This window comes from Capricornis sumatraensis, chromosome 1, assembly GCF_032405125.1.
Source record: "Capricornis sumatraensis isolate serow.1 chromosome 1, serow.2, whole genome shotgun sequence".
Taxonomy (NCBI): Eukaryota; Metazoa; Chordata; class Mammalia; order Artiodactyla; family Bovidae; genus Capricornis; species Capricornis sumatraensis.
In genome coordinates this window covers 88,184,962-88,257,050 of record NC_091069.1, presented here as the reverse complement: position 1 = coordinate 88,257,050, position 72,089 = coordinate 88,184,962, and positions in this window count along the sequence as shown.

Here is a 72,089-nt window from a genome sequence, read left to right as displayed (position 1 = left end):
ATTCTTATTTCTCCCGGCAATCTTGATTCCACCTTGTGCTTCATCCAGCCTGGCATTTCTCATGATGTACTCTGCATATAAGTTGAATAAGTTGAGTGGCAACATACAGCCTTTATGTACTTCTTTCCTGATTTGGAACCAGTCTGTTTTTCCATGTCCAGTTCTAACTGTTGTTTCTTGATCTGCATACAGATTTCTCAGGAAGCAGGTCAGGTGGTCTGTTATTCCCATCTCTAAGAATTTTCCACAGTTTGTTGTGATGCAGAGTCCTACAACTCTTGAATCAACCATGTTGGCAGATGGAAGTGTGTGTGTGCATGCATGAGTGTGAGACACTATTTGATCAGTTTGCTTCTACTACTGTTGTTCTGGCTTCTCAAAAAATCTTTCCATCCAGTCCAGCTCACTGAGAATACTCATATTCAGCAATTGTCTTTAATAAGAAAGGAAGTACAAGGAAACCTGGAATGTGCTCAGGTACAGGTATAGGAGCCATTGGAACCTGTGCCACAACATGCCCACAAATGAAAGGTATGCACAGTTGACATCACAAAGCCAGGGGAGAGACAACTGGGGCTGATGTATGTGTAAATATCATCTAGTGCTTGCTGGCTTTAAATTGAGCAGCCTTGCAGAGGAGCTTGTATTGTTTTTGAAAGACTATAAATATATTTGGCTATTGCTTTTAATAAAATACACTTACTTTTTTTTTTCCTATTGGTAATAGAAATTTAAGCATTGACAATAACTATTCTCCCAAGTACAAAAGGAAGAAGGTGCAAAGAGCTGCAACTGAAAACAAAATTATTTAATTTACATATGTGTAGAGAGGCAGGTCTCCAAAATTTTCTACAGAATTAGAGAAAAATCTGATTATATAAATTCTCACCCCAGATCAGGTCAATAAGCCACAAAAAGAGATGCAGACTCTAGGTTCTGAAGAATGTTACAGTTACTTTTCTCACTGATTTGATCTTTTTTAAGCCAGTTAAGAGAAGAAGGTGTTATGACAAGGCAAAGACCAATAAACCTGCACACAGAAACAATTTGTAGTGTGGGATGAAGTAGTTATCAGCATGTTTATATATATAACAAGAAATAGGCCCATAGAAAGCCATGGATTTAGCAAAAGCTGAAATGGGAACCCACTCCAATATTCTTGCCTGGAAAATTCCATGGACAGAGGAGCCTGGCAAGTTACATGGGGTTGCAAACAGTTAGACATGATTGAACGACCTCACTTTGACTTTTCACATTGTAAAACACACAGACACAAAATATCAGGAATCATACCATGAATCAATTGGAAAGCCATGTATTATCAATATGCAGCATCCATACTCAGAATACAAGCGAAATATATGTATTATTGAAACAAAATCTCCTTTTCGAGAAACATCTTACATTAGTTCTGCTAGGTCAGCATCTACTCCCAAGTGTGCAAAACCATAGACCTAAAAGGTGGATGAACATGTCCAGGACAAATATAAAAAGAATCATCAGCCAAATGCAGATGCTGATACAACACTGAAGTAGCCTAACAATGGGAACATTTTGAAGAGAAGCCCCACTGATTTGTCTAGGCCAGTGATTCTGGATTCTGGATGATTTTTTCCCCCTCGATGGACATCTGACAATGTCTGGAAACATTTTTGGTTGTCACAGCTTTGGGACATTACTGGAGTTCCGTGAGTAGAAGCTAGAGATACTGATAAACCTTCTACAGAGCACAAAGCAGTTCACAACAAAAAATTATCTTCTCAAAATAGGATTAGTGCTGAAGTTGAGAAAGCCTGGTCTTGCCCAAAAACAATGTTATCACAATGAGAAAAGAATGCTCCTAAACACTGCTATTGTGTTTGTCTAATCTACCAGAATGAAAACTTCTTACAGGCAGGGAATTTGTCTCATTGTCCATTGCTTAGAACATTGTCTGGCACACAGTAGGCACCTAATAAATATGTGATGAATGAATGAGAAAGTAAGAAAACACAGCAAGAGACAACTTGGCAGTTATCTGGTTAGACTGAAATGTTATCTTAAAAATCCTAGCATTGTCTGATCCCAGGAAACTTGTAAAAGGATCTAGTGCTCAAAGAATAGAATAAATAGTTATTATCCTTAATTTATAATCTTATTCAGTAGCAGAAAGGAAGAAGATATTCATCCAAAATGTTTGTCAAAACACTCCACTGCAAACTTCTCTCTCAGAAAAAAAAAAAAAAGTGTTACAAAGGAATATTTTAACATCACCTTGACCTTCACAACTAAAAGCTAGCTAGTGACTAGGATAGCATTCAACAAGCAAATAATTCTTAAAGTTTGCATATTCTTAGCTGAAAAAAAGAGACTGCATCTTTTGGAACTGCATCCAAAAACTTCATCTTTAGGAACAGTTTCTTTGCTTTTCTCTATTCAGCTTTTGGATTGTGTAACCAAATGATTTTTTAATCAGTCTACCTGTGTTTAAGAAAAATCACTCCACAGAAAAATAAAAATAAAGTAACAACTTATTAAAAAAATCACCAATTTATAAATCTATTTACATGTTTAAATGTGGTAAATTTGTTGCTTCCTATTTCTATTTGATTAATTTCCTAGCATCTATCCCTTTCATCTGATTTGTTATTGTTATTCATTCGCTAAATTGTGTTTGACTCTTTGCACCTCCATGGATTGCAGCACATCAGGCTTCCCTGCCCTTCACTATCTGCTGGAGTTTGTTCAAATTCGTGTCCATTGAGTCAGTGATGCTATCCAACCATCACATCCTCTGCTGCCCCTTTTTCCTTTGGCCTTCAATCTTTCCCAACTTCAGAGACTTTTCTAATGAGTCAGTTGGCTCTTCATTTAATAATTATTGGCCTTTCTTTAGATATTTTTCTGCTTTTGAGTTATCTAAAATATAGAGGAAGTATTTTTCCTCTCCTCAGTGAACACAATGACTGAACTGAATATATTTTTGACTATGATTTTTCAGAGAACATTAAATTATTATCCTTTTTATGATGGAAGTCAGAGAGTGACTCCTAAAGAAATCATCTGGTCATATCACTTCCAATAGACTAAGTCTGGTTTAATTTCAGATAGCTAAAAATTGGCATTACTTACCTTGTTTATAGTTTCTTTTGCTGTGCAAAGGCTTTTAAGTCTAATTAGGTCCCATTTGCTTTTGTTTTTATTTCCACAACTTTTAGGAGATGAATCATAGAAAATATTTCTGTGATTTATGTCATAGAGTGTTCTGCTTCTGTTTTCATCTAAGAGTTTTATGGTTTCTGGTCTTTCATTTAGGTCTTTAATCCATTTTGAGTTTGTCTTTGTGTATGGTGTTAGCAAGTATTTTAATTTCACTCTTTTATACAGGACTATCCAGTTTCCCCAGCACTGCTTGTTGAAAAGACTATCTTTTCTTTGTATCAAAATGTCTACAAATAAAAAATTCTGGAGAGGGTGTGGAGAAAAAAAGAACCCACTTACACTGTTGGTGGGAATGAAAATTGACACAGCCATTATGAAGAACAGTATGGAGATTCCTTAAAAGAAGAAGAAGAAAAAAAAAAAAAAAACTAGGAATAAAACTACCATATGATCCAGCAATCCCATTACTGGGTGTATACTCAGAGGAAACCATAACTGAAAAAAGACACATGTATTCAAATGTTCATTGCAGCACTATTTGGAATAGCTTGGGCATTGAAGCAACCTAAATGCCCATCAACAGATGAATGGATAAAGAAGCTGTGGTGCATATAAACAATGGAATATTACTTAGCTATTAAAAGTAATGCACTTGAGTTCATTCTAAAGAGGTGGATGAATCTAGAGCCTATGATACAAAGTGAAGTTAAGTCAGAGAGAAAAACAAATATCATATATTAATCCTTATTATTAAATCTAGAAAGATGGTACTGATGAACCTGTTTGCAGGGCAGCAGCGGAGACACAGACACAGAGAACAGGCTTATGGACACAGCAAGGGAGGGAGAGGGTGGGATGAATTCAGAGATTAGCAGGGAAACATATACATTACCATATGTAAAATAGATAGCTATTGTGAATTTGCTGTATGACTCAGGGAGCTCAAATCAGTGCTCTGACAACCTAGATGAGTCACATGGGATGGAAGGTGAGAGAGAGTTTCAAGAGAGAGGGGACATATGTATCCGTATGGCTGATTCATGTTGATGTATTGCAGAAAACAACACAATATGGTAAAACAATTACCCTTCAATTAAAAATTAATACATTTTTTAAATAGGCATCATTTAAATTTAATGGCTTAATTTAAATACTAATTATACCCTACTATTAAATATATTTTAAAAATTGTTCCTCAGTCCATCTTTATATTACCCATCCATTTTATAAAATTTTTTGGAAAATCACTAGGTTTTGAACAGAAGCACAGTTATCTCTCTGAAGCCCAGAACCCAGACCTGCATGAGTGACATTCATGGTAGGAAAATGTTAACCGAGCCCTGCAGTGCCTGAACCTGTGTCAGTATAAGGGCTAACTTGGAGCTATCCACTCTTCTTTTCCTAATTATGATTTATAATCATGGATGCTTAGTCTTTTTTGAATATTTAAATGATTTCATGTATTGTTGTTCATGGTGTTTTAATACACTTTTCTCTTTCTTAAGTATTCCATATTGATTGTAGCCCTTAATTGCTTGGGATAGTTGTTGAGAGATTGTTTAAGTGTGTGTGTCTTTGTTCTTCAGTAAGGACTCAAGACTGTTTTATTCCCTAAATGATACTGTATTTCAGAATGTCTGTCTGTAGCCTTTCCACATGTGTGTCATGCTGTATGAGTCTATTCTCTACTATCAAACCTCCTTTTGTTTCAGGATTGTGTAGGTATTGTGCTTCACTATCTTTTGGCATTAAATGTGTGGAGAAATCTGAGACCAGCTTGATTTTCTTTCTTCTTCATAGAAAAAATGTTTTCTTCTAAAAATTCACTTTCTTTTCTGAAATTTTGGTAGCAAGTAGCCTATATCTCTGCATTAATAGTTCTGTATTTACTATATAACAAGAACACAACTGCTACTTCTGATGAGCGTATTCCATTCAGTAATATTTCTTATATTATAGCTCAGTATTTTTCACTGTTACATTTGTTTGGTTTTCTACTTCTGGGATGTTTGTAGCAGATTATTACTGTTCCGTACGTATATTATCTATGTATGTTTTTTTCTGTCCTTTTCCTCTGTGCTTACCTCAGTTAGAACAAGCTACTTTTCTTCTGTATCATTAATTAATTTTTAAATTAGCTATATCTGGTTTGTTCTTTACCTTTTATATGTATCAGTTAACTTTCTAATGTTGCTGGGTTTTTTGTTTGTTTGTTTTTTCTTCTATTAAAAAATTATTTATTTTAATTGAAGGATAATTGCTTTACAGAATTTCATTGTTTTTTGTCAAACCTCAACATGAATAGGCCATAGGTATACATATATCCTCTCCCCCCTTTTTTTTTTTTTGAGGTTTTTTTTTTTTTAATTTTTATTTTTACTGTATTTTACTTCACAATACTGTATTGGTTTTGCCATACATTGACATGAATCCACCACGGGTGTACATGTGTTCCCAAACATGAATCCCCCTCCCACCTCCCTCTCTATAACATCTCTCTGGGTCATCACCGTGCACCAGCCCCAAGCATGCTGTATCCTGCGTTGGACATAGACTGGCGATTCGATTCTTACATGATAGTATACATGTTTCAATGCCATTCTCCCAAATCATCCCACCCTCTCCCTCTCCCTCTGAGTCCAAAAGTCCACTATACACATCTGTGTCTTCTTTGCTGTCTTGCATACAGGGTCGTCATTGCCATCTTTCTAAATTCCATATATATGTATTAGTATACTGTATTGGTGTTTTTCTTTCTGGCTTACTTCAATCTGTATAATCGGCTTCAGTTTCATCCATCTCATCAGAACTGATTCAAATGAATTATTTTTAATGGCTGAGTAATACTCCATTGGGTATATGTACCACAGCTTTCTTATCCATTCATCTGCTGATGGACATCTAGGTTGTTTCCATGTCCTGGCTATTATAAACAGTGCTGTGATGAACATTGGGGTACATGTGTCTCTTTCAATTCTGGTTTCCTCGGTGTGTATGCCCAGAAGTGGGATTGCTGGGTCATAAGGTAGGTCTATTTGCAATTTTTTAAGGAATCTCCACACTGTTCTCCATAGTGGCTGTACTAGTTTGCATTCCCACCAACAGTGTAGGAGGGTTCCCTTTTCTCCACACCCTCTCCAGCATTTATTGCTTGCAGATTTTTGGATCGCAGCCATTCTGACTGGTGTGAAGTGGTACCTCATTGTGGTTTTGAATTGCATTTCTCTAATAATGAGTGATGTTGAGCATCTTTTCATGTGTTTGTTAGCCATCTGTATGTCTTCTTTGGAGAAATGTCTATTTAGTTCTTTGGCCCATTTTTGATTGGGTCGTTTATTTTTCTGGAATTGAGCTGCATAAGTTGCTTGCATATTTTTGAGATTAGTTGTTTGTCAGTTGCTTCATTTGCTATTATTTTCTCCCATTTAGAAGGCTGTCTTTTCACCTTGCTTATATTTTCCTTTGTTGTGCAGAAGCTTTTAATTTTAATTAGATCCCATTTGTTTATTTTTGCTTTTATTTCCAGAATTCAGGGAGGTGGATCATAGAGGATCCTGCTGTGATTTATGTCGTAGAGTGTTTTGCCTATTTTCTCCTCTAGGAGTTTTATAGTTTCTGGTCTTACATTTAGATCTTTAATCCATTTTGAGTTTATTTTTGTGTGTGGTGTTAGAAAGTGATCTAGTTTCATTCTTTTACAAGTGGTTGACCAGTTTTCCCAGCACCACTTGTTAAAGAGATTGTCTCTACTCCATTATATATTCTTGCCTCCTTTGTCAAAGATAAGGTGTCCATATGTGTGTGGATTTATCTCTGGGCTTTCTATTTTGTTCCATTGATCTCTATGTCTGTCTTTGTGCCAGTACCATACTGTCTTGATGACTGTGGCTTTGTAGTAGAGCCTGAAGTCAGGCAAGTTGATTCCTCCAGTTCCATTCTTCTTTCTCAAGATTGCTTTGGCTATTTGAGGTTTTTTTTATTTCCATACAAATCTTGAAATTATTTGTTCTAGTTCTGTGAAAAATATGGCCGGTAGCTTGATAGGGATTGCATTGAATTTGTAAATTGCTTTGGGTAGTATGCTCATTTTCATTATATTGATTCTTCTGATCCATGAACATGGTATATTTCTCCATCTATTAGTGTCCTCTTTGATTTCTTTCATCAGTGTTTTATAGTTATCTATATATAGTTCTTTAGTTTCTTTAGGTAGATATATTCCTATGTATTTTATTCTTTTCATTGCAATGGTGAATGGAATTGTTTCCTTAATTTCTTTTTCTACTTTCTCATTATTAGTCTATAGGAATGCAAGAGATTTCTGTATGTTGATTTTATATCCTGCAACTTTACTATATTCATTGATGAGCTCTAGTAATTTTCTGGTGGAGTCTTTACGGTTTTCTATATAGAGGATCATGTCATCTGCAAACAGTGAGAGTTTTACTTCTTCTTTTCCAATTTAGATTCCTTTTATTTCTTTTTCTGCTCTGATTGCTGTGGCCAAAACTTCCAGAACTATGTTGAATAGTAGTGGTGAAAGTAGGCACCCTTGTCTTGTTCCTGACTTTAGGGGAAATGTTTTCAATTTTTCACCATTGAGGATAATGTTTGCTGTAGGTTTGTCATATATAGCTTATATTATGTTGAGGTATGTTCCTTCTATTCCTGCTTTCTGGAGAGTTTTTATCACAAATCGATGTTGAATTTTGTCAAAGGCCTTCTTTGCATCTATTGAGATCATCATATGGTTTTTATTTTTCAATTTGTTAATGTGGTGAATTACACTGATTGATTTGTGGATATTGAAGAATCCTTGCATCCCTGGGATAAAGCCCACTTGGTCATGGTGTATGATCTTTTTAATGTGTTGTTGGATTCTGATTGCTAGAATTTTGTTGAGGATTTTTGCATCTATGTTCATCAGTGATATTGGCCTGTAGTTTTCTTTTATGGTGGTGTCTTTGTCAGGTTTTGGTATTAGGGTGAGGGTGGCCTCATAGAATGAGTTTGGAAGTTTACCTTCCTCTGCAATTTTCTGGAAGAGTTTGAGTAGGATAGGTGTTAGCTCTTCTCAAAATTTTTGGTAGAATTCAGCTGTGAAGCCGTCTGGACCTGGGCTTTTGTTTGCTGGAAGATTTCTGATTACAGTTTCAATATCCATGCTTGTGATGGGTCTGTTAAGATTTTCTATTTCTTCCTGTTTCAGCTTTCGAAAGTTGTACTTTTCTAAGAATTTGTCCATTTGTTCCTCATTGTCCATTTTATTGGCATATAACTGCTGATAGTAGTCTCTTATGATCCTTTGTATTTCTGTGTTGTCTGTTGTGATCTCTCCATTTTCATTTCTAATTTTATTGATTTGATTTTTCTCTCTTTGCTTCTTGATGAGTCTGGCTAATGGTTTGTAAATTTTATTTCTCCTTTCAAAGAACCAGCTTTTGGCTTTGTTGATTTTTGCTATGGTCTCTTTTGTTTCTTTTGCATTTATTTCTGCCCTAATTTTTAAGATTTCTTTCCTTCTACTAACTCTGGGGTTCTCCAATTCTTCCTTTTCTAGTTGCTTTAGTTGTAGAGTTAGGTTATTTGTTTGACTTTGTTCTTGTTCCTTGAGGCATGCCTGTATTGCTATGAACTTTCCTCTTAGCACTACTTTTATAGTGTCCCACAGGTTTTGGGTTGTTGTGTTTTTATTTTCATTAGTTTCTATGCACATTTTGATTTCTTTTTTGATTTCTTCTGTGATTTGTTGGTTATTCAGAAGTGTGTTGTTCAACCTCCATATGTTGGAATTTTTAATAGTTTTTTCTCCTGTAATTGAGATGTAATCTTAATGCATTATGGTCAAAAAAGATGCTTGGAATGATTTCAATTTTTTTGAATTTATCAAGTTTAGATTTATGGCCCAGGATGTGATCTATCCTGAGAAGGTTCCATGAGCACTTGAAAAAAAGGTGAAATTCATTGTTTTGGGGTGAAATGTCCTATAGATATCAATTAGGTCTAACTGATCTAATGTATCATTTAAAGTTTGTGTTTCTTTGTTAATTTTCTGTTTAATTGATCTGTCCATAGGTGTGAGTGGGGTATTAAAGTCTCCCACTATTATTGTGTTATTGTTGACTTCCCCTTTCATACTTGTTAGCATTTTTCTTACATATTGTGGTGCTCCTATATTGGGTGCATATATATTTATAATTGTTATATCTTCTTCTTGGATTGATGCTTTGATCATTATGTAGTGGCCTTTGTCTCTTTTCACAGCCTTTGTTTTAAAGTCTATTTTACTGGATATGAGTATTGCCACTCCTGCTTTCTTTTGGTCTCTATTTGCGTGGTATATCTTTTTCCAGCCCTTCACTTTCAGTCTGTATGTGTCTCTTGTTTTGAGGTGGGTCTCTTCCCTAAAATGGGGAAGGAAATAATCACCCAAGTCCAAGAAACACAGAGAGTTCCAAATAGGATAAACCCAAGTCGAAACACTGCAAGACACATATTAATCAAATTAACAAAGATCAAACACAAAGAACAAATATTAAAAGCAGCAAAGGAAAAACAACAAGGGGTCTTGTTTCTGTATCCATTCGGCCAGTCTTTGCATTTTGGTTGAGGCATTCAACCCATTTACGTTTAAGGTAATTATTGATAAGTATGATCCCATTACCATTTACTTTATTTTTTCGGGTTCGGGTTTGTACACCGTTTTTGTGTTTCCTGTCTAGAGAATATCCTTTAGAATTTGTTGGAGAGCTGGTTTGGTGGTTCTGAATTCTCTCAGCGTTTGCTTGTCTGTAAAGCTTTTGATTTCTCCTTCATATTTGAATGAGATCCTTGCTGGGTACAGTAATATGGGCTGTAGGTTATTGTCTTTCATCACTTTAAGTATGTTTTGCCATTCCCTCCTGGCCTGAAAAGTTTCTATTGAAAGATCAGCTGTTATCCTTATGGGATTCCTCTTGTGTGTTATTTGTTGTTTTTCCCTTGCTGCTTTTAATATTTGTTCTTTGTGTTTGATCTTTGTTAATTTGATTAATATGTGTCTTGCGGTGTTTCGCCTTGGGTTTATCCTATTTGGAACTCTCTGTGTTTCTTGGACTTGGGTGATTATTTCCTTCCCCATTTTAGGGAAGTTTTCAACTATTATCTCCTCAAGGATTTTCTCATGGTCTTTCTTTTTGTCTTCTTCTTCTGGGACTCCTATAATTCGAATGTTGGAGTGTTTTGTATTGTCCTGGAGGTCTCTGAGATTGTCCTTATTTCTTTTAATTTGTTTTTCTTGTTTCCTCTCTGATTCATTTATTTCTACCATTCTATCTTCTCTTTCACTAATCCTATCTTCTGCCTCCATTATTCTACTATGTGTTGCCTCCAGAGTGTTTCTGATCTCATTTATTGTGTTATTCATAATATATTAACTCTTTTTTATTTCTTCTAGGTCCTTGTTAAACCTTTCTTGCATCTTCTCAATCCTTGTCTCTAGGCTATTTATCTGTGATTCCATTTGATTTCAAGATTTTGGATCATTTTCACTATCAATATTTGGAATTCTTTCTCAGGTAGATTCCCTACCTCTTCCTCTTTTGTTTGGTTTGGTGGGCAACTCTCCTGTACCTTTACCTGCTGAGTATTCCTCTGTCTCTTCATCTTGGTTGTATTGCTGCGTTTGGGGTGGCCTTTTTATATTCTGGTAATTTGTAGAGTTTTCTTTATTATGGAGCTTCCTCACTGTGGGTGGGGTTGTATCAGTGGCTTGTCAAGGTTTCCTGGTTAGGGAGGCTTGTGTTGGAGTTCTGGTGGGCGGAGCTGGGTTTCTTCTGTCTGGAGTGCAGTGGAGTGACCAGTAATGGGTTATGTGATGTCAAAGGTTTTGGAATAACTTTGAGCTGCCTGTATATTGAATCCCAGGGGAGTTTTCCTGTGTTGCTGGAGAATTTGCATGATATGTCTTGTTCTGGAACTTGTTGGCCCTTGGGTGGAGCTTGGTTTCAGTGTAGGTATGGAGGCATTTGATGAGCTCCTATTGCTTAATGTTCCCTGAATTCAAGAGTTCTCTTATGTTTTCAGGCTTTGGACTTAAGCCTCCTACTTCTGATTTTCAGTTTTATTTTTACAGTAGCCTCTAGACTTCTCCATCTATACAGCACCAATGATAAAACATCTAGGTTAAAGATGAAAAGTTTCTCCACATTGAGGGACACTCAGAGAGGTTCACTGAGTTACAAGGAGAAGAGAAGATGGAGGGGGTAGTTAGAGGTGACTGGAATGAGATGTGGTGAGATCAAAACAGGAGAGAGCAAGCTAGCCAGTAGTCACTTCCTTATGTGCGCTCTATAGTCTGGACCACTCAGAGGTATTTACGGCGTTATACAGGGAAGAGGAGAGGGAGGAAGTAGACAGAGGTGGCCAGGAGGATAAGAGAGAGGAATGAGAAGGAGAGAGACAAATCCTGCCAGTAACCAGTTCCTTAGGTTTTCTCCACCGTCTGGAACACACAGAGATTCACAGAGTTGGATAGAGAAGAGATGGGGGAGAAAGGAGACAGAGGCCACCTGGTGGAGAGAAAGGAGAATCCAAAGGAGGAGAGAGTGGTCAAGCCAGTAACTTGCTCTCAGGTAAAATTGGGTAGTGCAGTTTGGGTTTTTAAATGTACAAAATTGACAACAAAAACCAAAGAGCAAAGATTAAAAATCTAGAGTAGAGGTTGGATTTTCAAAAATACAATATTAAAGAAAAGAAGCAGAAGGAAAAAGGAAGAAAGAAAAAAAAAGGAAAAAAAAAGAGAAGAAAAAAAAAAAAAAAAAAAACAACAACAACCACCCAAAGACTATATATGGTGTTTGCCTTAAAAAAAAAAAAAAAAAAAAAAAAGAGTTTTTTTTTTTAATTTTTAATAGTAATAGTAGGTTATAGAAATAAAAATTAGAGGAGAAATAGAAGACTTAACAATTAAAGAAAAGTTAGAAAAAAAAAGAAAAAAAAGGAATGATTTTTAAAATAGTAAAAATATATCTGGTCCTTCTCTGATGTTGTGGGCAGTGTGGGTCATTTCCAAGGTGGTTCCCTCTGTTTAATTTCTTCTGTTTGCTGGTTTTTTAGGCTCACTAGTTCAGTCGCGCTGTGGGGAGGGGGGATGCTGCAAACAAATAGCACTGTCGTGTGCACACAGTGTCTCAGCCCCACTGGACCTGTCCCTTCTTGCGGCGCACCAACTGCTCCGGCTCTATGATGCTCAGCCAGGAACCGTCTGAGGCCGGCCCTAGGCTGCGTGCACTTCCCCGGTCTAAGCCGCTTGGGTTCAGTGCTCAGGTAGCCCTCAGAGGCACAGATTCAGTTGGGACTGTGTTTTGTGCCCTTTCCAGGTCCGAGTAGCTCAGGAGTTTGGCGAGTGCGATCGCTGCGACTTGTCGCCTTTTCTGCCTCTGCTGCTCAGTTTTCTGGGTGGACCGCTGGTGCCCCTTGTGAGGCAGATTGTGACTGTTCAGCACCCCCAGAAGTCTTAGCAAAGAAGCCTGCTTGCAGTTAGGTAAGTAAAGTCTCTCCGGGTCTGCAATTGCCCCTTTCCAGTCCTTACGGCTCTGGCTGCCTGTCCCCAGCGGGGGATGGTCTGCAGCCGGCTTATTCCATTCCGTCCTTTGTTCTGTTCTCGGTCCTGGCGGTGTCTTATGTTCGAGCTTTTCATGCGGTAGCTATCCCACAGTCTGGTTTGCTAGCCCAAGTTAGATCATTCTCGTTGCGCGTGGGGTGTTCCTGCCCAATTCTTACAAAGCGCTGCAGCCCGCACCTCCCGCGCGTCCCTGCCCTGCCCCCACTTGCTAGTGGTGGATGCAGGCGTCTGTGCTGCTTTTCCACTGGGGGAGTTACTGTTGGGCTTGTAATCTCTTGGTTTAAATATTTATTTATTTTTCCTTCCTGTTATGTTGCCCTCTGTGTTTCCAAGGCTCACCACAGTCTCGGCAGGGAGAGTGTTTCCTGGTGTTTGGAAACCTCTCTTCTTGAAATTTCCTTCCTGGGACGGGCTTCCCTTCCCGGGATGGAGTTCCCTCCCCACCTCCTTTGTCTCCTTTTTCATCTTTTATATTTTTTCCTACCTGTTTTTGAAGACAATGGTCTGCTTTTCTGGTTGCCTGATGTCCTCTGCCAGCCTACAGAAGTTGTTTTGTGGAGTTTGCTAAGTGTTGAAATGTTCTTTTGAGGAATTTGTGGGAGAGAAAGTGGTCTTCCCTTCCTATTCCTCTGCCATCTTTACAGTTCCCCCCTATCCTCTCCCTTTTGAACCTCCCTCCCATCTTCCTCCCCATCCCACCACTGTAGGTTGATATAGAGCCCCTGTTTGAGTTTCCTGAGACATATAGCAAAATCCCATTGGCTATCTATTTTACATATGGTAATGTACGTTTCCATGTTACGCTCTCCATACATCTCACCTCTCCTCCCCTTTCCCCATGTCCATAAGTGTTCTCTATGTCTGTTTCGCCACTGCTGTCCTAAAAAATAAATTTGTCAGTATTATTTTGTTTAGATTCTATATATATGCATTAGTATATGATATTTATCTTTCAATTTATGACTTACTTACTTCTCTCTGTTTAATAGGTTCTAGGTTTATCCACCTCAATATAACTGACTTAAAAGTGTTCCTTTTTATGATTGAATAATATTCCATTGTGTATATTTACCACAACTTATTTATCCATTCATCTGTTGTTGGACATCTAGGTTACTTCCATATTTTAGCTAATATAAAAAGTGCTGCAATGAAAAATGCGATATATGTATCTTTTTCAATTTTGGTTTCCTTAGGGTATATGCCTAGAAGTGGGATTGCTGGGCCATATGGTGGTTTTGCTACTAGTTTTTTAAGGAATCTTCATTCTGTCTTCCATAGTTGCTGTATCAATTTACATTCCCACCAACCGTGTAAGAGCGTTCCCTTTTCTCCACACCCTCTCCAGCATTTATTGTTTTTAGACTTTTGTTGATGGCCATTGTGACTGATGTGAGGTGATATCTCATTGTAGTTTTGATTTGCATTTCTCTAATAATGAGCGATGTTGTGCATCTTTTCATGCATTTGTGAGCCATCTGTATGTCTTCTTTGGAGAAATGTCTGTTTAGGTATTTTCCCCACTTTTGATTGGGTTGTTTGTTTTTCTGGCACTGAGTTGTATGAGCTGCTTATACATTTGGGAAATTAATCCTTTGTCAGTTGTTTCATTTGCTGTTATTTTCTCCCATTCTGAAGGTTGCCTTTTCACCTTGCTTATAGTTTCCTTCATTGTGCAAAAGCTTTTCAGTTTAATCAGGTCCCACTTGTTTACTTTTTAAATTTCCATTACTCTGGAAGGTGGGTCATAGAGGATTTTGCTTTGATTTATGTCATTGAGTGTTCTGCTTATTTTCCTCTAAGAATTTTATAGTTTCTGGTCTTACACTTAAGCCTTTAATCTATTTTGAGTTTATCTTTATGTATGGTGTTAATAAGTGTTCTAATTTCATTCTTTTACATGTAGCTGTCCAGTTTTCCCAGCACCATTTATTGAAGAGGCTGTCTTTGCTCCATTGTATATTCTTGTCTCCTTTGTCAAAATAAGGTACCCATAAGTGCATGGTTCCAAGTAGGAAAAGGACTAGGTCAAGGCTGTATATTATCATCCTGCTTATTTAACTTTTATGCAGAGTATATCATAAGAAATGCTGGGATGGATGAAGCACAAGCTAGAATCAAGATTGCCAGGAAAAATACCATTAACCTCAGATATGCAGATGACACCACCCTTATGGCAGAAAGTGAAGAATAACTATAAAGCCTCTTGATGAAAGTGAAAGAGAAGAGTGAAAAACATGGCTTAAAACTCAATATTAAGAATACTAAGATCATAGAATCTGGTCCCATGGCAAATAGATCCAGAAACAGTAACAAAGTTTATATTGGGGGGCTCCAAAATCACTGCAGATGGTGACTGCTGCCATGAAAATAAAAGGTGCTTGCTCCTTGGAAAAGAAATTATGACCAACCTGTCATAGTTATGACAGCTGTTATGACAGTTATGCTGTCATAGTTATGACAGCATATTTAAAAAAAAGACATTATTTTGTGGACAAAGGTCCATGTAGTCAAAGCTATGGTTTTCCAGTAGTCATGTATGAATGTGATAGTTGAACTATAAAGAAAACTGAGCACCAAAGAATTGATGTTTTTGAACTGTGGCATTGGAGAAGACTCTTGGGAGTCTCTTGGACTGCAAGAAGATCCAACCAGTATATCCTAAAGGAAATCAGTCCTGAATATTCATTGGAAGGACTGATGCTGAAGCTGGAACTCCAATACTTTGGCCACCTGATGTGAAGAACTGACTCATTTGAAAACACCCGGATGCTGGAAAAGATTGAAGATGGGAGAACGGGACGATAGAGGATGAGGTGGTTGGATGGCAACACTGACTCAATGGGCATGAGTTTAAGTAAACTCCAGGAGCTGGTGATGGACAGGGAGCCCTGGTGTGCTGTAGTCCATGGGGTCGCAAAGAGTTGCACACGACTGAGTGACTGAACTGAACAGAACTGATAGGTGCATGAGTTTAATTCTGGGCTTTCTATCTTGCTCCATTAGTCTATATTTCTGTTTTTGTGCCAGTATCATACTGTTTTGATGACTGTAGCTTTGTAGTATGATGTGAAGTCAGGAAGGTTGATTATTCCAGCTCTGTTCTTCTTTCTCAAGACTACTGTGTCTATTCAGAGTCTTTTGTGTTTCCGTATGAATTGTGAAACTTTTTGTTCTAGTTCTGTGGAAAATGCCATTGGTAATTTGATAGGGATCACATTGAATCTGTAGATTGTGTTAGGTAGTATAGTCATTTTCGCAATATTGATTCTTCTTACCCAGGAACATGGAATAGCTTTCCACCTGTTTATGTCATCTTTGATTTCTTTCATTAGTGTCTTGTAATTTTCTGTGTACAGTTCTTTTGTCTCCTTAGGTAAGTTTATTCTGAGATATTTTATTCTTTTGTTGCAATGGTGAATGGAACTGGTTCCTTAGTTTCTCTCTCTGATTTTTTATTGCTAGTATATAGAAATGCAAGTGATTTCTGTGTATTGATTTAGTATCCTGCAGCTTTGCTAAATTCACTGATTATCTCTAGTAATTTTCTGATAGTATCTAGTTTTCTATGTACAATATCATGCCATCTGCAAACAGTGAGAGCTTTACTTCTTCTTTTCTGATCTGGATTCCTTTTATTTCTTTCTTCTCTGATTGCTGCAGCTAAGACTTACAAAACTATGTTGAATGATAGTGGTGAAAGTGGACACTCTTGTCTTGTTCCTGATCTTATGGGGAATGCCTTCATTTTTTCACCATTGAGAATAATGTTTGCTGTAGGCTTATCATATATGGCCTTAATGTCACTGTTTTGATGCTCAGTGTTTTTCTGTTGTACTTGAAATTTTCATTAATTTCAGTCTGTATCTACTATTTTATGCATGAGCTCATTTATCTTGAGTTAATATACTTATTCAATTCTTCTCTAATAAAGTGCTCTCTTTGGAAATTTTCTTTTTTCTTAAACTTTTTTCCAGATAGATACTTTATCTATTTTGTTTGTATTTTAGGTTTCTTCCCCTCCTCCAGTTTCCATGGTGGTGTGTTCACATATTTGCCATGCTTTTCATTTTCCTCGTGTTCCAAGTAGAATGATCTGTCAAGATCATCTATGTGCTCTGTAGATAGTGAATGGACTTTTATTTACCTCATTCACAGCTTGTAATCTGGTCTACTCTCCCTTCCATCTATAGGCTGTGGTTTAAGAACTTTGTTTTTTATCCCCCTCCCTTGCTTTCTGTAGGCTCAGAATATGTGAGCAACACACAGAGAACTCAATATTGGTCATGTGCAAATTTCCCTTTTAAATGGGATTATATTGTAAATACTTATTGGTTGATTTTTAAATCTTTTCTCAGTTAACACTGTGTCTTAAAAATCATTTCATATTGGGGCATCAAATATATGTCATTCTTTCTTTTTGATAATTAGTTGCATAAAAAATTAATAAATGTGTATGGATGTTTACACATGTGTGTTCAGTCGTGTCCAACTCTTTGTGACCCCACAGGCTGTAGCCCACCAGTTTCTGCTATCCGTGGAATTCTCCAGGCAAGAATACTGGAGTGGGTTGCCATTTCCTACTCAAGGGGATCTTCCCAACCCAGGAATTGAACCCACATCTCCTGCATTGGCAGGTGGATTCTTCACCACTGAACCATGTGGGAAGCTGTTTTTAAAAGGATTTGGTAACGTTCATAAACATACATAATTAAAATTGGAAAATACAAATTCAAAGTTATGTCCGGGGGAAAAAACAGAATATTAATAGAAGACTAGGAATTATATAAAAGAATTAAAAGTTAGTGACATAGTCATTGTTGGTGTTGTTCAGTTGCTAAGTCATGTCTGACTCTTCTTGACTCCATGGACTTCAGCACACCAGGCATCCCTGTCCTCCATCCACTGTCTCCTGGAATTGTTCAAATTCATGTCCATTGAATCAGTGATAGTATGAAACTATCTCATCTGCTGTTTCCCCCACCTCTTCCTGCCCTCAATCTTTCCCAGCATCAGGATATTTTCCAGTGAGTCGGCTCTTCCCATCAGGTGGCCAAAGTACTGTAGCTTCAGCTTCAGCATCAGTCCTTCCTATGAATATTCAGTGTTAATTTCCTTTAGGATTGACTGGTTTGATCTCCTTGAAGTTCAAAGGACTCTCAAAAATCTTCTCCAGGACCACAATTCAAAGGATCCATTCTTTGGCCCTCAGTCTTCTTTATGGTCCAACTCTCATATCCATACATGACTTCTGGAAAAACCATAGCTTTGATTTTATGGACCTTTGATTATATGGACCTATATTACTTTGGTGGCAAAGTAATGTCTCTGCTTTTTAATATACTGTCTAGCTTTGTCATAATTTTCCTTTGAAGGAGCAAGCATTTTTAACTTCATGGCTGCAGTCACCATCAGCAGTAATTTTGGAGCCTAAGAAAATAAAATCTGTCACTACCATTTCCCTATTTGCAATGAATGATGGGACCAGAGGCCAAGATTTTAGTCATGAATAGTGAAAGTCACATAGCCGTGTCCAACTTTTTGTGACCCCATGGACTATAGCTCACCAGGCTCCTCTCCATGGAATTCTCCAGGCAAGAATACAGGAGTCAGTAGCCTATCCATTCTCCAGGAAATCTTCCCCACCCATTGATTGAACCAGGGTCTCCTACATTGTAGGTGGATTCTTTACACTCTGGGCTACCAGGGAAGCCTCATCTTAGTCATACCATCATCTCAATTATCTTGTTTTTTATAACATATCTCTAGATATCCTGTACTATTTGAAATGCAGAATTAATTTCCTTACAAAAGATATTTCAGTATGTATTTTTCATTTATAAAAGCATTACTATTTTCTTAGCAGCAACTTTTTATTGCTATTAATATTGATGGAAGTACTTTAATAAGTTTGAGATTATTGTTTACATTTAATTTTAAATAAATAATACCTCATTAACACTTTAAAATTCATTTTCATCTCCCTTTACGTAAACTTTTTGGTTTGCATAATTCAGTTTTTTTCCACTGAGCTCATCTGTGTACATACATATGAAAACATATAGGTATCCTGTCAGCCTTTCCTCTCCAGATTTTACTTACTGAAAATCTGCTCATTTGCCTTCAAATGCCTTAATAGTACTTCCCAGTTGGCATTGGTGGTAAAGAACTCATCTGCCAAAGCAGGAGACATAAGAGACGTGGGATGGATCCCTGGGAAGATCCCCTGAAGGAGGAAATGACAACCCACTCCAGTATTCTTGCCTGAAGAAGCCCATGGACAGAGGAGCCTGGTGGGCTACCGTCCTTGGACGCACAGAGTCAGACACGACTGAAGGGACTTACCACACATGCACGCATGCCTTTATAGTGAGGACAGTCACAGATTCCCTAATCATGAGGGTAAAACCAAGGCAAATAACTTATCAGTAATATCTTACCGATAATAAAACAACAAACTACCATATCTTTAATCACATACTGAAACACTGCAATTGTAAAGAGGATTTGACTGTAAGTTGGAGTCATGTACGCCACATAGATGGATCCCCTCTTGTTAATGGTTCTCACAGAATTTTCTTATAGATTCTTCCTTGACATGAATTTCCAACTTATAAGCCCTAATTATCTCTAACCCTTCCTATTCATTAGAAACAAATCTGTCTCTTATTTCTCACAAACTTGGTAAAATCTTTGGCCAATAGTTATAGCAACTGATGGTGTAAAGAGGTAAACTGAGGCATTTTAAAACATTTAAGAGTTTATTTGAGCAAAGCTCTATTCTAATTGGGTAGCTTCAAACTGAAAGTGGTTCAAAGTGCTGCCCACCCTGCCCACCTCCCCAAGAGGTATAGGGGAAGTGAGGAAGCAAAGAAAGGAAATTACTGGTTGATTACAGATTAAAGTTTAGTTGATTGATTGTGATTTGTTTTCTCAGCATTTTGGCTTCCTAACCATGAAGACTTTACAGGCTTAGGTATTGGTTTGTTTACATATGCCACCACGGCATTAGAGTCACCTCAAACTAATGAGATCCTTTCTTAATTAACTTAACAGCGGGTAATTCAAAGATGTCTCTGACCTGATTTCCTTTTTTCCAATTGTATTTTGGGTAATGTGGGTTCCACCTTTTCTTTCACCTGTGCTAACCTGCATGTAGTTTATTCTACTTCAAACAATAGATTTCAAACTTGCTTAAAAATTTACTTGAAAGTGTTCTAATTATTATTTAATTTTCTCAGGAACATTTTTTATCCTTGATACTGTTTTCCTCCTCCCTCATTCTATTTATAATACTGCTGCTACTGCTAAGTCGCTTCAGTCGTGTCTGACTCTGTGTGACCCCATAGACGGCAGCCCAATAGGCTCCTCCTTCCCTGGGATTCTCCAGGCAAGAACACTGGAGTGGGTTGCCATTTCCTTCTCTTATTATACTAGATGTCTCAAAATTCAACAAATATTCTTAAGGTAGTGATCAGGTCTCACAAACGCAGAAAAACACACCATAAATTTCAAATAAAATTCTAGGAAAATAAAAAAAGAGCCTATCTGTGCCTCCTGTCTATGCAGTCCTTGAAAATATTCAAATTCCCCCAAATCTCTCTGTCAAACTTATGTACATATCTTATTTAATATCTTTTCTTTCAAACATCACTATGATAAATTTGAAGCAATAGTATTTGATATTACAATGGTTATTTTACAAATTTAATTTTCTGTATTGGTTTCTAAAATTTCAATTCAAGTGTATAATCACTTATGTTAGAAATATCATTTATATATATCCATATCCAAATGTGTGTATGTGCGTGTATATATATATATGTGTGTGTGTGTGTGTGTGTGTGTGTGTGTGTGTGTGTGATCCAGTTTGGAAGACTACATATATTTATCAATTCGTTTTAAAACAAGAAATATACAGGTGACCTACAAATGAGTTGTAATTTTAAAATATACTCATGCATTACAAATGCCACATAAGTATCTTTGTGGTAAGATTTTTGATAATAAAGTAAAATGAATTCACTCTAATTGTGAATAGTAACATCACAAATATGTTAAATGGGCCCAGGACAGGAGAAAGGAAGTCAAGATCAGGGTCCACACTGAATTGAGCAACTCTTAAGGGGGAAAAACCCATTTGCAGTGTATCATGGATAGGTGAGTGGCGCAACTTTTAATGGGCAATAATCATGGCCAAAATTCTGTGACACTATGGTCAAGAATGTACAGAGTTTCACTGGTTCTGTGGTAAGGGAATCAGAGATGGTCAGAGCTCGATTAAGTGTCCAAGGAAAGAAGCAGCAGGATTCAGGGAGTATGAAGCTAGTACCATATGACCCAGCAATCCCACTACTGGTCATATACCCTGAGAAAACCAAAATGCAAAAGGGCATGTGTACCCCAATGTTCATTGCAGCACTCTCTACAATAGCCAGGATAGGAATCAACTTAAATGTACATCAACAGGTGAATGGATAAACATGTGGTTCCATATATCTGAGCAACATTACCCAGTCATAAAAGGAATGAAATTAAGTAATTTGTAGAGATGTGGATGGACCTAGAATTTGTCACACAAAGTGAAGTAAGTGAGAAATAGGAAACCAAATATTGCATATTAACACATATATGTGAAATCTAGGAAAATGGTACAAATGAATCTATTTTAAGGGCAGGAATAGAGATGCAGACATAGAGAACAGACACGTGGACATGGAGGGCAGAAGAGGAGGGTGAGATGAATTGGGAGATTAGTATTGACACATATAGACCACCATGAGTAAAATAGCTAGCTAATGGAAACCTGTTGTATAGCACAGGGTGCTCAACTCGGTGCTCTCTGATGACCTAGAGGGGCGAGAGAGGGGTGGTGGTGGGGGGGGAGGCTCAAGAGGAAGGGAATATGTGTATACACAAAGCTGATTCACTTTGTTGTACAGTAGACACAAACACATCAGATGGTCAGAGCTAGATGAAATGCTCAAGGAAAGAAGCAATCATACTCCAATAACAAATGAAGTTACTACAAAATAATGGCTATTTTAAAAAGTCAGGAACAGGTACCAGCAATTGTGGTAAGGTTGAAGCCTAAGTATATATTTTGTCAGCAAAACCTAAACATATTTTTAGCTTTGATATCAAAATTTAAAAAAAAGCATGTAGGTTCTAACTCCTGGATAGGAGTTGTCTGTATTTGGCTCCCCCAGTTCCTTCAGAAACAAATGTGTTAACTCTTTGAGCATTGGTCTGTTCCCCTGTAAATAGTCTACTCTATCCACAAATGCATATTCAACTTATCTTGCATTCTAAAGTATTAGCTATCATGTGTTAACTAACGTGATAATTCATCATTAATTATATATATTTCAGTGTATTTACCCATAAAGTAGAAAATTTTGATCAACTTTTCTATCAGAAATAATGTCTCTCATTTAAACACTCGGTTTTCTGGATCTATGCTTCTCCCAAGCTAACAAGAGCTTTCAGTTAGTTAACTGACTTTTGTTGCAGTTCAGATTTTCATGTTCATTAGTTCTCAAGAAACTCTTTTCTCTACACAATCAAAGGAATTTCATTTTCATCAGCGTGTCTAATTTTTTAAACCATGTAGTAACAAGAAAATACACTTTGGAGTTAAATCATCTTTGATCAAATCTCACTTGTGCCATTCAGTTGAGGTGTGACTTTGTCCAGTCACTTCATCTGTGTAAGACCCTCCTTTACCCTCATTTTCAAAGCAGAAAACCACATTCTGTGAATTTTGCAAAGATTAAACAGGAAAATTACTACATATTAATCACCTAGGAAAAACCTTAGCACATAAGAACTAAAGATCTCTTAAATTTTGATCTACTTCTTTCACTTCAACAATATTTAAGCCAAAGGATTTGGAATATTCCTTAAAGTTTTTGGCAATGGAATCTAACTTGCACATTTCAAACAAAATATATTTTTGACAGTTTTTTGTGTGCTTTGGTTCTTTACAGAAGGAGAATCTGATTTATACCTGCTTGAATTCTCAAAACCTGGCACAAAGAGAAGACTCAATAAACATTTAATAATGATGACATTAGTTGTGGTGCCACACTTTCAGGAAAATCAGGTTGAAAAATTAGCACTGTGCAAAATGGGAACATTTTTACCATGCCAAATAAATAAGCAAAGTTGTGGAGACCAACAGCTTAGCACATAGCACTATATCCACCATTAGTTGTATCTTCACAAAGAGTGAGATTAATTCTCAGAATACTTGCTCCAAGGGAATATCAAATTTACCTCTATGAAAAGGCAAACTCTTATCAAATGTTTTTAAAATATGGGTAGAAATTCTTCTTGGTTAAAATAAATCTCAGAATTTTAATAACTATCTCTGTTTTCCAGAAAAAGGAAATTTAAAGCACCATATAAACATAAATTAAATGAACACTATGTTAGTACATTGACTTACATAGTTAAGGAAATAACAGAAAGTTTGATTTTAAGGTGTATGTGTGTGCATACTTCTGACACTTAGAGCCATAATACCATGTGTTCCTGTAGTTAAAATACACTTACATTCTTTGTCTTCCCCAAGAGATAAGTAGAGGTCACAGACAAAGTATATTTGAATAGAAAATCACAGAATTTTGACACAGTAGAATATAAGCAAATGTGTTTCCTCTTCAATGGTGTCTGTAAGAAATGGGCAACATGACACAGAAAGCAAGAGTGTTTTAGTCATGAGAAAACCTTAGTTTATCACTAAGGAAAGCTTAGTTGATTGAAATTTATTGGTTTTCCAGTCAGAATATCATTTATCTTTCTAAATTGATAACAAGTGACAAAATGGTACAGTTAGTAAAATGTGTATCAGTTAAGAAATAACTTATGCTGTATGCTCTGCATTAGGCAATGTGTCTCCATCTCCTGCACACCTACTAATCTAGCTGCAGGACAGTGGGGCAGTGACTGCAAACCTCCACATTCTTTGTCTCTAAATTTTAGTCCTGGATCCACTGCTTACTAGCTATGTGACCTGGGTCAAGTTTTTTCTTCACTCTTCACCTCAGTGTCCTTGCTAGTGTAATGGAAGCAATAAAATTATACCTTATAAGGATGAAGTGATAACTAAAGTGCTTACAACAGCACATGGCATAACAGGTACATACTAATCAGGCATTGTTATTATATGCTAAACTGTATCTAATTTAATAAGCTATGTTTAATTACTACAATAATTTAAACTGTCTAAATCCACCCTTTCATGTAGTTGCTACCTCTTAACAGAGAGCTTTTTACCTTTTCATACTGTTCATGGGATCCCGGCAGCAAGAATACTGGAGTGATTTGCCATTCCCTTCTCCAGTGGATCGTGTTGGTCAGAACCCTTCTCTATGAACTGTCTGTCTTGGGTTGCCCTGCAAGGCATGGCTCATAGCTTCACTGAGTTACTTAAGCCCCTTTGCCACAGCAAAGCTGTGATCCATGAAGAAATGGCAGAAAGTGAAGAGGAATCTTAGTTCCTCTTGATGAGTATGAAAGAGGAAAGTGAAAAAGCTGACTTAAAACTCAACGTTCAAAAAACTAAGATCGTGGCATCAGTCCCATCACTTCATGGCAAATAGAAGGGGAAAAAAGCAGAAACAGGGATAAATTTTATTTTCTTGGGCTCCAAAATCACTGCTGATGGTGACTGAAGCCTTGAAATTAAAAGATACTTGCTCGTTGGAAGGAAAACAATGACCAACCTGGACAGCATGTTAAAAAGCAAAGACATTAATTTGCCAACTAAGGTGTGTATAGTCAAAGATATAGTCATGTGCAGATGTGAGAGTTGGACCATAAAGAAGGCTGAGCATCAAATAATTCATACTTTTTTTTTCTTAATTTTTTAATTTTTATTTATTTATTTATTTATTTATTTTTTAAAAATTTTAAAATCTTTAATTCTTACATGTGTTCCCAAACATGAACCCCCCTCCCCTCCCTCCCCATAACATCTCAGTGGGTCATCCCCATGCACCAACCCCAAGCAAGCTGTATCCTGCATCAGACATGGACTGGAGATTCAATTCTTACATGATAGTATACATGATAGAATGCCATTCTCCAAAATCATCCCACCCTCTCCCTCTCCCTCTGAGTCCAAAAGTCCGTTATACACAGCTGTGTCTTTTTTCCTGTCTTGCATACAGGGTCGTCATTGCCATCTTTCTAAATTCCATATATATGTGTTAGTATACTGTATTGGTGTTTTTCTTTCTGGCTTACTTCACTCTGTATAATCGGCTCCAGTTTCATCCATCTCATCAGAACTGATTCAAATGAATTCTTTTTAACGGCTGAGTAATACTCCATTGTGTAATTCATACTTTTGAATTGGGATGCTGGCAAAGACTCTTGGGAGTCTCTTGAGCTGCAAGATCAAACCAGTCAATCCTAAAGAAAATCAACCCTGAATATTCATTGGAAGGACTGATGCTGAAGCTGAAGTTCCAATACTTTGGACATCTGATGCAAAGAGCTAACTCATTGGCAAAGATTCTGATGCTGGGAAAGATTGAGGGCAATAGGAAAAGGGAGCGGCAGAGTATGAAATGATTAGATAGCATCACCAACTCAGTGGACACGAACATGAGCAAACTCTGGCAGACAGAGGGCAGGGAAGCCTGCTGTGCTGCAGTCCATGGGGTTGCAAAAGAGTTCAGACATGATTTAGTGACTGAACAGTAACAACAGAGAACTTGATCTGATTTCTCTGACCCAAAAGAGTTTTATTCCTGAACTTCTCATCATGTTATTAGGCTATTTCAAAGAGTGTATATATTTTTTTTTATCCTCTGTTTAACAACTAAATAGTTTTACTGTTAGGAATGGGATTATGATACATGTTGAGCACAGTAATATTTATCCATGTTCCTATATTCCTAATTAAACATTTTTACTATCAAGTTTCTGATTCCACAGATGGTTGGCCAATTCTTATTTCCACTTTTCAATTATTATCAATAGTTTGATCACTTTTTTAATTTTAATCAGAAAGTCAGATTGTCTCAAACCTAACATTTAACCTTCCTGTCCTCTTTCTCGTTAGAAAAAATTAATAATAAGTAATTACTCTTTTCTCAATGTAAGGTAAATTTCCCACAATTATTTTATATTCTTGTGCTGCTATAGACAATACTTTCATATGTGTTCATTCTAAAGTGACATTAGTTTTCAATAGGGAGAAAAGACAAGCATAATTAATGTAAAAATTAGAATAACTCATTTGGGTTCTACAGAAGGAAATGCAGATAAGTTCATTATGCAATACTTAGCATAATGTCTAAGAGGGGATCAGCTATATGCAAGTTGTGAAATGATTTTTGGAACTCTGAATATAATACATATTCATTACAGAAAAATTTGGTAAACTAAGGAAAATGTAAAGAATAAAACACAGTTTATTCATCTCCTTCTATGCGAAGCTAACAATAATTATTAACTTTGAATTGTACATTCCAGATTATGAAGATAGATAACTAGATTTTGCACATACATTTCAGAACTTTTTTTCTTCTCTGTTAATTAGATCTTGTAATTATATTTGCCTTTGTCAATACAGTTTAATATATGACTTTTTGTATTTAAATAATATTTAGCTGTGGGACAATCATACACTTTAACTGTTTTCCTCATGTTAAAAAACACATTTTTATTTCAATTAATTGGCCTAATAAGTAATTCTTATTATATAATTTCCATATTTAAGTGCCTTTTTTGTTTGTTTGTTTAACTGTTGTCTCTCAGCTCTACACATGTTGCCCTGTACTGCTAAGTCCACGGGTCTACAGTTACCAGGATCCTTTAGCTGATGACGCATGCATGCATGCATGTTAAGTTGCTTCAGTCTTGTCCAAATCTTTGTGACCCTATGGACTGTAACCTGCCAAGCTCCTCTGTCTGTGGATCTCCAGGCAAGAATCCTGGAGTGGGTGCCATGACTTCCTCCAGGGAATCTTCCCAACCCAGGGATGGAACCTGTGCCTTTCAGGTCTTTTGCATTGACAGGCGTGTTCTTTACCACTGAGCCAGTAGGGAAGCCTTTAGCTGAAGATTTCCTGTTATATTCTGCCAATAGAAAAGGCTGGTGGGAAATCTTAAGGTAAAGGAAAAAAGAAACTTCAGAATTATATTTCCTACAGAGTGGCAGTTGCTGGCTATTGCTGAAAATTGTCCTAGTGATAAGAAGAGTAATAATTTTTTGGTGGCCATGGCCTTGGACAAAGAAGCATCTCTTTAGTAAATACAGACCCAACTGTGACAGTACCTCCAACAGCACAGCAGCAGGTACAGACTAATATCCAGGGACTTGCTTAACTGCCTATTTCTAGATCTCATCCCTTCTTTCTTTTGCTTTTCACCTCCCTCTGTCTTCTTTTCTGCACTTTATCCTTACTAACACTTTTGTAATTATTAATATTACACTATATTAAATTCTGTCCATTTCAAACATATTAATTTTGCTTTTCTTGATTGGAGTCATAAAAATCTGTTTCTTTAGGAAAGATTCATAGAAGTTAAATTCATAATTCAAAGGGTACAAACTTTAATGTGTTTTGAGGTTAAGACTTTCTAAAATTTTATAAGTTCTAGATCTACATCCATACACAATGTAAAGCATGAACGTGCATAGGAGGAAATAAATATAAAGAAACAAAGACACCTATATGGAAGAAAAAAAAAAAAAACTTTCTTTTTCTTTCAGTCTTCACTACCCAGCATGATGTTTAGAAAAAGTAACTTCTCAGCATATTTTTTGAATGAATGAATTCATAGATGCATGCCATCACTTAGTGTATAAGAAATTACTGATAAGAGATGAAATAATTCCCCACAATCACAAAGAAAAAAAATTTATAAATAAATGGTTTGCTGTAATTGTCATATGTGTTGAGAGAGTATATTAATATTACTGTGGTTTGATTGTATGCATTCAAAAGATAGGCACAGTTAAGAAAATGACTGTTACTTAGCATCATGCAAGATCATCCAACACTGGCCTCTGAAAATAAAGCTTCTAAATTGAAAATTCACAGAATACACAATTATGAACAAAAAGGAAAGTTGACAGGGCAGACTTTAAAAAAATAGTATGTAAGTATAGAGAATTTATTCATCTACATAAAAGCTATATATTATAAATATATAACAATTTATATAAAATGTACTACATGTGGCCTAGAGCATATTGGAGCATTTAAATAATCACTATTTGTTAAACAATGTTCAATGCTACCTATAATGAAAAAATGAAATACACACCATAAAAGATGACAAAGGGAACATAGTACAAAAGTCACTGTCTAGCTACATGATGAAGACAAATTAGGAGATACAAATGTAGAGAAAAGATATGTGCATACAGGGTGGGAGAAAGGATGGTAGGATGAATTGAGAGAGTAGAATTGACATGTATGTACTACCATGTGTAAAATAGATAGCTGGTGGGAATCTTCTGTATACCACACGGAGCTCAGTTCCATGCTCTGTGATGGCCTAGAGGGGTGGGATGGGGCATGTGGGAGGCAGGTTCAAGAGAGAGGGGATATATATATACATATAGCTGATTCACTTTGTTGTAGAGCAGAAACTAACACAATATTGCGAAGCAATTGTATTCGAATTAAAATAATTAAACTTTAAAAAAACAGCTAGGTATATATCTTAGTATAACACATATTACCTGATGATTAACAGCTTACTTTGAAAAGATAGTGAAAGAATATCATTGTCTCTCTGAAGCATAAATAATCACAAGAAACTGACTGGAAATCCCAAGGAACAAGTATTTTGGGGTACAAATACATAAAATGTTTTATTTCATATATAACTAGAAATTTTGATTTTTTCATTGTCAAGATCTTCTTCACTCATAAATTAAAGATGAAAAGGATATAGAATAATTTAATTTTGAACTTGCAACTGTTTAATATTGTTCTTCTATGGAAGTAACCATGCTATTAGACAAAGAAAAATAAACTATTAAGCCTGAGCATTTGTGAACACAGGCAAGGACTGACATGAAATAAAACAACAAAATTATGCTGACAAGCATCAACTCATGAAATCATTTATTGGGCTTTATGATAAATACTACACAAATCTTGTGATTGACAGAAATTAAGATTGCTTTCTAGCAGGCTAACCTAACATACCTGGATCAGCTGATGGAAAAGAAATAGGAATTAAAACCTATCCAGCTGCTCTGATGTTCTATGCAGATGCTTAGATTTCCATAACTTTTCCACAAGACACTGACAACTACTAGAATCTAACAGGAGTCTAAAAGAAGTTCTCCTCAAACTTTAGTGTGCTTATCAAATTATCTAGGATGCCCCATATCAAAGCCTCAGTAACAGGGATTCTGATTTAGCAATTCATGAAGAGGGTACAGAGATCTGTGTTTACAAACACTCCAGCTCAGTTAGATGGGGAATCCAGAAGTCTTAGAGAAATTACATGTGACGTTTATCTGACCTCCAAGACTTCCTGTCTTCTTTTGTCACTATTAGGATGTCAAGGAATGTCTTTGAGGGCTCCATACTACCGGAGCATTTAACTGTATTAGGTGCAGAGGATAATGTGAGATTAACTCTGTTTCTGTTCTTATCAACAAAGACCTCAATTGCAAGTCTAAATGACCTCTAGAAGAAAAAACAGCTTCCTTCATTCCTCCTGATACATGAGGCAATATTCTCTCATGAGAAAAAGTACAAGGAGGACCAGAGGCACTGGTTGAAAATTCAACCTAAAAGAGAATTCCCATGAGCAAGACAATTCCATGACTCAGCTTCTAGGTGTGAGGAAAGAAATTCATGCACACAAAATGTGCTCTGAAAGTATGCACAATATACTAATAGGAAATTGACAGAGTAGTGTCAAAAGTTAATGGAACAGACCTCTCCGGAACTTCCTCCTCCTACTAGGATGTATGCTCCACAGCTAACAGGACTTCTAAGCCTGAGTTCAGGACTGGAAATTTTCTGACACCTTCTAAAAGCTGTGAAACCAGTCACAGGGGATATTGGTAAGAAGAAAAGAAATATACCCTAATCTTATTGGATAAAGAAAGCTCTAGTATTTATAAGCCATTAAGCCTTCATCACAACTCTGCCTGAAGGGGATAATAGAGCTGTTTTCCAGTCAACAGTGCTTTTATATCATCTCTTCAATTTTGGAGTTATAAGCAGTTCAAGTTATTTTTTTCTTAATATCTCTTTATGCTATTATGATGTAGTTATCATGCAAATTGGGAATTAGGTGCCAGGGTATGAAAATGCTATATATGTGCACATTAAAGTGCTGCCTTATAGCAGAAAGGAAAAACAATTTTCACAAGTGTGCTGACAAATGAAAATTTTACAGAAGACATCTCTCAGAAGTCATCTGCTTTTAAGTTTAATATATGAAGAAAACAGACCATGTGTTCCTGAAGAAAAGAATTGCAACAATGAAAACAGTCAAAGAACAAAAATCTAGTCCTTATTCTTAGTCCAATTCACAGGCCAGTGCATATTCTCCAGGTTGTCTATCCTATGTGAAAAAGAAGACAACCTAAAATATTTTGACCTGAAATGTTATATTATTCCCCCGTAAGGCACTCTTCCTTAAGCCAATTAGAGAAAGTCATTTGATAACTAAATATCTAAATAGTATTCAAGGCTTTGCAAAATATGAATGTATGCAGACCCTTGAGTTTGTAGGAGTATGCTAATGACTGACACTTCCAGTCTGAAATAGCTCAGCAATCTTTCCATCTATGTGACTTCAAACAGCTTCTCATTTTTTATCTCATAGCCAACAGCTTTGGTTTGTCTAGATGTAATTATTACTAATACTAGAAAATTTTCTAGAAAATTTCTACAACTAAAACCAGACTTAGATAATTTATAATGTATATTTAATAGCTGTTTGGAGGAAATAAAACAGCTTCAGTGCAATTTTATGTCTCTATCATCATCACTAAGGAAGCACAGTAATAACACTTTGTAGTAAAATATGCATATATCATTTTCAATGCTCCATATTTACTTTGTCACACCTATAATTCATTTTTTCTGATATAACATGTTAAGTGAAAACTTCAGTTTTTCAGACTTTTATTAAAATAAACATTTACTGAGAACCAACTCTCTTTCAGATATTGTGCAGTGGTAAAAAATATGCCTGCCCATTCAGAAGACACAAGAAATGCAAGTTTGATCCCTGGGTCAGGAAGATCCCCTGGAGGGAGAAAAAGCAATCACTCCAATCTCCTTGCCTGGAAAATTCCATAGACAGAGAAGCCTGGAGGCTACAGTCCATGGGGTTGCAAAGAGTTGGACATGACTGAGTGACTGAGCACAGGACACACAACTCCTTTCTGGGCATTATACTTAAAAATATGGTTGTAAAGTGTTGTTTCAAGGTTCTATCTCCTTTTTGGACTTCCTTACCACTCTAAAGAATCACACAGGGTGTAGAGAGAATCAATCTCCACTTGCTCAGCACAACATTTTCTTCAAAGCAGTAATTGCAACAGCTGAATAGAATTAGTGAAGCAGTGTAGATAGATCACTACATGATTTACTAATTTATCTGGCCTTATCAGAGTAAGTATTAGAAGCACTGGCTTTAGAGAACTTCAGAAACTTTCAAATAAATATAATCATGCCAACAAAGAAGGACTGTCTTCCAGTAAACTATCCATTTACAAACTGTAGCTTAATTTTGTTTCTTTTTACTTTTTTGTTCTGCATGGTAGTCTTTTAAAAAAAGATTGACCAACCCTGTAATCAGGCCGTCCCATAACTAATAAAAGTCTGTAATGTTGTTTTAGAACTAACACCTCAAAAACATGTCCTTTTCATTATTGGGGACTGGAATGCAAAAGTAGGAAGTCAAGAAACACCTGCAGTAACACGTAGATTTGGCCTTGGAGTACAGAATGAAGCAGAGCAAAGACTAATAGAGTTTTGCTAAGAGAACGCACTGGTCATAGCAAACACCCTCTTCCAACAACACAAGAGAAGACTCTACACATGGACATCACCAGATGGTCAACACAGAAATCAGATTGATTATATTCTTTGCAGCCAAAGATGGAGAAGCTCTATACAGTCAGCTAAAACAAGACCAGGAGCAGACTGTGGCTCAGATCAAGAAATCCTTACTATCAAATTCAGACTTGAATTGAAGAAAGTAGGGGAAACCACTGGACCATTCAGGTATGACCTAAATCAAATCCCTATGATTATACAGTGGAAGTGAGAAATAGATTTAAGGGACTAGATCTGATATACCGATTGCCTAATGAACTATGGATGCAGGTTCCTGACATTGTACAGGAGACAGGGATCAAGACCATCCCCATGGAAAAGAAATGCAAAAAAGCAAAATGGCTGTCTGAGGAGGCCTTAAAAATGCTGTGAAAAGAAGAGAAGTGAAAAGCAAAGGAGAAAAGGAAAGGTATAAGCATCTGAATGCAGAGTTCTAAAGAATAACCAGGAGAGATAAGAAAGCCTTCTTCACCAATCAGTGCAAAGAAATAGAGGAAAAGAACAGAATGGGAAAGACTAGAGATCTCTTCAAGTAATTAGAGATACCAGGGGAACATTTCATGCAAAGATGGGCTCTATAAAGGACAGAAATGGTATGGACCTAAGAGAAGCAGAAGATATTAAGAAGAAATGACAAGAATACACAGAACCGTACAAAAAAAATCATGACCCATATAATCATGATGGTGTGATCACTCACCTAGAGCCAGACATCCTGGAATATGAAATGAAGTAGGCCTTAGAAAACACCACTACAAACAAAGCTAGGTAGGTGATGGAATTCCAGTTGAGCTATTTCAAATCCTGAAAGATGACACTGTGAAAGTGCTGCACTCAATATGCCAGCAAATTTGGAAATCTCAGCAGTGGCCACAGGACTGGAAAATGTCAGTTTTCATTTCAATTCCAAAGAAAGGCAATGCAAAAGAATTCTTAAACTACTGCACATTTGCACTCATCTCACATGCTAGTAAAGTAACGCTCAAAATTCTCCAAGCCAGGCTTCAGCAATACATGAACCGTGAACTTCCAGATTTTCAATCTGGTTTTAGAAAAGGCAGAGGAACCAGAGATCAAATGTCCAACACCTGCTGGGTCATCGAAAAAGCAAGAGTTTCAGAAAAACATCTATTTCTGCTTTACTGACTAGGCCAAAGCCTTTGACTGTGTGGATCACAATAAACTGTGGAAAATTCTGAAGGAGATGGAAATACGAGACCACCTAACCTGTCTCTTGAGAAATCTTTATGAAGGCCAGGAAGCAACAGTTAGAACAGGACATGGAACAACAGACTGGTTCCAAATAGGAAAAGGAATACATCAAGGCTGTATATTGTCACCCTACTTATTTAACTTCTATGCAGAGTACATCATGAGAAATGCTGGGCTGGAGCAAGCACAAGCTGGGATCAAGATTGCCAGGAGAAATATCAATAACCTCAGATATGCAGATGACACCACCCCTATGGCAGAAAGTGAAGAGGAACTAAAAAGCCTCTTGATGAAAGTGAAAGAGGAGAGTGAAAAAGTTGACTTAAAGGTCAATATTCAGAAAACAAAGATCATGGCATCTGGTCCCATCACTCATGGGAAATAGATGGGAAAACAGTGGAAACAGTGTCCAACTTTATTTTTGGGGCTCCAAAATCACTGCAGATGGTGAATGCAGCCATGAAATTAAAACATGCTTACTCCTTGGAAGAAAAGTTATGACCAATCTAGATAGCATATTCAAAAGCAGAGACATCACTTTGCCTCCAAAGTCCATCTAGTCAAGGCTATGGTTTTTCCAGTGGTCATGTATGGATGTGAGAGTTGGTCTGTGAAGAAAGCTGAGTGCCAAAGAATTGATGCTTTTGAACTGTGGTGTTGAAGAAGACTCCAGAGAGTCCCTTGGACTGCAAGGAGATCCAACCAGTCCATCCTAAAGGAGATCAGTCCTGAGTGTTCATTGGAAGGACTGATGCTTAAGCTGAAACTCCAATACTTCAGCCACCTTATGTGAAGAGTTGACTCACTGGAAAAACCCTGATGCTGGGAGGGATTGGAGGCAGGAGGAGAAGGGGACGACAGAGGATGAGATGGCTGGATGGCATCACTGGCTGAATGGCATCACTGACTTGATGGACATAAGTTTGGGTAAGCTCCAGGGGTTGGTGATGGACAGGGAGGCCTGGCGTGCTGCTATTCGTGGGGTCGCAAAGAGTTGGACACGACTGAGTGACTGAACTGAACTGAACTGAATGTTTCCTATGGTATTATAATATCTTACTGTGTAGAGACTCGGTATCTTCTGTTACCTCTGTACCTTTTGAACCTGTTTTTCCCACATAGTGTGGGCATACCATTTTACTTTTTAAAGTCAAAACTATTCAAATGGCAAGATATTTTATAAAGATCCCAAATTGTGTTACATTGGCAGTATTTATTCACTTTCCTTGGACTTTCCAAATCACTTTTGATTCAGGCAGTGTCAAAACTTGTTTATAAACTATAATATGAACTTTAACTTGACAATATAATTTTTGAATTTTATCATCAGCTTTTCCTCCTCTCAATAAAGTTGAAGACAGACTCTAGGTGTACTAGTTAATTTTCCACATGACTGTGAGTAATCATAATCATTGAGTAGTATACATCAAATATTCTTTTTCCTCTTTAAATTGTGACACTGCCAAGACAAAAAGATACTAAAATAAGCCTGTGGTTCCGTCCAGTTCTATAGGTCTTCTGAACTGATGACAAAAATTTTTTAAATCGGTTAATTAACTGAAGACATTTAAAGAGATTACTCTCTTCCTTAGAGGAATATTCCATTTTGGTGATCCCCACAGTGACAGTGACCAAATGTCACCAGCTCTAGATTTGTGCTCCAGATGTCATACTCTCATCTTTATTTTAATACATTATGAAACAGCAGAGATCACAGAGTGATAGAATCATTTAGCATTTGTTTTTCTGGTGTGTGTACCTTTGTGTCTATGTAGTATGCTTTATGTGAGATTTGTTGATTTTTCCTCAGTAAAGTGGGATAAGAAATATATTCTATTTCATATTCATCTTAAAATTAATACTTTTGACTTGAAAAGTATTCTAGTGTACTAGTATTCTAGTATTCATTGTTCTCCAAACTCTCTGCATTCTTTTTATTCAAGACTATGTTAGTAGCTTTATTTCCTCTGTATCAGAGTGTTTTTTTTTTCCATTTTAATGTACATTTTAATATTTCCTGCTGCTGAATTCATTGATGTGATAGCTATGATAAATCACATCTAAGTAGGACAGGTGTTGCTAACAGACAGATCACAAAAGCTATGTGCCTTTTAATGAATCCAATATTTCTAATTTGCTTTTCCATCAAGAATACATTTGCTTTCTGCATTCTTCAGAGTAAAACCTTCAATCATCCATCATCATGTGTTCCTAGGATGACATTTCTGAAGTGATAAAAGTACAATTTTAAATAGAAAAAGAATCTTAACAACTACTTTTAGCTAAAAATCTGTCGAGTAGATTTTGAATAGTTGCATGGATGTAGCATTATTCGTTCCAGGAGAATGACAGAAAAATAACATAATTCATCTAGGCTGTGTATCCTGTCCCTTTACAGTGGACAGTGAATTAATCATAATGTGTTTAACTTAACTGAGGTAATTAAAGAGGATGTGTGCCTTTTATCCCATCCTATATTGGAGTTTTATAATCGAAAAACACTTCAATATATATTATCATTTTAATTCTCACAGTACCCCTCAGATAAACAGTATTGCACCTCTTTTACATAAATGAAACTGAAATTCAAAGATGTGTTAAGAGGTTTATCAGGTTTGTAAACCTGTGTACAGTTAGTACCAGCAGAGCTAGAAGCTAAGCTAAAGATGTTCAACTTGGAATTCAGTTGCCATTTACACCAGTCTAAGTAATGGCATTCAGTTGTGGATGTGTCACCCTACTTATTTAATTTATATGCAGAGTATATCATGAGAAATGCTGGACTGGATGAAGCACAAGCTGAATTCAAGATTGCCGGGAGAAATATCAATAACTTCAGATATGCAGGTGACAGCACACTTATGGCAGACAGAGAAGAACTAAAGAGTTTCTTGATAAAAGTGAAAGAGAAGAGTGAAAAAGTTGGCTTAAAGCTCAACATTCAGAAAACGAAGATCATGGGATCTGGTCCCATCACTTCATGGCAAATAGACGGGGAAACAATGGAAACAGTGACAGACTTTATTTTGGGGGGCTCCAAAATCACTGCAGGTGGTGACTGCAGCCATGAAATTAAAAGACGCCTGCTCCTTGGAAGAAAAGTTATGATCAACGTAGACAGTGTATTAAAAAATAGAGACATTACTCTGCGGACAAAGTTCTGTCTAGTCAAAGCTATGGTTTTTCCAGTAGTCATGTATGGATGTGAGAGTTGGACTGTAAAGAAAGCTGAGCACCAAAGAAGTGATGCTTTTGAATTGTGGTGTTGGAGAAGACTTGAGAGTCCCTTGGATGCAAGGAAATCCAGCCAATCCATCCTAAAGGAAATCAGTCTTAAATATTCATTGGAAGGACTGATGTTGAAGCTGAAACTCCAATCCTTTCGTCACTTGATGTGAAGAGATGACTCGTTTGAAAACACCCTGATTCTGGGAAAGATTGAAGGTGGGAGAAGAAGGGGATGACAGAGGATGAGACGGCTGGATGGCATCCACGACTCAATGGACATGAGTTTGAGTAGGCTCCGTAAGTTGGTGATGGACAGGGAAGCCTGGCGTGCTGCAGTCCATGGGGTCACGAAGAGGTGGACATGGCTGAACGACTGAACTAACTGTGGATGTATCTTGTGGTGAAAGTATAATCTGATGTTGTTAAGAACAATACTGCATAGGAACATGAAATATTATGTTCATGAATCAAGGTAAATTGGACTTGGTCAGTCAGGAGATGAAATGATTAAATACTGTCTTCTAAGGAATCAGTGAACTAAAATGGACAGGAATTGGGTGAATTTAATTCAGATGACCATTGTATCTATTACTATGGGCAAGAAACCCTCAAAGAAAAGGAGGAGCCCTCATAGTCAACAAAGAGTCTGAAACGCAGTACCTGATGCAGTCTCAAGAATGACAGAATGATCTCGGTTTGCTTCCAAGGTAAAATATTCAAAATCACAGTAATTCGAGTCTGTGCTCCAACGACTGATGCTGAAGAGGCTGAAATTAAGTGGTTCTATATAGACCAATTATGTTTTCTAGAGCTAACACCAAAAAAAAGATGTCTTTTTCATCATAGGGGACTGGAATGCAAAGAATAGGAAGTCAAGAGATACCCAGAATAACAGGCAAAGGCTAACAGAGTTTTGTCAAGAGCTCATACTGGTCACAGCAAACACCCTTTTCCAAGAACACAAGAGAAGACTCTACACATGGATATCACCAGATGGTCAATACCAAAATCAGATTGATTATATCTTTTGCAGCCAAGAAGGAGAAGCTCTATACAGTCAGAAAAGGCAAGATCTGGATCTAACTGTGGCTCAGATCATGAACTCCTTATCACAAAATTCAGGATTATATTGAACAAAGTAGGGAAAAAACCCTAGGTCATTCAGGTGTGACCTGAGGGTGATTAATAGATTCAAGGGATTAGATCTGGGAGACAGAGTGCCTGAAGAACTATTTACAGAGGTTCATAACACTGTACAGAAGCAGTTACCAAAATCATCCCAAAGAAAAAGAAATGTAAGAAGGCAAAGTAGTTGCCTGAGAAGACTTTACAAATAGCTGAGGAAAGAAAAGAAGCAAAAGGCAAGAGAATAAGACAAAGATATACCCAACTTAAAGTAGAATTCCTGATAATAGCAAGGAGAGGTAAGAAGGCCTTAATAAACGAACAATGCAAATAAGTAGAGAAAAATAATAGAAGGGGAAAGACTAGAGATCTCTTCTAGAAAATTAGAAATATCAAGGGATGATGTCATGCAACAATGGGCACAATAATGGACAGAAATAGTAAGAACCTAACAGAATCAGAAGAGATTAAGTGGTGAGAAGATATAGGACAACTATGCAAAAAGGGTCCTAATGACCAGATAACCACAATGGTGTGATCACTCATGTAGAGCCAGATATCCTGGTGTGTGAAGTCAAGTGGGCCTTAAGAAGCATAACTACAAACAGAGCCAGTGGAAGTGACAGAATTTCAGCTGAGCTATTTCAAATCCTAAAAGATGATGCTGTGAAAGTGCTACACCCAATATGTGAACAAATTTGGTAAATCAGCAGTAGCCACAGGACTGGAAAAGATCAGATTTGATTCTAATCCCAAAGAAAGGCAACGCCAAAGAATGTTCGTACTACCACACAATTGCACTCATTTCACATGCTAGCAAGATGATGCTGAAAATCCTTCAAGAAGGCTTCAGCAGCATGTGAATCAAGAACTTCCAGACGTACAAGCTGAGTTTTGAAGAGGCAGACAAACAAGAGATCAATTTCCAAGATTCACTGGATCATGAATAAAGCAAGGGAGTCCCATAAAAACATTGATTTCTGTTTCATTTACTGTGCTAATGCCATAGACTGTGTGGATCACAACAAACTGTGAACAATTCTTGGACAGGAGGACCAGACCACCATACCTGTCTTTTGAGAAACCTATAAGCTGGTCAAGAAGCAACAGCTTGAACTGTACTTGGATCAATGAACTAGTTCAAAATTGGGAAAGGAGTCCTTCAAGGCTGTATATTTTCACCCTGCTTATTTAACTTATATGCAGAGTACATCATGTGAGATGCCAGGCTGGATGAAGCACAACCTAGAATCAAGACTGTAGGGAGAAATATCAACAACCTCAGATATGCACATGATACCATTTAATGGCACAATGAAAAGGAACTAAAGAGCCTCTTAATGAAAATGAAAGAGAAGGGTGAAAAAAACTTGCTTGAAACTCAACATTAAAAAAAAAAAAAGAAAACTAAGATCATGGCATCTGGTCCCATCACTTCACGACAAACAGAAATGGAAAAGCAGAAGCAGTGAGAAATTTTATTTTCTTGGGCTCCAAAATCACTGGAGATGGAGACTGCAGCCATCAAATTAAAAGGTGCTGGTTCCTTGGAAGGAAAGATGTGACCCACCTAGCCAATGTATTAAAAAGCAGAGACATCGTTTGCCACCAAAATCCATGTAGTCAAAGCTATGATATTTCAAGTAGTCCTTTACAGATGTGAGAGTTGAACCATAAAGAAGACTGAGTGACAAGGAATTGATGCTTTTGAATTGTGGTGCTGGAGAAGACTCTTGAGCGTCCCTTGAACTGCAAGGAGATCAAACTAGCCAATCTTAAAGGAAATCAACTCTGAATATTTATTAAAAGGACTGATGTTGAAACTGACACTCCAATACTTTGGTCACCTGATGCGAACAGCCAACTCATTGGAAAAGATCCTGATCCTCGGAAAAACTGAAGGCAAATGGAGAAGAGGACAATAGAGAGGATGAGACGGTTAGACAGTATCACTGACTCAATGGCAAAGAATTAGAACAAACTCCAGGAAATAGTGAAGGACAGAGTCTGGCATGCTATAGTCGATAGCATCGCAGAGTCAGTCACGACTTTGGGACTGAACAACAATCCTGAAAAGCCTTGGGTCTGAGGGGAAGTTAAATCAGTCACTGATCTTCATCCAACCTAAAATATTAATTTCAGTAAAGTACTTGTGCTGCTGCTCCTGCTGCTGCTAAGTCTCTTCAGTCATGTCCAACTCTGTGCAGCCACATAGATGGCAGCCCATCAGGCTCTCCCGCCCCTGGGATTCTCCAGGCAAGAATACTGGAGTGGGTTGCCATTTCCTTCTCCAGTGCATGAAAGTGAAAAGTGAAAGGGAAGTCGCTAATTCAGGGGAATTCATAAATCTCCCAAAATAAAGTATTGTCAAGACCACAAACATATTGAAAAAGCTCAAGAAATTCAAAAGAACCATATGTATACACCTGTAAAGTATCATATTTCCCAGAAGGAATTAGTAAAAAAAAAAATCAATACATGGGTCTATACTTTCCATTCAGATTCTGAAACAGACATAAATTATTTTGTAACATCACTTGGTATCAAATCTGATGCTCCTAATAATCAGTAAAAGAAGTGTAAGTAATCAATCTATTTTGAAATTTATAGCTTTCTCATTTGCACATGGTTAAAAATGGCTTATTAAAACATAATTCTTGCTTCAAGGAATGAGTCTGAAAACAGATGGCATCATTGATAACAGTAAAGTACTGCTCAAAGTCCTTCAGAGGAATAAGTATTTTTCTTTAGGAAAATGAGTATTTTCAGTTTTCTGATTTCATTAATGAGATATTAAAAATTGGAAGCCACATATACATCTTTATAAACAATGTTTTAATGTAAATAGTGTTTCATAAATGTTAAAATTTGACTAAATTCCTAAGGTGCCTACCAATATGAGAAAATTTAGCATCATGTAGAGAAAAGAATATAATTGCTACTATTGTTTAAAAAAAAAGTTAAACCTAAGTTTAAAAGCATCATAAGAGGCTACTATCAGCAACTATATGCCAATAAAATGGACAAATGGACAAATTCTTAGAGAAGTACAGCTTTCCAAAACTGAACCAGGAAGAAATAGAAAATCTTAACAGAAACATCCAAGCATGGAAATTGAAACTGTAATCAGAAATCTTGCAGCAAAAAAAAAAAAAAAAAAAAAAGCCCAGGACCAGACAGCTTCACAGCTGAATTCTACCAAAAATTAAGAGAAGAGCTAACACCTATCCTATTAAAACTCTTCCAGAAAGTTGCAGAGGAAAGTAAACTTCTAAACTCATTCTATGAGACCACCATCACCTTAATATCAAAACCAAAGATGCCACACACACACACACACACACACACACACACACACACACACACACACAAACTACAGGCCAATATCACTGATGAACATAGATGCAAAAATCCTTAACAAAATTCTAGCAAACAGAATCCAACAACATATTAAAAAGATCATACATCATGACCAAATGGGCTTTATCCCAGGGATGCAAGGATTCTTCAATATCTGCAAATCAATCAATGTAATACACCACATCAACAAACTGAAAGATAAAAACCATATGATTATATCAATAGATGCAGAGAAAGCCTTGACAAAATTAAACATCCATTTAGGATAAACAAAAATAAAAATTAAAAAAAAAAAAAAACCCTCCAGAAAGCAGGAATAGAAGGAACATACCTCAACACAATAAAAGCTATATATGACAAACCCACAGCAAACATTATCCTCAATGGTGAAAAATTGAAAGCATTTCCCCTAAAGTCAGGAACAAGACAACGGTGCCCACTCTCATCACTACATTCAACATAGTTTTGAAGTATTGGTCGTAGAAATCAGAGCAGAAAAAGAAATAAAAGGAATCCAGATTGGAAAAGAAATAAAACTCTCACTGTTGGCAGATGACATGATCCTCTGCATAGAAAACCCTAAAGATTGCACCAGAAAATTACTAGAGATAATCAGTGAATATAGCAAAGTTGCAGGATATAAAATTAACACAGAGAAATCTCTTGAATTCCTGTACACTAACAATGAGAAAACAGAAAGAAAAACTAAGGAAACAATTCCATTTACCATTGCAACAAAAAGAATAAAATGCTTAGGAATATATCTACCTGAAGAAACAAAAGACCTATATATAGAAAACTATAAAACACTAGTGAAAGAAATCAAAGAGGACACTAATAGATGGAGAAATAGACCATGTTCGTCGACTGGAAGAATCAAGATAGTGAAAATGAGTATACTACCCAAAGCAATCTATAGATTCAATGCAATCCCTATCAAGATACCAACGATATTTTTCACAGAACTAGAACAAATAATTTCACAATTTGTATGAAATACAAAAAGCCTCGAATAGCCAAAGCAATCTTGAGAAAGAAGAATGGAGCTGGAGGAATCAACCTGCCTGACTTCAGTCTCTACTACAAAGCCACAGTCATCAACACAGTATGGTACTGGCACTAAGACAGAAATATAGATCAGTGGAAAAAATTAGAAAGCCAAGAGATAAATCCACGCACCTATGGACACCTTACCTTTGACAAAGGAGGCAAGAATATACAATAGAGGAAAGACAATCTCTCTAACAAGTGGTGCTGGAAAAACTGGTCAACCACTTGTAAAAGAAAGAAACTAGAACACTTTCTGGAGAAGGCAATGGCACCCCACTCCAGCACTCTTGCCTGGAAAATCCCATGGATGGAGGAGACTGGTGGGCTACACAGTCCATGGGATCGCTAAGAGTTGGACACAACTGAGCGACTTCACTTTCACTTTTCACTTTCATGCATTGGAGAAGGAAATGGCAACTCACTCCAGTGTTCTTGCCTGGAGAATCCCAGAGACGGGGGAGCCTGGTGGGCTGATGTCTATGGGGTTGCACAGAGTCGGACACGACTGAAGTGACTTAGCAGCAGCAGCAGCAGAACATTTTCTAACACCATTCACACAAACAAAAAAAAACTCAAAATGGATTAAAAATCTAAATGTAAGACCAGAAACAACAAAACTCCTAGAGGAGAACATAGGCAAAACACTCTCCAACATAAATTACAGCAGGATCCTCTATGACCCACTTCCCAGAATATTGGAAATAAAAGCAAAAATAAACAAGTGGGACATAATTAAAATTAAAAGCTTCTGCACAACAAAAGAAACTACAAGTAAGGTGAAAAGACAGCCTTCAGAATGGGAGAAAATAATAGCAAATGAAGCAACTGACAAACAACTAATCTCAAAAATATACAAGCAACTTATGCAGCTCAATTCCAGAAAAATAAACGACCCAATCAAAAAGTGGGTCAAAGAACTAAACAGACATGTCTCCAAAAAAGACATACAGATGGCTAACAAACACATTAAAAGATGATCAACATCACTCATTATCAGAGAAATGCAAATCAAAACCACAATGAGGTACCACCTCACGCCAGTCAGAATGATTGCTATCCAAAAGTCTCCAAGCAATAAATGCTGGAGAGGGTGTAGAGAAAAGGGAACCCTTTTACACTGTTGGTGGGAATGCAAACTAGTACAGCCACTATGGAGAACAGTGTGGAGATTCCTTAAAAAACTGGAAATAGAACTACAATATGACCCCGAAATCCCACTGCTGAGCATACACACCGAGGAAACGAGAATTGAAAGAGACACATGTATCCCAGTTTTCATCATAGCACTGTTTATAATAGCCAGGACATGGAAGCAACCTAGATGTCCATCAGCAGACAAATGGATAAGGAACCTGTGGTACATACACATAATGGAATATTACTCAGCCATTAAAAAGAATACATTCGAATCAGTTCTAATAAGGTGGATGAAACTGTAGCCTATTATACAGAGTGAAGTAAGCCAGAAAGAAAAACACCAATACAGTATCAGTCAGTTCAGTTCAGTCGTTCAGTCATGTCTGACTCTTTGTGATCCCATGAATCGCAGCATGCCAGGCCTCCCTGTCCATCATCAACTCCCAGAGTTCACTCAGACTCATGTTCATCAAGTCAGTGAGGCCATCCAGCCATCTCATCCTCTGTTGTCTCCTTCTCCTCCTGCCCCCAATCCCTCCCAGCATCAGAGTCCTTTCCAATGAGTCAACTCTTGGCATGAGGTGGCCAAAGTACCGGAGTTTCAGCTTCAGCATCATTCCCTCTAAAGAAATCCCAGGGCCAATCTCCTTCAGAACGGACCAGTTGTATCTCCTTGCAGTCTAAGGGACTCTCAAGAGTCCTCCAACACCACAGTTCAAAAGCATCAATTCTTCGGTGCTCAGCCTTCTTCACAGTCCAACTCTCATATCCATACATACAGTATACTAACACATATATATGGAATTTAGAAAGATGGTAATGATGACCCTATATGCAAGACAGCAAAAGAGACACAGATGTATAGAACAGTCTTTTGGACTCTGTGGGAGAGAGCGAGGGTGGGATGATTTGGGAGAATGGCACTGAAACATGTATAATATCATATGTGAAACAAATCGCCAATCGAGGTTTGATGCATGAGACAGGGGCTGGTGCATTGGGATGACCCTGAGGGATGGGATGGGGAGTGGGAGGGGGGTTCAGGATGGGGAACACAGGTACACTCATGACGATTCATGTCGTGTATGGCAAAACCACCACAATATTGTAAAGTAATTAGCCTCCAATTAAAATAAATAAATTCATTTCAAAATGTTTAAAAGCAGAAATAAAAATAAATCTCCCATGGATATAGAGAAAGAAAAATCTTACACAATTTTTTCAAAATTCTATTCTACTATTGAAGGTATAGTTTAGGTTAGTCATTGTATGTGTGTAGACTTAAAAGGAACTCATAACTAAAACAGTCATTACAATACAGAGTGATACATTCTATAGTTCTGTGACAGAACTAAGTTCAAAAGTCTTTAGATGTATAGAGAAGGATTATTTAATCTGTATTCACTCTTGAAGTATTAGACAAATTTACTATGTGGACAATAGGACATTTCAGGGAAGAAAAGTACAGGTAAAAACCAAATTAATATATGAAAGAACATATTGATATTATTGGTTAAAATATTTTTCACTCAGTAATCCCACAGAAGCCAATGATACTTATATTGTTATCGCATTAGATAAATAATCATTTCCTGACAAAATTGTAGCTTCCCTATATGTCTTGAAGGAATCTCCTTAGGTATCAACTCAGATGATGAACCCTAAAGTCAACTCTAAAAATTTAGTCTATCTTGGAGTCTTATGGAATTAAGCCCTTTCACATGATAATACTATAAATTTAATAATTTTGTTATTTTCTGAAACAGCTTCGAAAGGAGTTGTTGCTATTGCTGTTTAGTCACTAAGTCATGCCCAACTCTTTGTGACCCCACGGGCTGTAGCCTGCACAGGATAAGAAAAGAGAAACACAAAGAGATGAATAGGTAGTTCCCTAAGCTGTCAAGGACTTCCTTGGTGGCTCAGACGGTAAAGCGTCTGCCTACTATGCGGGAGACCCAGGTTCGATTCCTGGGTCAGGCAGATCCTCTGGAGAAGGAAATGGCAACCCACTCCAGTGCTCTTGGCTGGAAAATCCTATGGATGGAGAAGGGTGGTAGGCTACATTCCATGGGGTCGCAAAGAGTCAGACACGACTGAGCAATTTCACTTCACTTCACTTTAAGCAGTCATGGGCATCATGAGAACTCAAGGAAGAGGAAAATATTGGCAGTGGGTGGTAGACATTTTGAAACAAGCTTGCCATGCTACTGAATTATTCTTCATACTGGGTTAGTTCTGAGCTGTCCCTCTTTTGCAAGCTCTTTTTTGTACTCTTCCAAAGGAAATAGATAGCTCAGATGGTAAAGCATCTGCCTGCAATGTGGAAGACCTGGGTTCAATCCCTGAGTCAGGAAAATCCTCTGGAGAATGAAATGGCAACCCACTTCAGTATTCTTGCCTGGAAAATTCCATGAATGGAGGACCATGGTAGGCTACAGTCCATGGGATCACAAAGAGTTGGACAAAACTGAGCAACTACACTGGTTCACAGGGAAATATTTTACCTTCAAGCACTCTTGGTAGGGAAGAAAGGGGACAAATCTTTGTAGGAGTGGAAATTTTGAAGAGGACTGAAGAAACACAAAGGAATCAGAGAGGTATAAGATGGGAAATATAGAATGAGCATAATAGTGCAAAGGTCAGAGATTCTGGAAATAGGCAGTCAAAGAATCCGATCTACCTACCTGGAGGGATGGGATGGAGAGGGTGGTGTGATGGAGGTTCAAGAGGGAGGAGACTTATGTATGCCTATTGCTTATTCCTGCTGTGTATCGCAGATATTAACACACTATTGTAAAGTAATTATCCTCCGATTAAAAATAAAATTAAAAATAATAAAATAAAATCCAAAAAAAAGAAAGAATCCAATCTTATTGGTCATTTACAAGCTCTGATTAATACTGGACAAGGTATTTGATTTCTCAGTGTCTTGACTCTAAGAAATAAAGATGCTTTCTGATTTGCTGAGAATTTTTGAGACGTCTTTAATTCCTTGCTTTACTTTTATTCATGACTTTAATCATTACTGGCACAGTAAATACTCATCTGAATAATTGCTTTCCATCTCTTAAACTCATGTAAGTTGGGACTTTATTTTTTTCTCACTGTTGCATCTCTAGTGCCTAAAACAATCTCTGAGCAGGAGTTCAGTAATGGTTGCATGAATGAATCAGTTTAATGAATAAATAATGCAAATATACGAGTGCAACACCAGACACAACATAGCCATCTAATAAATGCTAGAGAGATACAGACAGACTGAGGTTCAAACTCTGGCAGTTTTATTTCTGTGTGACCTTGGGCTTCTTTAGCTGTAAAATGGGTATAAATAAGAATAATGTTCACCCTTTGATGACTGCCATTAAGGTAAGACAAATAAATAGGATAATGAATGCTAAATCCATGGTAGCTAGTAGAGTATTCAGACTAAGGGGCTTACCCATTATGATGAATGCTAACTTTCCACAGAGTCAAGTTCTTCCATAAGGAAATAGCCTAGTTTGAAAATGCCCAAATAAGGAGACAAGAAGTCACATTGATATATGGTGTTACCCTGAAGCTAGTATCTATACAGGACAATTAGAAATAAATTCAATTTATAGTTACAATGCAGCTACAGGAAGCTAACACTGAGATTCAAAGGGTTATGCATTAGTTTTTATTCATAACTATATATGAGGATTCTCATTTTTCCAAGTGTACCTTTTTGAGGGTCTCCTGTATATAAAAATAATGTTGAAGGCAAAGTTATTTTCATAAAACAAGGTGACACACTGCAAGATTATTTTTCATTTCCTATTTTCTAAAAAGGTGATATCATAGCATGTTGGATTTTTGAGACATCTAAAGACCAAAGTTCAATTAGCCTTGGTCTTAAGAAGGGAGGGACTTAGCAATTTGCCTAGTTTGGTCCTGCTAATAATCTCCCAAGGCATCTATTTTTTCCTAATTGTCCATACTCAGCTAGGTGTTCAAAGCAATATTTCAAAAAAATAACAACAACAATAAAAAAGAATTTGTTTAACCAGTGTTATGCAGGCAGACAATACATATAAAAGAACCGCAGAACAATTTAGAATTGAATGTTATGTTGAATTTTAGAAAAATGTTCAAATTTTTACATGATTGGAGATTCAATTTTATTAATGTAGAAAAATTGCATCACATAAAGTTGTTTTACTTTGTGTTGCTCTTTTACATGTTCTCCAAACACAGTGGGATGAGCTGGAGTATATGCCAAAACTGCATCACTGTTCAACTTCTCTCTCTGCCCAATCCTGCTTCCCTCTCTTCCTCACAGGTTTTGTCCTCAACAACATGTCAATACCAACTTCTTATTTCCAAATCTCCATTTGTGAATCTATTTCCTGAGGAACACAATCTAACATCAAAGCTAAGTACAACTTAGTTTCCAGCAGAAACAAAGGAAAATCCTTTTTGGAAAAAAAAAATACATGGACCAATAAGATTAAGATCAAGAAATATTAACTCAGTGCCAAAAAGAAACCCACAAGAAACAAGTCACCATGATTGAGAATAAGAGGAAAGAACAAATCTTAATGTTCAAATTACCAGGAAGAGAATATAAAATCATTTGGAAAGCATCAAAATACAAGTGACTCATCACACATAATGATACCCCCATAAGGCTATAAGTAAATTCTTCAGCAAAAAACTTGCAGGCCAGGAGAAAATGAGATATATAAAAACTAATTTTAAAATAACAAACAAACACACAAAAAAGAAAACCTGCCAACCAAGAATACCACACCTGGCAAAGCTTTCCTTTATAAATGAAGGAAAGACAGACTTTCTCAAACAAAAGCTAAAAGAGTTCATCATTACTAGATCTGCCTTATAAGAAATGCTGAATAAAGTTCTTCTAGATGAAAGGATGCTACTTAGCAACATTAAAACATAGGAAAGCTAAAACTCACTGTATGGTAAGTATATAGTCAGATTCAGAATACTCAAACACTGTAGTTATGGTGTGCAAATAACAATGAATGAAATGCTAAAAAGTAAATAATCAAATCACACTATGAGAAAGCAAGAAGTGATTATTAATTTGACTGGGAAGATGAAAAAAGTCATTGAATTTCAAAGTTTAAAATTATTTTCATTTAAAGAGTAACTTTAAGCATCAGATTAATACAACTAAAGGGAGAATTACTGAACTGAAACTTAGCACTAAAGAAATTAACAAAAATGTAGCACCATAGATAGAGTCAAAGTATGACAGCAAGTTTTGAATGATATGAAGTACAGACTAAGAAGATCTAGACACCTAATCACAGTCCAAGAAAAAGAGTAGAGTGGTTAGAGGACAGGCAATACTAGAAGATACAGGTTGAGAAGTTTTCAAAGCCAATGAAACACTTAAATCTATAAATATGTAAATCATGTTATATTCTATGCATAATAATTAGAAATTCATACCTAAGCAAATTCTAGCAGAACTGCAGAGTCTTCTAAGAGGATTCAATCAGCCCAAATGAAAAAAAAAAAAAGGATCAGTTACAAAGGAAAGACGATTAGACTGGCAGAAGTGCTGAGAGAAAAATAACTGCTATCCTGGAATTGTGTCCCCAGTAAAACTATCTTTCAAGTGTAAATAAATGCATTGTATGAATCCTACTGAGTAACTTGGTTTTGTCTGTTTAGTCAAAGGACATATCTTGAGAATGTGTAGTGCCCTTCGTACTCAAAAATTGAGACTATGGATTTCATTGTAATACAATACATTTAGTTCTTTGATATCTGTGCATTCTGCTACTCTATTTAAATTCTCACAAGTATTTTTACCTCAAGAGGTACTACATCAGGATGTTGTGCTAAGAATTATGCCTTTGGGACAAGTTCTAGGATTTTTTTTTTTTTTTTCTCTATGCCTAGTTTTCCTGAAACCACCCTCAAGTGTGCCTTACTATATCTAGGCACAAAAATAACACTTTATCATCTTTTTCCCAATTACATCCATATTAAACAAACCAGAAGCATGTCCTCATCTCTCACTCCTTTATAAGCAAGTGATAAATTCCTTTTATAGTCAAGGGACTTGTCCTAATTATTCTTCACTCCTTCTTTCCTCAGTGCTCAGAATTTAGCAGACAAAAGTTCAAATAATAGGTCCTTGATCAATTTTTAAAACTGAAGAAAAGATACGAAATCTCTTTAGTAGGTTTTTTATTTTTGTTCTATATATACTACCTAAAACAGTTGTCTTGTGATAAATTGCGATTTATGGCTTCTAATTATTTAACACACTATTTTTCCATCACAAATATTTTAATAATTAGGCCTCAGAAATGAAATTTAAATTAAAAGAAAAGGAGTGAAATCATCTGACTCTAAAATAAGTATTCTCACATATCTCTCAAACTATAATCTTTGTCAATACATGCTTACAATGGTTTATTATATTAAGAAGCCCTTGTTTAAATTGATGGCAGTTGATGGTACATAAAGAAGCCCATGTTTAATTTGATGGCTATTGATGGCAGTTGTCCCAGAAGAAATTAGATAATCTAATTTAACTTTTTGGCAATATTCTTCTATTTTCTCATTTAGGTACATTATTATATTAGTCATGGAGAAACAATGACTGGTACCAATCTGAAAAAAAAAAAAAATGCAAGTTCCCTGTGAGCATTAAATATGGTGAACATTTAATTGTACACCATAAAGAAATTATCAGTTTTTTGGGTACTTTTTGAAATGGCCTTTTCAGATGCCTTTTAGAATGGCTCCCTGAAATATCTTAGATAAATAAAAGATAGGAAGATCGCTTTTCTCTACTGATAATATTCTGGTACTGCATTAAGTTCTGAATGCGTAGAAATGAATGGTATCCACACTCCTCTATTCAAAATTTACCAGGAAAGTCAGAAAAGTAACAAGAACAAGCTGAAGTTTCACTAGAATGAATTTTAAATTATGATTAATCATTTGTTCATTGGTTAGGTTTTCAGTTTTCCAACCCTAGGCACACATATTTTTGTCCTTAGCTTTTACATTCACAGGTGGAAATAATAAGCAAACCTAATATAATATTTATTATAGTCAAATAAAGATTTTTCTCAAAATTCTTGTGCTAATTAGGCAAAGAAGTTTTAACATTTAGATAGTCTGAATGTCATCTATGAATAAATCATAAACTTACAACACTTTCTAATGACTAAGTGCTTTTCATAGTCTCAGTATCTTTTGCAATGGAAACACTGAACCAGATAATTAAAAGTCTATGCTACCTTAACACCTTCAGTGTCTCCTTAATGTTGTATAACTCTAAGTGACAAAGAATGAACACATTACATATTGTCACTTTGCTCCATTTCATATAGGGCATAACTGCCATTATGTCAACAAGATACCATTAACCTTCTTCAAGAAGCTGGTACTGCTGTGCAACAGCTGCTTTACAGAGAAAAATAGGTAGTGATCTAAAAAATTGTCACATGAATTTAGAAATAAAACTGCTCTGAATAAGAGGGCATGCCACACCTGCAGTCTGAAAGAAAATAGGTTAAACAAAATAGAGAACCCTTAAAAGAAGAGAAATTTGAAATTGATTTTTTTAATGTAAAGAACAAATAGTGTCTATGTAGACTGAATCAACTGCTAAATCTCCATGAGAATCCTTTAATTGTGTGATATTTGAACAGCTTTTTTTGTGTGTATGAGTTTTCATTAGGAGGGGCATGTTGGACAGTTGTTTTTTTTAAAGATTATCAGCTTTGCGAGTGGCCACTTTGGAGTCACTGAAGAGATTACTGTTAACTCTAATTATTCTTCCGTATTGACAAGGAGCACTAAGGTAGTGCATTTATAGGGTTTCAAGATCATAAAGTTACATTAATATTGACATAATATTTGTCAGTACATAATTAACCCCATCCCCAAATGACATAGATTTTTAGGTGAACAGATGTCTGCTGCTAGTGAAAGTATTTTCATCTATTTGCTGATTATAAACATATTGTAATCAACAGGAAAAATAATTCTTATTTGTTTGAACCCATGTACCTAGAGCTTTTTTATTAAGTGGGTCATAGTAAAAAAAAAAAAAAGACTAAAAGATGGCAAATCTTCTATTTTGTCATGTCACCTCACGCTTAAAAATATTTACCCAATTTTCCTGATTTCTACAGAACTATGAAAACTCTTTGTTTTCCTCTTTTTTTATCATCCTCATTTAATTTCACAGGTTGTGTAACATTGTGAAGGTCAGCAATATTATTTTTATTTCTGCTAGCTACTGCTGAGAAACCAGAGAAAATCAATTATAACTCTTTGTTTTAAAGGGCAGTGGATGGTTACTGAGAGAAATAATCTCATTTTTCTGCTTATTAGTGTGTTTCATTGTTGTTTAGTCGCCAAGTGGAGTTTGACTCTTTTGCGACCTCATGGAGCCTGCCAGGCACCTCTGTGCATGGGATTGTCCAAGCAAGAATACTGGAGTGAGTTGCCATTTCCCTCTTCAAGGGATCTTCCCAACCCAGGGATCAAGTCCATATCTCCAGCACTGCGGATGGATTCTTTACCACTGAGTTACCAGAGAAGCTCTATTAGTGAGCTATTCAGTTGCCCAGTTGTGTCTGACTCTGGAACCTCATATACTACAGCACAAGCAGGCATTCCTGTCCTTCACAAGAGTTACCAATCCACATTTGAAGTGGTAGGAATTAAGAAATAACAGTCCACACTCATACACAAGGGATGTGATACCTTGTTTCACACCTCACTGGCTCCAAATTGAGGGTAACTCAAAAAGTGACACAGTATTGATATAGAATGTGGGTCTGCCAATCACAATACGTGATGTTTAGACGTCACTTTACAGTGTAAGATTCATTTCCATTTAAGCCATAATTTCAACTTCAACAACCCTGTCACACAGTAAGGATAATATTAACATCTGGTGTTCCCATTACTACCAAAATATACCTAAAATATGACAAAATCAACTAAATTACAAAACCTATTGTTGTGTCTCTTCACATGGAATAAAGCTAGCTAAAGTCAACAGCAAAAGGCTAATAGAGTTTTGCCAAGAGAATGCACTGGTCACAGCAAACACCCTCTTCCATCAACACAAGAAAAGACACTACACATGGACATCACCAGATGGTCAATACCGAAATCAGAAGGATTATATTCTTTGCAATCAAAGATGGAGAAGCTCTATACAGTCAGCAAAAACAAGACTGGGAGCTGACTGTGGCTCAAATCATGAACTCCTTATTGCCAAATTCAGACTTATATTGAAGAGAGTAGGTAAAACCACTAGACCATTCAGTTATGACCTTAATCAAATCCCTTATGATTATACAGTAGAAGTGAGAAATAGATTCAAGGGATTAGAACTAATAACAGAGTGCAACTAGAATAGAGCTCACTTCAAGAAAATTAGAAATACTAAGGGAGTATTTCATGCAAAGTGGGCACAATAAAGGACTGAAATGGTACGGACCTAACAGAAGTAGAAGATATTAATAAGAGGTGGGAAGAATACACAGAAGAACTATACTAAAAAACATCTTTATGACCCAGATAATAACCATGGTATGATCACTCACCTAGAGCCAGATATCCTGGAATGCAAAGTCAAGTGGGCCTTAGGAAGCATCACTATAAACAAAGCTAGTGGAGGTGATGAAATTCTAGTTGAGCTATTTCAAGTACTAAAAGATAATGCTGTGAAAGTACTGTATTCAATAAACCAGCAACTTTGGAAAACTCAGCAAAGGCCACAGGACTGGAAAAGGTCAGTTTTCATTCCAATCCCAAAGAAAGGCAATGCCAAAAAATGCTCAAACTACTGCATAATTGCACTCATCTCACATGTTAGTAATGATCAAAGTTCTCCAAGCCAGGCTTCAATAGTACGTGAACCGTGAACTTCCAGATGTTCAAGCTGGATTTAGAAAAGGCAGAGGAACAAGACATCAAATTGCCAACATAAGTTGGATCATTGAAAAAGCAAAAAAGTTCCAGAGAAGCATCTACTTCTGCTTTATTGACAATTCCAAAGACTTTGACTGTGCGGATTGCAACAAAACTGTGGAAAATTCTTAAAGAGATGGGAATACCTGACCTGCCTCCTGAGAAATCTGTATGCAGGTCAAGAAGGAACAGTTAGAACTCGATATGGAACAAAAGACTGGTTACAAATCAGGAAAAGCTTATCTCAAGGCTGTATATTGTCACCCTGCTTATTTAACTTATATGCAGAGTACATCATGAGAAATGCTGGACTGGATGAAGCACAAGCTGGAATCAAGATTGCCAGTAGTAATATCGATAACCTCAGATATGCAGATGACACCACCCTTATGGCAGAAAGCAAAGAACTAAAGAGCCTCTTGATGAAAGTGAAAGAGGAGAGTGAAAAAGTTGGCTTAAATCTCAACATTCAGAAAACTAAGATCATGGCATCTGGTACCATCACTTCATGGCAAATAGATGGGGAAACAGTGGAAACAGTTATAGACTTTATTTTGGGATTGCTCCAAAATCACTGTAGATGGTGACTTCAGTCATGAAATTAAAAGACACTTGCTCCTTGGAAGATAAGCTATGACTAAATTAGACAGTGTATTAAAAAGCAGAAACATTACTTTACCAACAAAGGTCCATTTATTCAAAACTATGGTTTTTCCAGTTATCATGTATGGATGTGAGAGTTGGACTATAAAGAAAGCTGAATGCTGAAGAATTGATGCTTTTCAACTGTGGTGTTGGAGAAGGCTATTGAGAGCCCCTTGGACTGCAAGGAGATCCAACTAGTCCATCCTAAAGGAAATCAGTCCTGAATACCCATTGGAAGGACTGATGCTGAAGCTGAAACTCCAATACTTTGGCCACTTGATGGGAAGTAGTGACTCATTGAAAGAAACCCTGATGCTAGGAATGATTGAAGGCAGGAGGAGAAGTGGTTGAATGGCATCACTGACTTAATGGACTTGAGTTTGAGTAGGCTCCAGGAGTTGGTGATGGACAGGGAGGGCTGGCATGCTGCAGAGTCAGACATGACTGAACAATTGAACTGAACTGAACTGAACTGAAATTCAACAGCAGAGGAGAGATACTAAAGGAGATTAAATCAGGCAACTTACATGGTCATATTTTTATATCTGTGAGTGTAAAGGAAATATTTACTTTCAGTTAAATTTATCAAATATTTGTTTAATACCTACTAGGTACATGATTGGGACTTCCCAGGAAGCTCAGTGGTAAAGAATCCACCTACCAATGCAGGAGACACAGGTTCAATTCCTGGGTTAGGAAGATCCCCTGGAGTGTGAAATGGCAATCTGCTCCAGTACTCTTCCTTGGAAAATTCCGTAGACACTGGAGCCTGGTAGGCTACCATCCATGGGGTCACAAGTGTCGGACACAACAGAGCAACTGAGCATACAGGCACTAGGCACATTGCACTACACTGGGATATACACTACTCTGGGATATGCAAAAAGATGATGGAGTTCTTACCAACAAGAAATTTATAATCTCCCAAAGATATAAGATATATTGTACATAAATTAGAGAAGCTATAAGAATAAATGAAATCCCAAGGTGAATACACAAAAATCAAAAATGAAACTAAAATAGCTTGAAATAGTAGATAATATTTGAACTTGACCTAAAAAGGTTTTGATGAATTTGAGGAAAAACAGAAAATTTCAGTATTCATTGTCTACTATGTTAGGTAAATAAGATACAGGTCCTCCTTGAGATTATAATTGAATGAAAAACTCATAGTCAGTTTCAATATGCCAAAAGAAAATAGTTAGAAAGTAATGTAACATATCTTCAGATAGATTAAGAAAATGAAGCAACTAAAGTTCTTTGAATAGAGTTATACAATGAGAGTGAATATTCAGAATAATTAATTATCCTTTCTTATTCAGTGGGAAAGGTGAGTAGGAATATATTACTGAAAATAGGCATACATAGCTCACATCATGCCATCTCATGATTCTTTTCAATAGCATGTTTTACACCTCAGTCTGATCTCAAATTTTAAATGATTTCAAATGTGCTTGATTATACAGCATTGTGAAGTTAGAAATCAAACACACAGTTCAAGAAGAAATTCACAGGGAAAATATCAATAGAGAAGATTAGTGTGGTCAGTGCCAGTAAATCAACAGGAAAGTTAATCAGTTCAGGCCAGTCACTCAGTGGTGTCTCTTTGTGACCCCCATGAACTGCAGCACAACAGGCTTCCCTGTCCATCACCAACTCCTGGAGGTTGCTCAAATTCATGTCGATCGCGTCGGTGATGCCATCCAACCATTTCATCCTCTGTCCTCCCTTCTCCTCCTGCCTTCAATCATTCCTGGCATCATGGTGGCCAAAGTGTTGGAGTTTCAGCTTCAGCATCAGTCCTTTCAATGAATATTCCGGACTGATTTCCTTTAGGATGGATTGGTTGGATCTCTTTGTAGTCCAAGAGATTCTCAAGTGTCTTCTCCAACACCACAGTTCAAAAGCATCAGTTCTTTGGTGCTCAGCTTTCTTTATAGTCCAACTCTCACATCCATACATGATTACTGGAAAAGCCATAGTTTTGACTAGATGGACCTTTGTTGGTAAAGTAGAGTCTGCTTTTTAATATGCTGTCTAGGTTGGTCATAGCTTATCTTCCAAGGAGCAAGTGTCTTTTAATTTCATGGTTGCAGTCACCATCTGCAGGGATTTTGGAGCCCCAAAAACTAAAGTCTGTCACTGTTTCCACTGTTTCCCCATCTATTTGCCATGAAGTGATGGGACTGAATGCCATGAACTTAGTTTTCTGAATGTTGAGTTTTAAGCCAATGCTTTCACTCTCCTCTTTCACTTTCATCAAGAGGCTCTTTAGTTCTTCTTCACTTTCTGCAATAAGGATGGTCTCATCTGCATATCTGAAGTTATTGATATTTCTCCCAGCAATCTTGATTCCAGCTTGTGCTTCATCCAGCCTGGCATTTCACATGATGCACTCTGCCTATAAGTTAAATAAGCAGGGTGACAATATACAGCCTTGATGTAAGCCTTTCCTGATTTGGAAAGTCTGTTGTTCCATGTCCAGTTCTAACTGTTGTTTTTTGACCTGCACACATATTTCTCAGGAGGCAGGTCAGGTGCTATGGTATTCCTATCTATTTTAAGTCTGTTGTGATCCACATAGTCAAAGGCTTTGGGGTAGTCAATGAACCATAAGTAGATGGTTTTCTGGAACTCTCTTGCTTTTTTCATCATCCAACGGATTTGAGCAATTTGATATCTTGTTCCTCTGCTTTTTCTAATTTCAGCTGGGACATCTGGAAGTTCATGGTTCACCTACTGTTGAAGCCTGGCTTGGAGAATTTTGAGCGTTACTTTGCTAGCATGTGAGATGAGTGCAATTGTGCAGTAGTTCAAACATTCTTTGGCATTGCCTTCCTTTGGGCTTGGAATGAAAACTGACCTTTTCCAGTCCCGTGGCCACTGCTAAATTTTCCAAATTCGCTGGTGTATTGAGTGTAGCACTTTCACAGAATCATCTTTTAGTACTTGAAATAGCTCAACTGGAATTCCATCACCTCCACTAGCTTTGTTTATAGTGATGCTTCCTAAGGCCCACTCCATTTTGCATTCTAGGATGTCTGGCTCTAGGTGAGAGATTGCACCATCATGGTTATCTGGGTCATGAAGATATTTTTTCTATTGTTCTCCTGTGTATTCTTGCCACATCTTCTTTTTTAAAATTTATTTATTTATTTTTATTGGGGGCTAATTACTTTGCAATATTGTAGCGGTTTTTGCCATACATTGACATGAATCAGCCATAGGCTCACATGTGTTCCCCATCCAGAATCCCACCTCCTTCAGCTCCCTCCCCATCCTATTCCCCAAGGTCATCCCAAAATACCTCTTCTTAATAACTTCTACTTCTGTCAGGTCCATACCACTTCTGTCCTTTATTGTGACCACTTTTGAATGAAATAGTCCCTTGGTATCTCTAATTTTCTTGAAGAGATCTCTTGTCTTTCCCATTCTATTGTTTTCCTCTATTTCTTTGCACTGTTCACTGAGGAAGGCTTTTTTATCTCTCCTTGCTATTATTACTCTACATTCAAATGGGTATACCTTTCCTTTTCTCCTTTGCCTTTAGAAGCGAAAGGGAAAGAAGCTAAAGGACATATAATAGTTTGAGATATTTATGTCAGGGTAGACAAAATAACAGTAAACTATTTTATGTAACCATTCATATTGTCTTCCTTAAGGCAAAGTGATAAATGTCAACATTTTATTTACATCTATGGGATCTGGTGGCTCAGATGGTTAAAGAATCCATGTGCTGAAGCAGGAGAAACAAAAGACGCTGGTTACATGCCTGGGTTGGGAAGATCTCCTGGAAAAGGGAATGGCAAACCACTCCAATATTTTTGCCTGAAAAATTTCATGGACGAAGGAGCCTAGTGGGCTACAGTCCATGCTGTCACAGAGTCAGACATGATAGCAGCTTCCACTCTTTTCCTGTGATGTAATGTTATTTGGGGAGATGTTTGTAACAGTTCAGTTCAGTTCAGTCGCTCAGTCGTGTCCAACTCTTTGTGACCCCATGAACTGCAGCATGCCAGGCCTCCCTGTCCATCACCAACTCGCAGAGTTCACTCAAACTCATGTCCATCGAGTCAGTGATGCCATCCAGCCATCTCATCCTCTGCCCTCCCCTTTGGTAAAGGCACTATAAATAGCTTTTTAGTTATTTTGCAGGCATAGCTCAACAAGGACATGAAATTTCCTAACTTTAAAGGGACTTTTTTCTACTTATTTTTTCAATTTCCCATTTTGAGTACATAAACTTTAGTTCAGTTCAGCCGCTCAGTCATGTCTAACTCTTTGCAACCCCAAGGATTACACCATGCCAGGCTTCCCTGTCCATCACCAACTCCCAGAGCTTGCTGCAATTTATGTCCATCACGTCAGTGATGCCATTCAACCATCTCATTCTCTGTCCTCCCCTTCTCCTCCTGCATTCAATCTTTCCCAGCATCAAGGTTTTTAAAATGAGTCAGTTCTTCACATCAAGTGGCCAAAGTATTGGAGCTTCAGCTTCAGCATCAGTCCTTCCAATGAATATTCAGGGCTGATTTCCTTTAGGATGGACTGGTTGGATACTGCAGTCCCTTGCAGTCCAAGGAACTCTCAAGAGTCTTCTCCAACGCTGCAGATCAAAAGCATCATTTCTTTGGTGCTCAGTTTTCTTTATAGTTCAACTCTCATGTCCATACATGACTACTGGAAAAACCATAGCTTTGATTAGATGGACCTTTGATGGCAAAATAATGTCTCTGCTTTTCAATACACTGTCTAGGTTGATCATAGATTTTCTTCCAAGGAGCAAGCATCTTTTAATTTCATGGCTGCAGTCATATCTACAGTGATTTTGGAGCACAAAAATTAAAGTCTGTCACTGTTGCCATTGTTTCCGCATCTACGTACCATGAAGTGATGGGACCAGATGCCATGATCTTAGTTTTTTGAATGTTGAGTTTTAAGCCAACCTTTTCACTCTCCTCTTTCATCAAGAGGCTCTTTAGTTCCACTTCACTTTCTTCCATAAGGGTGGAGTCATCTCCATATCTGAGGTTATTGATATTTCTCTCTGCAATCTTGATTCCAGCTTGTGCTTCATCTAGCTTGGCATTTCACACAATGTACTCTGCATATAAGTTAAATAAGCAGGGTGACAATATACAGCCTTGACATACCGTTTCCCGATTTGAACCAGTCCATTGTTCCATATCCAGTTCTAACTGTTGCTTCTTGACATGCATACTGATTTCTCAGGAGGCAGGTCAGGTGGTCTGGTATTCCCATCTCTTTTAAGAATTTCCCAAAGTTGTTGTGATCCATACAGTCAAAGGCTTTGGCATAGTCAATAAAGCAGAAGTAGATGGTTTTCTGGAACTCTCTTGCTTTTTCAATGATCCAGTGGATGATGGCAATTTGATCTCTGATTCCTCTGCCTTTTCTAAATCCAGCTTGAACATCTGGAATTTCTTGGTTCATGTACTGTTGAAGCCTTGCTTGGACTATTTTGAGCATTACTTTGCTAGTGTGTGAATTTAGTGCAATTGTACAGTAGTTTTTACAATACATTCTTTGGTATTGCCTTTCTATGGGACTGGAATGAAACTGACCTTTTCCAGTCCTGTGGCTACTGCAGTTTTCCAAGTTTGCTGGCATATTGTGTGCAGCACTTTCACAGCATCATCTTTTAGAATTTGAAATAGCTTAAGTGGAATTCCATAACTTACAATAATTTTGTTCATAGTGCTGCTTCCTAAGGCCCACTTGACTTTGGACTCCAGGATGTCCGTCTCTAGGTGAGTGATCACACCATCATGATTATATGGGTCGTGAAGATCTTTTTTGTACAGTTCTGTGTATTCTTGCCATTTCTTCTTAATATTTTATGTTTCTGTTAGGTCCATACCATTTCTGCCCTTTATTGAGCCCATCTTTGCATGAAATGTTTCCCTGGTATCTCTAATTTTCTTGAAGAGATCTCTAGTCTTTCCCATTCTGTTGTTTTCCTCTATTTCTTTGCATTGATCACTGAAGAAGGCTTTCTTATCTCTCCTTTCTATTCTTTAGAACTCTGCATTCAAATGGGTGTATCTTTCTTTTTCTCCTTTGCCTTTAGCCTCTTCTTTTTTCAGCTATATGTAAGGCCTCCTCAGACAACCTGAGAAGGTTGTTGCATTTCTTTTTCTTGTGGATGGTCTTGATCACTGCCTTCTGTACAATGTCCTGAACCTCTGTTCATAGTTCTTCTGGCACTCTATCAGATCTAATCCCTTGAATCTATCCATCACTTTCACTGTATAATCTGAAGGGATTTGAATTAAGTCTAACTTAAATGGTCTAGTGGTTTTTGCTACTTTCTTCAATTTAATTCTGAATTTGGCTATAAGGAGTTCATGATCTGAGGCATGGTCATTAAGATATAAAATATAAATCTTAATGAAGTTTAAATGGGTAAATGAAATTTTGGTTTATGTAAGGTTTATATTTGGTTAAGATCAGATTTGCTAAATAACTTATTTCTAATATATTTCTCCACATTTTATACTTATACATTTCCTAAAAACTGTTTGGGAAAAATATGTTTGTTTTCTGTTTTCAAAGGAAGTAAGAGAGTTTTAGGTCTTCCCAGGTAGCACTAGTGGAAAAGAACCAGCATGCCAATGCAGAAGACATAAGAGACATGGGTTCAATCCCCAGTTCAGGAAGGCTCCCTGTAGGAGGGCAAGGCAACCCACTCCAGTATCTTGCCTGGAGAATCCCATGGACTGGGGAGACTGGCAGTCCATAGGGTCTCAAAGAGTCAGACACAACTAAAGTGACTTAGCACGCATGAGTGCAAGAGAGTTGAAAGTCTGGTGACCAATTACTACATCTCCAATTCATTCTTCTTATATGAACTTCAGAAGTATATGTCTCATTGCTTATTTCATATTTTTACTTAGTACCCTCTCTAAAAGATAATTCAGATGACTTTAGGTTGCAACCAGTGGGCCTACAAAGACAATCTTGACAGCACAACTTGCCTTCACTGAAAATTTCCTAATATGTTGTGTAGACAAGTTGGCCTTATAATTCTCGTGCCCTTCCTTGAAATTAACTTCAGTCTGACCTAAAAACTTACTTAATATTTGTGTACTCCACCTCTCTGATTTGTAAAATGGAAATATTACTTATCTCATGTAGCTGTACTAAGGATTCAAAACAAAGTTTTTAAAGTTTCTGGCCAGTAGTAAGTTCTCAAATGTTGGTAGTTATTTTGATGAAATGAGGCATTTTTGTCCTTTATGAGCAAGATTGGGTACAAATAAGTACATATAGAATATAATAAATAAAAACAACCTTTTGCTGTGGTATAAAGATGTAAGAGGTAATAAATCTCTCATTTTCTCAGGGGAAAAAAAATGAATGAAGCAAATGCCATAAAATAGAATGGACTCTTCTAAAGCCAAATGGAGTCACTCTGATTAATGTTTTATTACATGGAATGTATCAAGTACTTTTCTCAATAGCTTAAATTTTTTCATACATGCCCAGTTTCTGTTACTTCGATACAGGTAACATTACTATCATTTGATTAAAGATAAGACAAAGTTAAGTGACATTTTTAAAGTTCTACCTTTAGACCAGGGAGAATGAAGGTTCTAGTCCTGGATTTCAAATCCCTAGTTATTATGCCTTTTCCATTAAAGTACATTTTCATTATTTAACATGATAGACAGTGTTATGGTCATGTGACTTAAAGACATGTGGAAGAAAAGTCAATCAACCAAGTGTTTATTCACATCCATATTCTTGGCACTGGGGCAAAAAAATTTTTTTTAACTCTATTATGACTTATCTTTTGTTGTTGACATTACTTTTCATTTAGATTTTGGACTTATGATCATAATAACTTGAAATCATCAAATTCATCTAACTCCTATAACTCATATTTTTCTGTGCTGTCTGACAGTATGTCTTCAAACTTTTAATTATGAAAAATGTTTGTTTATAGGGCATCAGATCATATATTTCTTCTATATATAAATGCTCTTTGAGGAAATGATCTTAGGTTTAAGTCTGATTTTTACTGTTTAAACCCTTAAAAATGTAGACAATTGTAATTAATACAATTTTAAAATAATTTTAAGTCATTTTATGCATATTAAGTTAAGAATTTTTATTCTAATAGTTTTCAGGTAGATTCCTTAAGAATTTCTATATGCAAGACATTTTTATCTATAAAGAAAGATAGTTTTATTTCTTCCTTTCCCAATTAGATAGTTTTATTAATTTTTCTTGCCAAATTTCTCCAGCTATAATTTCTAGTACAATTTGAATAAAGGTGGTAAAAACAGATATCTTTGTATGTTCTTGATCTTAAAGGGAGAAAATATTCAGCCTTTCATCACTAAGTATGACACTGTGAGTGCTTAGACGCTCAGTTTTGTCCAACTTTTTGCAACCCCATGGACTGTAGCCCACCAGGCTCCTCTCTCTATGGAATTCTCCAGGCAAGAATACTGGAATGGTTAGCCATTCCCTTCTCCAGGGAATCTGCCCAAACCAGGGATTGAATCCTGATCTCCTGCAAAACATAGCCTATAGTTTTCTTTTCTTGTGATGTCTTGTCTTTATATTAATGTCCTATAATGGCTCTAAAAACGGTGGCTTAATATTGCACAAATTTAGTTTCCAACAATTCTGGTGGCCAGGAGTCCAAGATCAATTTCACTGGGCCAGAACTGTGTTGTTGGTAGGACCGCACTCCCTCCAAAGGCACTTGGGGAGAATTTGTTTCAACACCTTTTCCAGCTTATAGAGATAAATACTTTGGCTTAAGGCCCCTCTGTCTATCTTCAAAGACATCAATGTAACATCTTCAAAGCTCTCTGCTTTCATCATTACATCATTTTCTATCTGCTTCCTTCTTGTAAGTACATTTGTGATCAGTTTAGCATCTACCCAGATAATCTTGGAGAATGTCCTCATCTCAATGACTTTAACATATCAGAAAGTCTCTTTTTCCATATAAGGTAAAATTTACTGTTTTCAGGGATTAGGAGCTCAATCTATTTGGGGGCCTTTATTTAGCCTACCTAGACTTGTTTTGATATTAGCTTAGTAGTGGCCTCAGAATGAATTGGTGAAGTGGGGTGAGGCAAAGGGATTGACTGCTAATGAATACAGGATTCCCCTTAGTGGGGACAAAAATATTCTAAAATTAGGTAATAGTGATTGTTGCACCACTCTGTGAATATACTAAAAAGAATTACTGAATTGTATATTTTAAGTGGGTGAATTGAATATTATATGAATGATATCTCGATCAGGCTGTATTTTGTTTAAAAAAATACAAAATAAACAAAAAATAGTAAAGGAAGTAAGAGTTTTACTTTATTTGCTTCTGTAGCATACTTATAACGGGGACTTCCTCGGCTGGTAATCCTCTGGAAATTACATTCAATTAATAGCAGCAGGAAATGAAAAGTAATGAAAAGAAAACAACTGAGACCAGGTTATTCTGGCAACCAGCAGTGAGATTTGGAGTTTGTCAAACTCCTGATCTCTTCCTGGAAAATCTCCAGCTCTCTTAATATTCTCTGAATACATGAAGCTAAGATATAACTTTATTTACATTTGATTAATTTATTGAATATATTACACTCTTATTTAATGTACATTTCATGGTATGCGTTGACTTAGTAAATTAACAAATATTGGGTTGGCCAAAAAGTTTGTTTGAGTTTGCCATATCCTGCAAAAACCTGAAAGAACTTATTGGCCAACCCAATACAATTCAGTATCCCATATGATGGAAGTGTACGGGTCATATTATAGACAGTGTTCTAAATGTCTCTAAAGAGATTATTTTAATCTGGAAATAAAGCTAGAGTCAGATACCATAATCAGAAAGCCCATTTTGAAAAAGCTCTAGAAAGAAATAAAAGGCTTAGATGCAGTAGCATTTGTCTTTAAATGGACAGAAAATCTGCCTGACTAAAAAATAAAATGTGAATGGGAAATAGAGGTTGGAAGTTAAACGAAGGTCATAGAAGACATTTGAAGATAACTGGATTTCTTCTCCAGTGATAATGCATTGAAGAACATTGAGCAACTGAATGATATAATAACATTTGAATTTTAAAATATTTCTCTTGCTATATGTTGATGGAAAGAAATGCAAGAAGTTAGTTAAGGACAACACTTTTGAGAGCATTTTAGCAAGATAAGTAAGAGAACATAGTTTAATTAGTTTAGTGACAATAGGGAGTAAGAATGGTAGGGAAAACTTAGGAAATATCTAGGCGCTAGATTCAAGTGGAATTGGGAGAGCATTAGGTATTGCAGGAGAGAAAGGACTATAGCTATGATGTCATTGTTATTTTTGTTCTAAACTTAAGAAAACGGACAGCAGAGCTATGTCAGTAAAAAATTAAGTTGGGGTTTGGAAAGTAAATGAAGAGTTCAGTTTAAATATACATAAAATAAGATATATAGAGAATAAGGCACTTGCAGAAGACATATAAGTATACAATATGGAAGGCAAACTCAGGAGACAGATTAGGGCTCATAATAAAGATGGAGAGGGAAGGACTGCAATCAGAATATGAACAATTTAAACTGTAAGAGATTTGTAAGATACTGGTGAAAAGAGGTTAAGTCCTGACTAACAATGACACTGCAGAATAGAGATGTGTTTCAGAAAGAAGAAACAAGGCTTTGTGACAGGTGAAAGGAAAGCTCTTCCATTATATTTTTTTTTAATTTGAAATAATGCAAAAATTACCAAGAATTTTAAGAATAATTATACATAGTTATTAAAGCTTTGCTGAACTCATAAATCTGTCTCAAGATAGACATTCGACAAAAGAGAATCCTCAACAAATTAAACAGTAACTTACTAGCATACAGCTAGTAACTTGGCTTTATTGTGCTTCATTTTCCGATCCTATAACTAATGAAGTCCTTAGACAGCTGGTCAATGAACTGTTTTTTTTTTTTTTTTCCTGCAATCTGTGATGAGATAAGAAGCTTGTGCCAAAATATAAATCAACTAAGGCATGCAAGGAATAGAAATCAACTGTTTGACTCAGTTGATATTTGAAGGGCAAGAAATATATAAGACTTTCTAAAAAAGCTGTATTGGTATATAACCTGGCACAATCATCTAATCCCATCATAGATCAATAAGATAGAATTATCTGATTGCCACTTGAGCAGCAGTGCTGAGAAGTTTCCTTTCCAGTCTTGACTGAACAGCTTAGATCAGACCAAATATTTTACTCAGAACGGTTGTGAAATTGAATAAAAATATTTAAAAAATAGCTTTGCACAGAACAGAATACAACCAAGGAAGTGAAAACTTGAAACACCATGATCCCTAAGAGAAAGCAAACTTAATAAAGTGTTAAACTTAATAAAGAGTCTTATATTTACCACTTTACTCACTCAGGCATTTGCTAATTTCTAAGCTGCACACATGTTGGACAAGAAAGCGAAAAACATGGAAAAAATCAGTTTCTAAGAGATGATAGACTAAGTTTAATTTATAGTAGTGTTAAAACACTAGGGAAACAAACACTTGAGCTCTAAAACACCCTGTAGAGTTGCAAGAATTAAATGAGACAATGCATCTAAAGTACTGAAGGAAAGCCTTCCCAGAGAAGTGAAAGAAATGATGCTTACTTGGGAGTACGGAGAATCAGGGAGATGAAAGTACAATGCTGTATACTATTCTGGAGGGCGAGGGGGAAGATATTTTCCAAAAGGGTAGAAAAGTCCTAAGTCTCCCAGTCACAAAAACATTAAGGACAATAAAGAAAATGAGTCCTTAGTTCATATAATTAAGAGTTCTTTGGTAAAAAGTTTTAGGGAAGTAATGGAGATAGAAAGCATATTATTAGGACTAAGTGGGAGCATAAGTAGGAAACACTGAGCACTCTTGAAACGGTTGATAACTGAAAAAGAGTATATATTTGTAACATGATGAGTTGTCAATCCCTTGACATTTTTTAAACTACTCTGAATTTACTACAAACAAATTAAAAAGTTCTTTTGATTTCTTTTTACATAAAAAAGAGCCATGTTTACTATTGAATTAAAAAGTATGAATCCTTTCTGAAGTAAAGGTTAAAATATCTTCCAGAAAGTTTATCTCAATTTATCAATATATGTTTCTAACAACTTTATGATAGATATTTCCAGGGATAAATATCTTAAAGCTTGAAGGGCTTATTCTCTATTTTGTAGTATTTAAAATATAACCCTTTGATGTATATGCATTGCTTTTACAATAATAAATGTAGAGATGTTAGCTAGGGAAATAATTCTTTAAACATCCAGTATCAGTTCCTTTCCAAAAGAATACTGTATACTTTTTGAGCTCTTCAGTGTCAAAAATATGATTGGTGACTAAAGAGGTTTCATTCTCACTCACAAAAGATTTTTCGAAAGAACTTCAAAAGCATACACATGCATTTCTTACCTGAAATTAATGTTTATGAAAAGTAAATAAATTATTATCAAAGATAGAAACTGATGACACTGAAATGACATTGTCACATTTAAACAAACAAAATAGATTGGTAAAAGTAATTTTTTTTTACAAAAATGAGAATTTTTTTTCATTTTATATTGTAGATTTAAGATCAGCCTTTTATCACCTAGCCCATTATTTAACAAATTTTATCAGTGATACATTAATCTAGCATAAACAGAGTTAAATAATTAAAGATTATCCATAGTTAAATGCTACCAACATCTGACAGAGCAAAGAAAATTTTATGTAACTTTTTTTTGAAATAATAATAATTGTAAAACATGTCAATAGTAATTAATTGGGGTCTTGATTTGGAAAGGTGGATTGACATATGGGTGTGCCACTCTTTTCTAAACCAAAAGCAATGACAACAATAAAAAAACAGGACCAAAATAAGTCAAAGAAAAAATCAAAGTCAATTTCCTGTGTATTTAAGGAAATTATTTATTTCTGTTTTTTTTTAATATATGCCCTAATTTCAGCTTTGTTAATAGCCTGAAAATTATCAATACTCCAGAATTATCAATATGAATAATTTTTTTGTGATTGATTACTGGCACATACTTTCTGAACCATTTAAAAAAAGGGGGAAGCTTAATTAGGGAAAAATATTTCAATATTAAAATCTCTGGACTTGAAAATTCCTAATAAAACCAAGACCTCAGAATTTTTAGATAGCTTTAAAATTAAAATACTCTTTAGAAATAGCTTAAAGTAGCTTTAAATTTTAAATATTTTTAAAATTTTAAATTAAAATTTTAAATAGCTTTAAAATTAAAATATTAAAAATATTTTTAATTTTAAAATATTTTCCATCTCCTTTTATTTTGACCCCCGTCTGTTTCCTAGTTCTGAATATCTCCTGACATACAAAGGATTTTAAAAGCCCTTCATGGAATAACCCTCTCTGAATTTGAGTTCAGACCTGTCTACATGAAGCCCATCAAAACTTACTCTGGTCTTTTTCTCCATGCACACTTGCATAGCTAATCTATTAAACTAAATCTTGTTAAAAGCATTAGTGAGGGATTGCAGATTCTTTAGTTATTCTTTCATTGCATTCAATTCAACACACATGAACTGTGAACTGTATAAGCCAAGCACTGTAATAAAATTCTGAGCACATATAGGTAAGTAAAATGAAATTTCTGTTCTCAGTAGTTTGCAGACCAGGAAGCTACTAGTAAACAGTGTGATAAATGCTAAACATAATCCAGGAAAGCACTGAAATATATGGTTGCAAAGAGGAAAAGAATGTTCAGCCCCCTCTGTCAGGAAGCTTTTACTACTATTTTGATAGGTGTACTCTTAGAGATAAACTCCATAGCCCAAGGATGTGATGAAATCTTAATCCAACAGAAGAAAATCTAAAAATTTTGGAGGGGTTTGGAGGGTAGATGGAAGGCATTTCTGTGGTCCTCAAATCACACCACATGCAGTATCACATTCTATCTACTCAATCCAGCCATGGATATTCTCAAAATCTTTGAAAATAACTAGAACGGGGGTATGTCCAACTTACTGATACACAGACAACATGGAAGAATTGTCCACATGTACATCTTGAAGACATGGTACTTGTCAGGAAAGATGTGTGCTGGCATAGCTGGGTTGCTTGTTTATTACTGCCCTGTTCACTTTTTATAAGGGAAACGGGTTTTTCCTCAGGCTACGTCTAAGAAGGAATATCTTATAACCTGTCCTGCTGCATAGAGGCAACTGGCAAATAAGTGAGGAGAGCCTAATTCAAGGACAGTTAGTGCACAGGTGGGCTGTGGGCTATGTGTCTGTATGCACTGTCTCAAAGCTTATGTGTACCATTATCCCTCTCCCACTTTCTTGCTACATAATAAAAGAAAATAGGGAGATTTTGCCAGTTGGTGTTAAGAAAAGAAGCTAGAAAATGCCATGCAGAAAAACCAGAGACTGGGAAAATCAAAGCCTTGTACATAGCATGAGAAAACTAAACTATGGGGTAAGATGAGAAATAAGTTGCTTGTCAATGAAACAGAAAGAAGTAATTTTGTTGACAGTCTTGAGTCTTGCTATAACCAAAACCCAAATCTTACTGTCAAATTCCTTAGAGGCCTTGTAAATCCAGAACCACCTTCCAGATGTGGTCTTCCTGAAGACTTTGTTTATGAATTTCATTCTAACAGTTCCACAATTCTATATATGATCTTTACAATAGCTATTTTGTAAACTATTATATGGATATTTTTGAGTCACTGTTTCACAAAGGATGGAAGTGGGTTTATATGCTCTAGTAAACCATGGTGATGCTATTTAGAGCCAGGATCAAGAATACCCAGACATATGGTCAAACATAAGAATTAGTTTCCTAAAATAGGGGTGATTAAAATTGAAATCAAGATCCTGAGTCTTACGAAGTGAAAGTAAAACAACACAAAAGCGAACAAACAAGCAAACAAAAACCAGAACAAAAGTAAAAATCAGGATATAAGATGGCAGTGGGAGGTGTGCTCTGCTAGCCAGTAAACCATGGTTGTAAAGAAGAGGTTGCAGAAACACCAATATAGAGGATTGCTCAGAGAGAGAAAGAGAGGGAGAAAGGACAGAGAAGAATAAAATGTGAATGATAATTGCCTTTCAGCTCTAAACAGTCCTGGAGTACACCAGTTACAATAAACTAAGTACTGTAAAAAGCTTTGATATGCATACCTAAATTGCTTAGACACAAAAATTATAGAGTACTTTTGTCTGTTAAACACTCAGAATTTTCATCATTCTTCATCTGAGGAAATAAAGCCAAGAATTAAAATAAAAACATTGTTCATGCTATAGAAGATATTTAACTTCAAAGACACCAAACTGGATTATTTTGATGAAATCTAGCCCTCAGTAAAATTATTTCACATGAAACAATTGTTTGTTTGTTTTCAGTTCAGTTCAGTTCAGTTCATTTCAGCCGTTCAGTCGTGTCTGACTCTCTGCAACCACATGGACTCCAGCACGCCAGGCCTCCCTGTCTATTACCAACTCCCAGAGTTTAGTCAAACTCATATCTATCGAGTCGGTGATGCCATCCAGCCATCTCATCCTCTGTCATCTCCTTCTCCTCTGGCCTTCAATCTTTCCCAACATCAGGGTCTTTAAAATGAGTCAGTTCTTTGCACCAGGTGGCCAAAGTATTGGAGTTTCAGCTTCAACATCAGTCCTTCCAATGAATATGCAGGACTGATCTCCTTTAAGATGGACTGGTTGGATCTTCTTGCAGTCCAAGGGACTCTCAAGAGTCTTCTCCAACACCACAGTTCAAAAGCACCAATTCTTTGGCATTCAGCTTTTTTTATAGTCCAACTCTCACATCTATACATGACCACTGGAAAAGCCATAGCCTTGACTAGACAGATCTTTGTTGACAAAGTAATATCTCTGATTTTTAATATGCTGTCTAGATTGGTCAAACTTTCCTTCCAAGGAGTAAGAGTCTTAATTTCATGGCTGCAATCACCATCTGCAGTGATTTTGGAGCCTCCAAAAATAAAGTCAGCCACTGTTTCCACTGTTTCCCCATCTATTTGCCATGAAGTGATGGGACCAGATGTCATGATCTTTTATGAATGTTGAGCTTTAAGCCAACATTTTCTCTGTCTTCTTTCATTTATTTTTTTTCACATATACCTTCTAATTGTTGATGAATTCATTGTGTTCATTATCTTAAGTTAAATACATATCATTCATTCAAAGACATCTTCTTAAATGCCTTCATGAAGGCTATATAGTACTGTACTATGTGCTTTTAAATCTTTACATGAATAAATGTTATGTATCCCTCATTCTAACTTTTTTAAGCTTTCATAGGGTTTTTAGCTCAATCAGTGTTAACTAATATAGATTTGTTCCTAACTGTGACTGCCTATAATATCATAGTTTGAAGATACTATAATTTATCACCTCATAGTTATGGGCATTTAAATACTTTCAACATTTCAATTTTAGAAATAATCTGGCAATGAGCATCCTTTTTTTTTTTTTTTTTTAATTTTTTTATGCTGCCAAATCTCTTTTATTTTTTTTTATTTTATTTTATTTTTTTTTTATTAAATTTTAAAATCTTTAATTCTTACATGTGTTCCCAAACATGAAACCCCCTCCCACCTCCCTCCCCACAACATCTCTGCGGGTGATCCCCATGCATCAGCCCCAAGCATGCTGTATCCTGCGTCAGACATAGACTGGCGATTCAATTCTCACACAACAGTACACATGATAGAATGCCATTCTCCCAAATCATCCCACCCTCTCCCTCTCTCTCTGAGTCCAAAAGTCCGTTATACACAGCTGTGTCTTTTTTCCTGTCTTGCATACAGGGTCGTCATTGCCATCTTTCTAGATTCCATATATATGTGTTAGTATACTGTATTGGTGTTTTTCTTTCTGGCTTACTTCACTCTGTATAATCGGCTCCAGTTTCATCCATCTCATCAGAACTGATTCAAATGAATTCTTTTTAACGGCTGAGTAATACTCCATTGTGTACATGTACCACAGCTTTCTTATCCATTCATCTGCTGATGGACATCTAGGTTGTTTCCATGTCCTGGCTATTATAAACAGTGCTGCGATGAACATTGGGGTACATGTGTCTCTTTCAATTCTGGTTTCCTCGGTGTGTATACCCAGCAGTGGGATTGCTGGGTCATAAGGTAGTTCTATTTGCAATTTTTTAAGGAATCTCCACACTGTTCTCCATAGTGGCTGTACTAGTTTGCATTCCCACCAACAGTGTAGGAGGGTTCCCTTTTCTCCACACCCTCTCCAGCATTTATTGCTTGCAGATTTTTGGATCGCAGCCATTCTGACTGGTGTGAAGTGGTACCTCATTGTGGTTTTGATTTGCATTTCTCTGATAATGAGTGATGTTGAGCATCTTTTCATGTGTTTGTTAGCCATCTGTATGTCTTCTTTGGAGAAATGTCTATTTAGTTCTTTGGCCCATTTTTTGATTGGGTCATTTATTTTTCTAGAATGGAGCTGCATAAGTTGCTTGTATATTTTTGAGATTAGTTGTTTGTCAGTTGCTTCATTTGCTATTATTTTCTCCCATTCAGAAGGCTGTCTTTTCACCTTGCGTATATTTTCCTTTGTTGTGCAGAAGCTTTTAATTTTAATTAGATCCCATTTGTTTATTTTTGCTTTTATTTCCAGAATTCTGGGAGGTGGATCATAGAGGATCCTGCTGTGATTTATGTCTGAGAGTGTTTTGCCTATATTCTCCTCTAGGAGTTTTATAGTTTCTGGTCTTACATTTAGATCTTTAATCCATTTTGATCTCAATAGATGCAGAGAAGGCCTTTGACAAAATTCAACATCCATTTATGATAAAAACTCTCCAGAAAGCAGGAATAGAAGGAACATACCTCAACATAATAAAAGCTATATATGACAAACCCACAGCAAACATTATCCTTAATGGTGAAAAATTGAAAGCATTTCCCCTAAAGTCAGGAACAAGACAAGGGTGTCCACTTTCACCGCTACTATTCAACATAGTTCTGGAAGTTTTGGCCACAGCAATCAGAGCAGAAAAAGAAATAAAAGGAATCCAAATTGGAAAAGAAGAAGTAAAACTCTCACTGTTTGCAGATGACATGATCCTCTACATGGAAAACCCTAAAGACTCCACCAGAAAATTACTAGAGCTCATCAATGAATATAGTAAAGTTGCAGGATATAAAATCAACACACAGAAATCCCTTGCATTCCTATACACTAATAATGAGAAAGTAGAAAAAGAAATTAAGGAAACAATTCCATTCACCATTGCAACAAAAAGAATAAAATACTTAGGAATATATCTACCCAAAGAAACTAAAGACCTATATATAGAAAACTATAAAACACTGATGAAAGAAATCAAAGAGGACACTAATAGATGGAGAAATATACCATGTTCATGGATTGGAAAAATCAATATAGTGAAAATGAGTATACTACCCAAAGCAATTTACAAATTCAACGCAATCCCTATCAAGCTACCAGCCATATTTTTCACAGAACTAGAACAAATAATTTCAAGATTTGTATGGAAATACAAAAAACCTCGAATAGCCAAAGC